This window comes from Engraulis encrasicolus, unplaced genomic scaffold, assembly GCF_034702125.1.
Source record: "Engraulis encrasicolus isolate BLACKSEA-1 unplaced genomic scaffold, IST_EnEncr_1.0 scaffold_42_np1212, whole genome shotgun sequence".
NCBI lineage: Eukaryota > Metazoa > Chordata > Actinopteri > Clupeiformes > Engraulidae > Engraulis > Engraulis encrasicolus.
The window spans coordinates 79,193-147,500 of record NW_026945731.1 but is presented as its reverse complement, the minus strand read 5'-3'; the positions used below and the strand labels follow the sequence as shown (position 1 = coordinate 147,500).

The window sequence follows — 68,308 nt, the reverse complement described above, 5'->3', positions numbered from 1 at the left end:
TAATGTGTATGTAGCATAGCGTGTGGTGTGGTGTGGTGTAGATGTAGCGTGGCCTGGCCTTTGCTAATGTGCCCCGGGTCTGATTAGGTTCTAATCCAGGCTCTCAGTTATGCCTCACCACACACCCACTGGCTGCTCATGTCAATTACCAAACCCGCTTCAAGATCTGAGTTGCTTACATATTTATTTTTTCTGTTACTTTTTGACATCTCTCTCTCTCTCTCTCTCTCTCTCTCTCTCTCTCTCTCTCTCTCTCTCTCTCTCTTTCTCTCTCTCTCTCTCTCTCTCTCTCTCTCTCTCTCTCTCTCTCTCTCTCTCTCTCAATAATATAATACAGTAGAATAGAATATAATATAAAAGAATAGAATATAAAAGGATAGAATAGAATAGAATAGAATAGAATAGAATAAAATAGAATAGAATAGAATAGAATAGAATAGAATATAATAGAAAAGAATAGAGCAGAATAAAATGGAATACAATATAGTAGAGTACAGTACAATAGAATACAATGGAACTTTTCCAGAACTTGCTCAGGTGGGCAGCTGTGGCCTAGTGGTTAAGGAGATGGGCTTTACATCAAATGGTTGAAGGTTCGAATCCCACCCTTCCACTCCCTATCTCACTCCATTGCCGCGGTGCTCTTGAGTAAGGCACATAACCCCACTCTGCTCCAGGGACTGAAACCAATACCCTGTACTCATAATAACTGGAAGTCCCTTTGGATAAAAAGTCAAGTGTAAGGCAGGTAATCAATCACCCATGTCATTCAGAAGGCTGATTAATATGACATTGCTGATTAATATGACATTGCTGATTAATATGAAATTGTTGCTCAGAATTGCATGTGTGTGCTGCGGCCTCTGCCAAATCCTGCTGTACTGTAAAAGCTGGTGCTGTTCGACCTTGACATTAAGACGAGGGCCTAAAGACACTTGTCACTGTGGTCACTCAGACTTGCATCATCTGGCTTTGATCTGTGCCCAGAAAAAGCTCCATATTGCCCCATTTAATCACCCAGACCTGACACAGGGGCCAGCCAGCACAACACAGCTTACCAGGATGAATACATCAATGTGTCAATACACACATATGTCCAGCACTGCAGTCTACTGCACCGCTTGCCTGGATCAATACATCAATGTGCCGATACCTCCATCGTTCAGCCAGGGCCATCGACCAAACCCATTCCATATGTCCATACGGGTTCAGCTATTGACAAAAACCATTCCATTATCAGCTACCTAATTTAGCACCAAATGGTCCGGCAGCCACTTGTCTTTGAGCGCTCAGGCGAGAGGAAGAAAACGTGTTGATTGATCGGAACAAAACCTGGAGGTCAAAGGGCAACCCCTCGTCTGAAGCTCATCACTGCTGTTGTTTTGTCGCATAAGTTGTCTGTTCGTGCAAAACTTTCTGCTGGTAGCATACAGGTTGTGATTAGGTTAATCGCTGTTCCGAGGCTGTTTTATGTGTTGCATGAACTGACGGTTTCTGAGGAAAAGAGTGGACGCAAAAGTGGTGTCCTGCCGAAAAGCGAGTCCCTGCTCACGACTGCCCTCATTGAAACCGATGACATTTTTTGAGAGAAAATTATACTAATTTTTGCAGAATGAATTAGGCCTACATAATTTATGAACTAAACATATGCTTATGAAACATTACTCGTCCGCCACTTGATATGAGCTATTTAATGAAACCGTAACATTTGTTATGACAATTCTTCGATTCTTTTATGGAAATAATAGCCTATTGAAATTGTAACCAGGTCTTTGTAATACTTCCAGAAGGAATGTAGATGCTTTATTGATAGGCTTTCCATCTTAAATTGTGTCAGATTTGTCTGCAATAATGGGTGAAAAATTGGTCATTGGTTTCCATTGGTTTCAATGAGGGCAGTCGTGTTCTGGCAGGGACTCGCTTTTCGGCACGACAGTGGCATCTGGCATACAATCTTCTGGCAGGTAGCTAGACAAGCAAGACCCTCTGTCTCTCTCTTCAAGAGGGGGTGTGGCTCGTCGGACAGGTCCGTGGGTATAGGCTACTGGACTGACGGTGTTTTTTTGATAATGTGAAAAATCCGGGATATTTCCAGGAAAAATGTCAAATCGGGAAATGAGTCCAAATTAGGGAGTTTCCCGGGAAATTAGGGATGGTTGACAGGTATGCAGTAACAGTCGGCCGGAACCATCCTGTTCTACAGACAGGGGGCAGTACAGTCGACCAGCACCACCCCGTTCTAAAGACAGGGGGCAGTACAGTCGACCAGCACCGCCCCGTTCTAAAGACAGAGGGCAGTACAGTCGGCCAGCAGAACCCCGTTCTAAAGACAGGGGGCAGTAACAGTCGACCAGCACCACCCCGTTCTAAAGACAGGGGGCAGTACAGACAATAATGGGCAGCAGGAAGGGGGCAGTACAGTCGACCAGCACCACCCCGTTCTAAAGACAGGGGGCAGTAAACAGTCGGCCGGTATCGAGTCAGTGGTCACTGCAGCATTTTCTGTAAATTGAGTAATAAAGACTTTCCTCAGAAGGAGTGAATACGGTGTCTTTCTCATCATCATTCACATTTGGATTTGTGCGTGTGTGTGTGTGTGTGTGTGTGTGTGTGTGTGTGTGTGTGTGTGTGTGTGTGTGTGTGTGTGTGTGTGTGTGTGTGTGTGTGTGTGTGTGTGTGTGTGTGTGTGTGTGTGTGTGTGTGTGTGTGTGTGTGGGCGTGCGTACGCAATACGTATGAATGCTTCTAAAAAGTGAGTGTTCACCTGAATAGCCGTATACTCCATGGCATGTGTCATTCTTCAGGAGCCAGTTGAGGCTTTCAGCTGCAGGCCAAAACGGAGTGGAATGTGAAAGGACCTCTGTAGAGTTGCCATGGCAGCCGTCATCACAATGCTTCTCTTTTCAACTGACTTGTGCACTCAGCCCTACAATACAGACCCCTCGTGCAGTGTCAAAACCAAATGGGACTGAACATGGGCCTCCTAGAGCAATGTAGCAGGAGCAGAGTTAAAGGTACACTGTGCAAGATTTGTAGTTGTTTATTTCCAGAATTAATGCTACCCATTCACTAATGTTACCTTTTTCATGAATAGTTACCACCACCATCAAATTGTAAGTATTCATTATGACTTGGAAAATTGCATTTTTCATTCATTAAAAGGGGGATCCTCTCCATGGTCCACCATTTTGACTTAGTAAACTTTTCAAAGATCAAATTTGGCAATAGGCAACCCCGCTTCAATGAGCAGCATAGTTGCAGTACCTTTTTTAACCATTTCCTGCACAGTGTACCTTTAAGTTTAAATGGAGATTTTCATAGACCTCCTAGAGCAATGTAGCAGATATACACTGTACCTGTACTGCCTACAATACAGACCCCCCTGATATAGTGTCAGAACCAAATGGGACTCTGCATACAGCCTGGTTCTCAACGACGGTGCGTGTGTGTAGCTCCGGAGCCCCCTGGTGGAGCGGAGCTACACACACTACCATCTGGTAGCGCTGCCATTAACATGCTCTTCTCGAGTAGAAAAAAAAACTGAGAAGTTATTGCTTAAAATGTCAACAGCAGCTCGCATTGATGAGTCACAGGACAGATTATAGACTATATTGGGAGAGAGAGACATGTATGGGGGAGAGAGAGATGCAGGAGAAAGAGAGACGTGCAGGAGAGAGAGATGCAAGAGAAAGAGAGACGTGCAGGAGAGAGAGAGAGACATGCAGAGGGAGACGTGCAGGGGTGCTGGGTTGCCAGATGTGACCGAGGATTTCCAGCCCAAAAAATGCCCCAAACCCGCCTGGAAGCACTAAATCACCCAATTTGAACAAACTTCTATTAATTTCTATGGACATATATCTGCAGATAAACCAAATGCTCTATTTTACCCTTTTCCTTTGCAGACAGTCATCCTAAGCAGGGTGGAAACTGCACAATCTGGCAAAACTGCAGGGGGGGGTGAAGAGGGGGAGAGACATGCGGAAGGGCCAAGATATTCAGGGGGCGAGACATGCTGAGCAGGAAAGTAGTAATGAGAAACAGACTGTATTTGGTATCCATCCATCATATGCCAAAGAAAGGTGAGCTAATGATTCACAGAACGACCTTCCTTTTCTTATACAGATTTATTCCCTCCCTTTTGTCCAAGGTGGTTTGGGTTGGACGCCTCAGCAGGTGACTGCAGATGTAAGTTAGCCAAAAGCTAACATGCTGTACGTCACCAAAGTCTTCCTCCGCAGTCCTCCTGGGGGGCTCGAACCCAAGACCTCGCGGCAAACCTCTGTTTCCCAACCTTCTTTGTCTTGCGTACCCCCTAAGCCTTTTTGTCGTACCCTGGTTGGGAAACACTGGTCTAAATAGCCGATTAAGACTTGGTCATTGCAATTTTCATGACATGACATTTATAACAGAGGATCTGCGCTAAAGGGCTGCACCTCGCTCCTATCCATGTCCTGGCACTGGTGTAACCGAGGTCATCTTGAGCAGACACACTACCAAGTGAGCTGAAGGCCAGTTGTCTGTGTATGAGGCTTAGGGAGGGTCATTTACTTATGATCTATCTACACCAAGCACTGCAAGGCATCCATTACTGACATCCATTACTGGTACACCACGTCAGATTATATTGATATATTATACATTATTATTCCAATCTCTGACTCTTCTCATGTAGATAATCCCTAACATTCCAGCTAAAAATCTAATCCAAGTGTGTGTGGCAGTCCAGGGTGTGGCCAGTCCAGTCTCCTTCTGTATGAGGCTTTGGGAGGGAGGTTTACTAACGCTTTTCTGCTAGCTGGCGCTGACATCTATTGGTGGTACACAGCATGTGCAGTATATTTCAAATCTAGTGTATAGTATATCAGGGAAGGGCAACTGGAGGAATGGGGGATGCTGTCTGCCTCCTCACTCAATGTGGACTTTATATACTTCAGTAAATAAAAAAATAATGACTTTAATGAGTCAAATAAATAGATGACTAATCAATCTGTTGTAACATTGTTGGCCAATAGAGTGCACTTCTATTCCTTTCAAACAATATGGGCAGTCAGTGAGCAACAAACTGCACCTTGAACTCTGCGAGTTACATTACATTACATTACACTTAGCTGACGCTTTCATTTATTCAAAGCGACTTACAACTATTATTTTTCAGGGTATTGGTTACAGTCCCTGGAGCAATGTGGGGTTAGGTGCCTTGCTCAAGGGCACTTCAGCCATGGATGGAGGTGTAGAGAGGTCAGGGGGGATTTGAACCGGCAACCTCGAGATTGAAAGACCAACTCTCTAACCACTAGGCCACGGCTGCCCCACGTTGCAGTCAGATGCATGGTCATGTGGCCCTCCGATGGAGTTAATTAAAACACATAGCCCTCCTCATCATAAAACACAAAGCCCTCCTCCTCATCATAAAACACAAAGCCCTCCTCATCATAAAAGTAGCCCATCCCTGGTAAAGACACGTCACTTAGGAATCTAATCCTAGTGTATACTTAAAACTCCTTAGCGTAGCACCTATGTTATAACCTTATTCTCACCAAAATTGTAATGTCTATGTCTTAATCTGTTACTTAAGGCTCTCAGCACTGTCACAACAATGTTGTTATGATGTAGTTGAGTATTTTCAGCAAATAGTGAATAGGCCCACAGGCGACCCCATCTGCAGTAAGTGGCTACCTGACCACTAGAGCATGGCCAGACCAGTGCTTGTTGAACCATACGACGAGAGGGGGGATGCTGTGTTGCGAGGAGGGTAAGCAGCCAATCACATGAGTTAATCTTTTGAGTGTCAGCAGTTTCCTGCAATCAGAGCAGCAGCAGCAGCAGCAGCAGCAGCCAGGGGTGCGCAGCCGGGGGTGTTTATCAGTATAGTCTACTGTTTTGAAGTGAGTATACTGTATATTTGAGCATTTTTTGAGGTGGGTATACTGTATATATTTTGACTATTCTAAATAATGAATCAATCAATTTTAAGTGGGTACACTGAAATCCCAGACATTTAGAAGTGGGCATACTGTGTATACCTGCGTTCTACGTAGACTACACCACTGGTGTTTACTAACGTGCAACCCATGTTTTTGAAGGTTGTTTACTGATGATTTTAAGTAGAGTTCAAAGGGTGTCATTGGGCATTCCATCTGCTAATCAACGTTGCTTTGTGTGCTTTGTGTGGATGGCCTATTGCCATCAATTCTGCATAATTTAGGCCAACCTATTATTATTCTCATGAGGTTAATCATCCAGCAACAATTGCGTTAAAAAAGATAATCAAGGCTTCTGCTTCAGCCTCCGAATTTGTTCTACAACAATAACAGCAATTTAGCTTGTTGATGGAAAATCGTCACATTATTGAGAGACTGGAAGAATGTAGATTTGCAGATATAACCTCACCAGACCCAAAAGTCTCTACAGGCTTTTAAATTGATTTAAACTCTCCACACGTGTGTGTGTGTGTGTGTGTGTGTGTGTGTGTGTGTGTGTGTGTGTGTGTGTGTGTGTGTGTGTGTGTGTGTGTGTGTGTGTGTGTGTGTGTGTGTGTGTGTGTGTGTGTGTGTGTGTGTGGCTTGGCGTGCGTACGTGTGTGGAGTGTGTGGCGTGCTCGCTTGCGTGTGCGTCTGTACACGCATTTGATCTATGAATTCACTGAAAGTTGTTTGTTGTGTTCAGAGGAACTGCAGGTGTAAATTAGCCCTAGGCCAGCTCTGCTACAAGATGTCAAATTAAACAAATGATTTGTATTTTGCTCTGATAAATGAAGCCAAGTGATGTATCAGTAGACCCTGCCACTGCACACAATACACTATACGCAGTGCTCTGTCTTAGTCTGTTCTACAGCCACAGCTCACATTACCATAAAAATGGATCTGGAGACACTGTATATTTTTACAATAGTCCTATCTTATCTTTCATTTTATCCTGTATTTCACTTCTTTCTTCTTTTAAATTCATAAATGTTTTGGTAAGCGTCAACCTGGCGATATACAAAATCCTGGTAATAATATCTATAGCTTACTCAGTGGATATGTGATACGCGTATAAAGTGTTTTACTACTCTGTTTCCTGTGCAGTGTACTTAGTGTTTACTAAGCTGTTTCCTGTGTAGGCCTACTGCTCTGTATTGTGGACACCTATTCATCAACCTAATGCATTGGAGATGATGACCATGGCCAAAAGAAACCAAAACCAATCAAACTGGATTCAACAGGCAGGGCATATTTTTTTCTGCTCATGGTAAAATGGGTCTTTTTTTCACATTCTTAATTCCTTCATAATATTAAAAGGCCGTGGAGAGTAACATTAATTAGTTTAAAAGGCCATGGAGAGTAACATTAATTAGTTTGTTTATGTTGAGAGGCTAAACAAAGCATTTTCAAAACAAAACAACAACTTTTTCCTCCCTCCAACCCACCCCCCTCTCTCTCTCTCTCTCTCTCTCTCTCCCTATCGCCTCTGCTAAAATAAGCACGCTTAAGTTGCACCCCAGCCCCCACCCCACTCCTCCGTCTCTCTCTCATTCTATCTTCACTGCTAAAATATGCATGCTTACACCCTTTGTAAGCAGCAAACGTGTAACAACCAAAAAATAATTAGCTACATCCACAAAGCTGACTATACTGGGCAGAAGAGAAAATAATTACATTCAGCTCTACTGTTGTTTCACCTGCGCCCGGCAACTGCGTAATATGATAATTATGCGATAACACAGGGGTGTGTGTGTGTGTGTGTGTGTGTGTGTGTGTGTGTGTGTGTGTGTGTGTGTGTGTGTGTGTGTGTGTGTGTGTGTGTGTGTGTGTGTGTGTGTGTGTGTGTGTGTGTGTGTGTGTGTGTGAGGGGTGGGGGTGTGGTGGGGGTCCTGGACCCAGGGACATTACATCCATAATTGAGTTCATTAAGAGCAGGGCACCGCAGCTCTGACCTGGGAGATAATTACATTTTACAGCGGAGGACAGGCACAGGCACGGGCACGGGCACGGGCACGGGCACGGGCAAGGGCACGGGCGCGCGGTGGCACAAAGACACAAGCGGCCACGCGCCAAGCAAGTTTGCAGCTCTCGCTTCAGGTCCGGAGTTGGCACCACATGATGTACTGCGTCGAATGTGGGCCAACTCAGGGCCAACTCTGATTGGCCCAGCCAAGCCATGGCACCAAGGCCGACGCTAGACATAAGCAGAGTATGCAGAGAGCTTAGGGCACCAACCAGTGCTCGGGGAGCCAAGCACTTTGCCCCCAAAATTGGGGCACTCTGAAATTAAGATTGACTATTAAACATTATAAAAAATAGGTAATTACATTACAAAACATATATTTATTAATTTTAAAATGATTATTATTATTATTATTGAATTATGAGGGGGGTCTGCTCACCAGTTGTGCTTAGGGCCTCCAAAGCCTTAGCAGCGGCCCTGCACAACACACACTCCACTCTCCATTTGTCCAGGAAGGACATACATGAGCAAAGTGTGTACATACAGTACAGTATGACATGGAGCAATTAACCTCCACGCTGCCATTATGTCCATAGCGGTGGCAACACATAATGACCTTTATGCCAACACATCACAGTGGCACGCACGTGGAACAGCTGCTGCAGCCAGCCACTAAAATGTGTGGGAGTGGTGACCATGGAAACCTATTCAATTAAGCGTTTAATCGCAAACAGGAATTGTTTCCAAACAGCAATGGGGCATAATGCTCTTCATTTCTTAATTGTGTGTGTGTGTGTGCGTGCGTGCGTGCGTGGTGCGTGCGTGCGTGTGCATGCGCTTGTGTTGTACCCATCTTAAAACGTAGTAGCTTGTTTCTTGGCATGCATACTAATACTGGCCTACATATAGAAATTATCTATCAAGTAAACAAGTACTATACATAAGTGAGATACACGGGTAGAGTAAGGTTGGAGGACATAAACAAAACAAACAAAATTAAAATGCAGTGTGACTCATTAAAGAGGCATTTCATTTCAGTGTCCACTCTAACCACCATGAGGACGCCTAATTAACTACTGTGTTTATCGATGATATAATAGAGAAGGAGAGGTAGCAAATAACAAACAAAAATAAATTGGTGCTGAGAGCCAAAGGGCCAGACAAATAAAAGACACGTCATAGATGGCCATGCTTCTAGATATGCTAATTGACCATGCCACCAACTGTACCAGTTGACCTGTTTCTTCTCTATGAATTATGAGTAAAGTTAATTTGAATTCGGAACGCCAATTAATTAAAATTGCAGAGTAAGGTCAGACCATCTTCCACCCTCCATGGAAACAGATTCATCTTAGCTTGTTCCATGACTGTGTGAATGGAGTCAACATCATTGGGGGCAAACAGTTTGCTTTGGTGGAAGAGGTGCTTGACTGGACAGGCATCCCCAGTCAGCGCAAAACATTATTGTAGTACATGTTATTGTAGTACATGTTATTGTACATGGTTCAGTAATTTTACATCCTTTATCTCAGAGACATCATAGAGCCCATGAGAACGTTTCTGTTATTTTATCTCAGCTCAAACAAAAATGAATCAGAAACACGTGCAGCATGTTTCACTGATAAGGCATTGGGTCTGCTGAATATATTATGTGTAAATGTTGTACTCCCCATGGAATCACTACAGTGGCAGACAAGGGCACCCTGCTCACTCATTATAATGCACGGATAACTCCATGATGATGTAGTACCTTTATGGAATACATGCTAACACACAAGCATGGCAAAGACTAAAGTGACCTTGAAGAGATGCTAACAAGCATGGTAAAGACTAAAGTGACCTTGAAGAGATGTTAACAAGCATGGTAAAGACTAAAGTGACCTTGAAGAGATGTTAACAAGCATGGTAAAGACTAAAGTGACCTCGAGGTTTCTCCATCTTTTGTCTGCAGTAGGCTACACTCCAAAGACAGAGAGGGAGGAAGAGATAGATTGGTTGTCATGACAGCGCCCATTGTTGTCTGGAATGGTGGGAACAAGGCATGAGCAGGAGGTCTCTCGTGTGTGATGATGAAATCAATGACATCTATTATTAAACATAGAGGTCAGTGGATGAAGCTGTTGTTTCTTTTGCACACCTTCCGTTTGGAAAAACACAGGATGTCCTAGGTCACCAAAAGTATATAATGATTGTTGCGTTTCATGACAGATAAAAAGAAACATGCAGTTTGAACAGGATGTACCCCCTTAATGCACGTTGTACCTTCAGTGGCATGCTGTAATAGTCATTGAAAAGTTAACTACCATAGTCCTATACACTCACCGTCCACTACATTAGGAACACCTGTTACAACTGTGAATTGAGGCAAATTTCTGATCAGCCAATCACATGGTGGCAACTCGATGCATTTGTGCTTGTAGACATGGCCGAGATGATCTGATAGAGTTCAAACCGAGCATTATAATGTACTAATGTGGAAGAAAGGTTATTTAAATGACTTTTAACATGGCATGCTGTGGGTGTCGAAGGGCCTGATTTGAGAATGTCAGAAATGCTGATCTACTGAGATATTCAAGCACAACCATAGGGGTTACAAAGAATGGTACGAAAAAGAAAAAAAAATGCAGTGAGCAGCGATTCTGTGGGCAAAAATGCCTTGTTGATGGCAGAGGTCAGAGGAGAATGGCCATACTGGTTTGAGCTGATACAAAAGCAACATTAAGTAAAACAAAACACTCCTTACAACCGAGGTATGCATAAGAGAATCCCTGATTACACAGCGCATCAAATCCTGAGGCAAATGGGCTATAGCTGCAGAAAACCACATTTGGTGCCACTCCTGTCAGCTAAGAACACGAAAATGAGGCAACAATTTACACAGGCTCACCATAAATGGCACTAGAAGATTGGAAAAATGTTGCCTGGTCTGATGAGTCTTGCAACACTCAGTTTGAATGGTCCAAATTTGGCGTCAACAGCATGAAAACTTGGGTCAACCCTGCTTTACATCAACATTTCAGGCTTGGGATATAATGGCATAAGGACATTTTCTTAGCACAATTTGGGCCAATTTATCTTTGTTGGAATGCCACAGCCTACCCGAGTTTTGTTGTAGGCAGTTCAGGCAGTTCTGAAGGCAAAAGGGGGTCCAACCCAGCATTAGAGAGGTGTTCCTAATGGAGTGGCCGGTGAGTGTACAATGACATACCACAGGGCCTTTAGTAATGCACTACGTGGTCATTGCCATTTTGGTAACAGCAAATTTATAACGCCGTGTTTTAATGGTTTAACTGTTGAAATACAATCATTGAACATATGCACTTTTGGAACTGGGTTTATATTCTACAACATTTTGATGAAGTGTACCCATCTGCCAATAGCATTGCTGATAACATCGTGACTGATGGCCGTGCATGTGACATCGTGGATGGTCGTGCATGTGACCTCGTGGAGTGGGTTTATCAGCCAAGCCAATCGGAAATCAGCAACGTACTGTAGTCCCGTCCAATTGAAATCAGCAACGTACTGTAGTCCCGTCCAATTGAAATCAGCAACGTACTGTAGGGCATCCAATTGAAAGTTAAAGAACCAAAAGAGAGCCCACCTGGGAAACTCCCATTGTCTTTGTGACGCAGCACTCCACAGCACACAGTGCTCACTGCACACAACGGAACTGCATTTATGTCTCACCTGTGCAAGGGAGCAGCCCGAAACAGCGCCCAACGGGAGCACTGCAGCGGGACGGTACCATGCTCAGGGTACCTCAGTGGAGGAGGAGGTTGGGTTAGAGCACTAACAATAATATGTGGGTAGATGACGTGACGTGTAAATTTTGCTGTCGCAGGCTCTTAAAATTAAGTAAATTCATGCTTTCAAAATTGTCAATGCTTTAAATGATTAAACTAATGTCGTTGTTGTGAAAAAGTAATGTGTAATAAATCCAGAGCTTAAATAAGTATACTTTGAGTCAAATGTCACATTTGTCCTATGGTGTGACTGAGGCAAGCCTGGTTCTCCATATTAAAACATTTTTAAATAAATAATCAAAGCTCAGTCATTTGTCTAAACAACCCTGGCATGTTTTTCAAGGTGTCTATTTTAGCAAGTGGCAAAGCTTAATTTTTTTCCTGTTTTTCTGAGACCGTATGGACTTATGAAACTTTGTCACAGAAAACAATGTCCTGTGGTGTGACATCATATTTTTGGTTAATTCTGTGGATAATTATCTATTGTTGAAGCTCCAGCGGAACATAAATTGTGACTTTAGACCCTTAAGAAGCCAATGGCAAGGGTGGATTTTAGGTTTTTCTCTCAGAGTTCTTCAATCAATCAATTATGTTTTGCTACCACAAGATGTATTAGTTTTGTAGTCCTTTGGTGTGACAGCCATAATGTACATTCTGACAATAGTGTATATTTTTCACATTTTTTTCTTATGTAGATGTATGAAAATGCATCTCACTAAAGGTGAAATTGTATTTCAGTTGGCAACGACATGGCTTTAAATTAACTCAAAAGCTCAAAAGTCCTATGGTGTGATGGTAAAAGTCCTATGGTGTGATGGTAAAAGTCCTATGGTGTGACACTTTTAAGTATCACACCAAAGGACAAACTGGTCACACCAAAGGACTAGATATCTGAGAAATAGAGTTTAAAACAACTGGTTGTACATTTTTTGTTTATTTTGTTGTTTGACTAGATACAAATTGTGTATTACTTATTCCTTTATTGGCCATTGGAATTTATACTTGATGCATTGTTGATGAATATTTGCTGTTGATTCTAGATACTGTCAAAGGATATAAAATGTCATTAATGGTGCTTTGAAACCATAAAATACAACGGTAACAGTGAAGGAAAGATGAGTGAGAGAGTATAGAGAAGTATATATGAATAAAGTATGCTGTGGAGAGCTCAATATAGCATAAATGTGCTGTCCAGCTTGAGATACCAAACAGGCACTGGCCACTACACACTACAGGTTCAATGGTGTGACAGTCATAGCATACCTACAAAGAGGGCGAGGTGTGATGGTCATGCCAACGTCACACTTCAGTATGAGTCTTATGAGCTCTGCAGGCTAAATTTAATGACCGCATGGCTGTCATTAAGTGTTACGATAGGCTGATAATCTATGACTTAAAGACTTATAAGTATAAATTGTAGGTCAATATTGACTACAACATTACATTATGATCAAAAGACAAAATAATCATGTTGATACATTTGTTTCTGGCTCAGTTTTGCATTTCTGTCCTTTAGTGTGACATGAATGTCCTACGGTGTGACATTTTTAAAACGCTCAAATATTTGTTTGAGTTTAACAATAAATTTGATAAACACTGAATATTGCATTAGAGAAGAACACATTATCATCTCTGAAATGTTAGTATAAATTCTGACAATTTTGAACATTTAAAAAGAAAGATATCCCTATATTTCCTCGAAGGTTTCTAATAAGCTCACCTGTAATGGGGAAAAAAAATCCTTAAATGGTTATTTCTCATTAAATTAAGACTTCAAATTCAATAAATATGAAGAGTGTAACAATGTTCATAAAACTCCATCAAGCCATTTCTACATTACTTAATATATTTATTTCTTAATGTCACACCAAAGGACATATTTTCAGCAAATTGCTTTATCAATGTAAATAAATAATCAATTGATAGATCGACATTGTGACCACTTGGATTTTTAGAAAGATTAATTACTGCACTATGTAGACATACACTGTAAAAGATTTCAAACTGAAATTTACAGCTAATTGATGGGGAATAATTGCCAGCAAATTGTTTTAAATTTACAACAAATTGCAGAAAAAAACAGTTGCCAGCAAGTCGTTTAAAATTACAACACTGTTCCGTTTTCAAAACTACTCTGACCATGGCACATGTCCTGCCCCCTCATCCGCCCGCCTCCTCCCGCCTCCACCCGCCTCCACCCCCGCTCTCCGCCTCTATGTCTGAGATGCTTTCAACATGGTACCGTCCCCAACCTCCACCTTGACTGAGATAGCATGGTACCATAATGCCACTCTGCTCTAAGCATATATTTGTATAAGTTCAGCCTTGCATGTAATAATAAATCACTCAGCACAGTGTTGTCATAATGACAGTGATAGTATCCTCAAGAGGACTTTAATTTATCAAGTTATCTCAAAGGGGAATACAAAAACAGTCACTATAAGGACTGTATGGAAATGCATTTGTCAAACCAATCAAGTGGTCTCAATTTAACATTATTTAAAAAACACCATAAAACATGCTATGCTACAAGATGGCTCTCAAAAGATGAAACAACCCAACCAGTTAACCTGTCAGGCAGCCAACCGGCCAGGTAGCCAACTGGCCTTGACAGACTGGCTGGTTGACTGGCCAGCTGCCTGTCCGATTCACTGGCTGGTTGACTGGCTGCCTGGCTAAACCAGCCAGGCAGCCAGTCAACCGGACAGGCAGCTGGCCAGTCAACCAGCCAGTCAACAAGCAAGGCAGCAAGCCAGTCAACTGACCAGGCGGACAGGCTGTCAGTCAACCTGCCAGGCAGCTAGCTGGTCAACTGGCACTATGCTGTCAGCCACCTTGTCAACAAACCAACCACTCATCTAGTCGGCTAATCAATTGATTGCCAGTACCAGTGAGCGCCAGTGAGTCAGGCGCTATGCTGTGCCATTCAGACAAGCAACCAAAGCAGTGTGACAGTCCAGGTTTATATAGTGGGGCAAGTGAACCATGTGACCAGAGTAATTAGGCATTGGGCAGGTGCTGGCAATCATTGAATCACGGCATGAAAGTGATTAGTAATAAAGTGAGGCAAGGCACTAATTGACAGATTGGTTAGGTATAGAGTGTGACAACAGAGTAACAAGAGAGATCTGTATCAAAAAGCTAACAAGTTCCTAGAATGTTCCAATCATTGATGCTCCTGCTCTAGAACTACAGTTTAAAAACAGACTGGGCTCCTTCTAAGATAGTGTTTAACAAAGTATAAGGATATTCTTAAATGGAATGGTTTTGGCCCTTGTTTAATGCACATATCAAAACTTCAGTTCCAAAAAGTTCTCATTCTGATCCATGTTTATAAGTAAACATTGGTTGGACACAGTGGTTGGACAAAATAACTGAAACACCTGTCCTTTTAATATGTGGGAAGTTTCATGGCTCAAGTGGGCCAGCCTGTTGGCCAATCTTCATTAATTGCACATTGCACCAGTAAGGTGAAGTTGAGTTGAATTGCTGGTGAAAAGTTACCAGCTAACTGTTGTAAAATTACAACAAATTTGCTGGCAAAAAAGTTGCCAGCTCATTGTTGTGAAATTAAAGCAAATTGCTGGTGAAAAGTTGCCAGCTACTTGAAGTAAAATTAAAGCAAATTGCTGGCAATAAAAAGTTGCCAGCTAATTGTTGTAAAATTACAACAAATTTGCTGGCAAAAAAGTTGCCAGCTCATTGTTGTGAAATTAAAGCAAATTGCTGGTGAAAAGTTGCCAACTTATTGAAGTAAAATTAAAGCAAATTGCTGGCAATAAAAAGTTGCCAGCTAATTGTTGTAAAATTACAACAAATTGCTAGCAACAAGTTGCCAGCTAATTGTTGCGTTCTTCCAACGCAAACACTGGAAACTTCACAACATACAGCCTTTGAAAATAATGGTCCTGGGCCTCTGCTTCCATTCCTTCTCATGGGATTTTGAGATATATTCTGTTGCCGAAGCCATCAAAAAGCCAAATTGAACCACAGGGGGCTGCCACACCTGAGCATCGTTTATGCTCTATGACCTGCCCATCGTCTGTATAAATGGACAAACCATCATTGGCCTCTCCCATGCCCTTTTAGCAGAGAGAAGCCCGTTTTGAATTGCACTGAGCTGAAATTAGCGCACCTGGACGTCATTTACAATCAGCTGGCTCATGACCAAAGAAGGTAGATTGGATAAGCAGTATCACTCAATGGAAAATGCATTGGCCACAGTGTAGTTGTTGGGGGCAGTCGTGGCTCAGTGGTTAGAGCATTGGGGTGGCAACCCAAGGGTTCTCGGTTCAATGCCCGACCGGACCGCAGCTGAAGTGCCCTTGAGCAAGGACCCTAAGGCTCCCCGGGCACCATTCAGCAGGCAGCCCACTGCTACGGACCAGTGTGTGTAACTATATGTGATTCACTAGCCCAAATGGGATAAATGCTCCAATCCAAATTGGCTCCAATTGGCTTCGTAGTATGAGGGTGTTGCTTTAATGCCATAGAACTAATACATTTATGCTTAATGACATGGTGCACATGGTCAGTGGGTGCAACGCCATAATGGATAAAATTTGTACTCCACAAATTTGGTCGAAAGAGGATATCCGGTTGTCAGTGCTCAGTTTGTGGCCAAATTTACTGCAGCTGTCGGTCAGCATTAATTGCGGGGGATAATTAAGGACAGGTGACAAACATTCACTATTGTATCCTATGACCTGTTCCACACTTTACCATGCTTCCAATTTGACCATGGAAGAAGAAAATTGGACTCCCTTGCGATCATTCCATACTACACTCCGATGATGTCTGTAAACCCTCCTATGTCTACCTCCTTGCTCATGACCAGGTGTGTGCGATTGAAGAGTTCAAATCAGTTCAAATTCTCTCCACCTCTATCAGGCCTGTATGCATGTTTTAAAAGCATCCAATCAGAATGTGACCTGAGCTCCATAATTTCTGCATGTGGCTTTGCATACATTTGCATTAGGACAGCAGCCCTGACAAAACAGATCTTTACAACAGTATGTTGTAAAAAGTACTATGTGCTGCTGTACATTTACAATTGTGAATTGTACTCTATATGATATCCCACAATGCATTGCACATTACAGCAGTGAATAGTAAACTGGTATATACATCTTCTTGATGTAGAATTCTAATGTGAAATCACAGCAATCTTTTACAGTGTATACTTTTTTCCCTCATAAACAATGTTTTGTAAAAAAAAATCTTTTTTTTCTGCCAAACTGTCATCTACCCATGTAGAACTGTTAGCTGTGTTGCTTCATTTATACAATAATGCTTTAATGTGAAGCTAAGTTTAAATGTTTCACACATTAAGCACTATCCACATGGTGGTGACATATTCACTGCACCTAACCTGCGAAAGATCACATCTAGCACTTCAGCTTCTCTGGTTATACTGATTCCTCTGTCTGAACCAATGGGTCTTGCACTACATAAAAATGACCAGCAGGTGGAGGTGGTGCTCATTCACACAGAGGGAGCCTCGTTGGCGTAACCAACGCCTGCTAGAGAGGAGACATGGGGACGTGTACTTAAAGGTGGTTGCGCAGTTTAACCACCACTGATGATTATAGAAATATTCTGTGAAATGGTTTCAGAGTCCATTTCTTAACGTTTAGTTTTTAGATAGAATTCAGTCATGCACTGCTTTATGTGGAAAGAACAACTGCCACTTATTCATATAATAGACCTATTGTGTTTTGTGGAACCCAACCAAACCAAATACAATGGATAATAGTGTGTAATACTAACAGGAAAGTGGTGAAAATTCTTTTAAATTTAAAAAAATCAAATTATTTTAAATCCTGCACAAACACCCTCACAGTACGACAACAAAGCATAGGACCCCTTTACATGTCAACAGTCAACTGTCTGCTGCCATTTTTGTGGTTTAGGCCTCCTGTCTGTTATGCTAAAGCAGAAACTGTGACCACACACACGGCGACTAGTACAGCCGGCTGCCTGTCAGGTGTTGATGTTTGCGTCTTATGTGTCAAGTGTTTGCAGAATGTGGCCAGGCCCTTTTCCTGTGTAAACAGAATGTTCTTGCTTTAACTAAATTTCAATGCATTGCACATCTACTGTGTGTGTGTGTGTGTGTGTGTGTGTGTGTGTGTGTGTGTGTGTGTGTGCCTGCGTGCATGCGTACGTGCGTGCGTGCCTGCGTGTGTAAGGAAAGGCCAAAAGCAACTCATTCTGACCTTGTGCTGTCCGTGTGGAGGCTACTCAGGGTAATGTGTGGATGGTCCTGATTTTTAGGCTGTTAATACGTTTTTAGTTTTGATATATTTTTGTAGTTTAATTTCTAGCATTTATAACCTTTAAAACAATGCAGCAATATCTCCCTGGTATTCCATAAATAAAAGAAAAAGAGAGGAAAAAAAACACTCAGAAACTCATACAAGTAGTACCTTGTCATTTTTTTTTTTTTTAAATGAAGGGAGACCTCCCAAATCACAGGAAACAGTTCAGCAATCAATGATAAATATACTATGTATATTGGGAATACATTGGGAAAATATTACTGACGTAGCCTCTTACTGCAGATGGGGTCGCCGGCTGAAAACACTCAACTAATTACATTGCTATGACAGTACCGAGAGCCTTAAGTAACAGATTAAGACACAGCCATTACAATTTTGATGACAGTAAGGTTATAATATAGGTTCTGCGCTAAGGGGTTAATTACTCTAAAGACTGTGGCCAATGCATATCAATTGTTCATACTAGCCACTGAAAACAAAAGCCAGGGGTCAATGCAACTTTATCGTAATCTCATTCCTCTGGATTTACAGTGGAGTAGATCACCTCTGTCCAAGTATCGTCTGGCAACATGCCATTGGGGAAGATTCCCTACAAGAGGAAAGAGACAAAGTCAACCAAGCATACATCAAACACACAACATAGAACTCCAGGTTGTTCCTGATTTATGTGATGTGTGGTACATTGCACTGTGCAGGAAATGGCCAAAAAAGGTACTGCAACTATGCTGCTCACTGAAAAAGGGTTGGCCATCGCCAAATTTGATATTTACATGAATTACATTACAAGTAATGAACAAATATTTTCTAGTATGTCCAAGTAGAGTCATTTTCGTAGCTAAAAATAGCTATTTTTTTCAAAATGGCGGATGATGGAGAAGATCCCCCTTTTCATGTATGAAAAGTGCAATTTTTCCAGTCATAATGAATAGGCCTATTTAGAATTTGATGGTGGTGGTAAGTATTCATGAAAAAGGTAACATTAGTGAATGACATTACATCTCACACAGTGTTCCTCTATGTATACTCTACCTACAAACATGTCAAAATTGCTTAGAAACCAGCTCCGGCCCTACCGTGGCTGATATGGTAGGGCACTTGTTTACTACGCGGCCGACCCGGGTTCAAATCCCGGCCCAGGTCCTTTGCCGACCCTTCCCCGTCTCTCTCACCTAACTAACTTCCTGTCTCTACTTCACTGTCCTGTCTGAGAAAAAACAACAAAGGCTTGTAAAGAGATGAGATGGTGACAGGAGACAAGTGGAAGAGAGACAGGCAGCTGGAATCGAAGCCGGCCATAGAGGTACCGTGCCCCACTTCCTATATAATTTGACTTGACAAGTGTTATCGTTGTCCTATTACTAGAGATGGACATCTTGAATCTACAAATCAAACCTTGAATTAACTGATCAGAGTTGCTCTTCACTTTTACTTTCTAACTCATCTCAAGCCCAATTCTAACTCTCACAAAGTAAAGTTGATTAAAATTGTTGGGAAATATACATAGACGTACCCCCACTGAATGATGTAGTTTGGAAGTGGAACCTAGTGGGGGAAAAAACAGAAAACAAAATCACAGGCTGTTTTTAAAAAAAAAACTTTTTTAAGTCTCTACCTTATTTTGTGGACTTAGAAACTAAAATTCGCGCTGTCCTGCAATTCAATCGTGATCCGGACTACAAGAAATTAATCACTTGTTCCTTTTGTCATGTTCAGCAACTCCACAAAGTTTCATCCAAATATGTTCGTAACTTTTTGAGTTATCCTGCTGACAAACAGACAGACAGACAAACAAACAGACAGACAAACCAATGCGACCGAAAACATAACCTCCTTGGCGGAGGTAACAATAAAAAAATAAAAACCTCATTCAACCGAGATGACATGTCATGGCCTTCAAGTGGTATCTGCAAGTGTAGTAGGCTAAGATGATGTCCTCGATTGTCAGTTGCTTTGGTTAAAGGCATTTGCCAAATGTAATGTAATGTAATGTAATGTAATGTAATGGTCTTCACCTTGTCTGTTTGACATTACTAAGCAGCTGCCGATGAGGACTGCGAGTGCTACTCCTCCTATAGCAATATAGGCCCAAACAAAGGTCTGCTCCACATCACCAGTCCCTGCAAGCATGCCATAGTGTTTTGCCACAATGTAAGAGATGAGTTAGGAGAGAAATGTTTTTGCTCATTTGAAACAGCCTGATTAGAGTCACTTTTCAATTTTACTTTTCTCTTATCTCAAGCCCTCTTCCATAAAGTTCTTGACATTAGCTCATGTTGAAATCCACTTATTCTTATCGAACAAACTAATAATAACACTATGCTCCACTGTAGTTATTGTTTATCATCTAACATACTAATAATTTTTACTTGGTTCAGGTTGGCAGAGGTCCCCAATGTCCACTGCATCCTGGCTCCAGCTGACTGGGTTGCTATGGTTACAGATGATGGAGCCGTGCCTGGTGAAGATGCTGAGGCCACCATGAGTAGAGTCTCCATCCTGTGTGCAGGTGCTGATGTTGCAGCTAGAGGTCACAGAGAGGTCACCAGCTCTACACGACACCATCACCTGAGACATATGTGTAGTCAGGACTGGCTTCTCAACTGGCCCTGTGAACACACATGCAAATAATAACAAAATCACACACCACATATTGACACACAAAACACAAGTCATTGGAGTTAATTCAACAGCTTCTATCATTTCACAGATCTTTAAACTCACCCAAAACGTAGAGAAAGTATTCAACAGCAGTCTTAGTCCCCTCCATAGTCATCTCTCCTGTGTAGAGTCCAGTGTCATTCTTCTTCAGGTTCTTCAGCTCCATAGACAGGTCTCTGGTATTGAACTCTACTCTGCTCTGGTAGGAGGGTGAAACTTTCAATTTGCGATCTGCATGATTATGATGTGGAAGATATGTAACAATGCTCGTCTGGTTAAAAGTCCAAACGATACGATCTGCATCTGCAGTGTTGTTTCTGTTCATGACCAGGGTGATGGACGTTCCCTCTTCAGCAAACACACTCTCTGGAGCACAGGCCGCTGTGGAGACAATTTGGTATGGTCAGTACCAACACGTTTACAAGACTCATCATTACAGGGTGGTATACAGCTGGTTCGGTAGTAAACCAGGTTAAGTTAACCTTGTGGTAGAGGTAAATTATCTAATAGAAGAGCTTTGAGTCCGCATTTTCTTAAATAAATGAGAGAGAGAGAGAGAGAGAGAGAGAGAGAGAGAGAGAGAGAGAGAGAGAGAGAGAGAGAGAGAGAGAGAGAGAGAGAGAGAGAGAGAGAGAGAGATTTCTGCAACAGGGAAATTGGATGTCACCTAGCCATCCATACAACACGTAGCAGCAAGATAAGACAAGCACATAATAAATAAGGGCTAAGAAATAAATAAGAAACAGTCCATCATAAAAAAAACACGCAAGCTATTGCCACAACATCATAAAAGCACTAAAAAAGCACTCAGCAGCTGTTGTCATAAAGACAGATTGCTTCAGGAATAAAAATATCTTCTAAACCTTTCTGTGAAGCACTTAGGTCTAGGCCTTTGGCTCCTGCCACTCTTTGTGAATAGGCTCGTCCATGCCCAGCACATTGTTCACCTTCATCATTGTCCGCTCCTCTAAAATTTGCTCCACCGTATTAAAACACACACCAGTGATGGACCCTGCTTTCTTGATAAGCTTATTTACCCTGTTCCTGTCCTCCAGTGATATCCCCCCACCCCAGCACATAACAGCATAAAATAAAACACACATACGTATATCGCCTGCACGTATATCGATTAGCAGGTTAACCACTTCCTGTAGGATAACTAAGTCTGGTTTATCACTTAACCTCGTTCTTAATATATCCCCCAGGTGTAATTACAATGATATGTGTTTCATACACTGCCATCGTTATTACTTAAATTCCATTAGCTGTTACATAACCTTAAACTTTGGGATGCTCACTCATGTGACAAAAATGAACGACGTCTCCCATTTTCCCCATTCTAGAATCATTATATTCTGGTGCTCAATAACAAGGGAGGAAGAATGAAGTGTAATGTGTAATGCTAAATCCAGATATTCTAGTATTACTCTCTCCTAATAAAGCTATGCTTAATACACATCTTGAGACCAGTATTTTGAAACTCTGTAAGTTTGTCCAAACATAGCAAATAAAAAACACACATTTTATGCAAATACATATACAGTAAGTTAGCCTATGATTTAGCTTTTTAATATAAGAACCCATTATTATTATGCTACTTTGATATTGTGCTTTACCTGTGTGAAGTCTGAGAGTTTGTATTAGCAGCAGGAGCACCAAGTCCACCATCGTTTCAGCCAAGACAAGAGAAGAGAGGTGAGGGGGTTTACAGGATGTTCGTATGGACCACCACATTTCCTGTAGTTATTCACACATGACTTGGAGGGAGTCATGCTGATCTCACGGCCTACAAAATTGTTCCGTACAAAGACAATAACAGAGAAGGTAAAGAGAAACATACAGCATAATTCATTAGAACTAACAATAATAAAAATGAAGATGAATCGATGGCCCAAACTCATATGAGTCAGAGTGTGTCATGTGGATCACACATTAAATGACAATTAAGGGCAAATGGTGGATGTTTTTAAAGACATCCAGTATTCTCTCTGATAGAAGGTGCAGGGCCCACCACATTTCCTGTTGTTTTCACAGCTACAGGAGGCTTTTTTTTCTTTGTCTTGTGGTCTGTAAAATTGTTCCACACAGTGAAAAGACAACAGAAGGAGAAACATATCATAAACCTTCAAAGCCATATGTGCTAGGGTGTGTATCATGTGGGTCACACATTGTAACAATTAATTTCCATAGTAGATTATAAAAGCCACCACAGCACAATGTTCCATTGGAGAATAGGTCAGCTTGTCAGAAGGAGTGCACTTTCACAAGAGACATGTCACCTTTTCCAAATATTGTTTAATATTGTGTGGTGTCATTCTGTACATGTATCAGTGCACAGTGTCTGTGTTGTACTGAAAAAAGAACCAGACACACTTCCAGAGCCGTCGCTAGGCATAAGCAGAATACGCAGAGCGATTGGGGCCTCAGCTTCTTTGCCCCCAAAATTGGGGCCTCCCAAATTCAGATTGACAAAAAAATACAATATTAATAGAATGACAAAATATAATGTGAAATTACATTACAAAAATAATATTTATCAAAATGGCCTTTTTTTAAGAAATGTGCATTCCATTACTCAACTCAACTCAACTCAAACTGTTTTGCCTAATACCCTACATTCCCTTTGTGTCTTTGCTGTGAACTTAAGTAGCCAGCCACAACATTCAATTGCTTCACAGCTTTGACAGAATATGTCAGAAGTGGTCACAATTCCACAATGAAGTCACACCACAGTCTTAATTTCACCTATTATTAGCTATATCTGAAACGTATGCTATAAATACTGGAATTATGAATACTGGAATGATTATTATTATTATTATTTAATTATGAGGGGGGCCTCCTGACCACTTATGCAAACCTTAGTAGTGGCCCTGCACACTTCTGAACATCTGTCATGTAATAGATGACTAATAACATGGGGGAGGGTGGGTGTGATTCCCCCTCCGTCAGTGGAGACAAGGACTTCAGTGTTCATTGCAACTCAGTGATGCTGCATGCAATCTTCAAATACGTCCTCCCACCTTATTTTTCAGGATATAAAAGAATCATCTGTACAATGAACGTTACAGCTGCAGTATACTGTGTGTGGCCCTTCATGTAGTAACACTTCTTCACCTGCAGAGAGATGTGTTGTGCCATTACAACACTTCAATAGCAATGAGTTCAGATACTCATCACCATTGTAGAGTTTGTTCTTATGACCAAAATGGTGAACATGAAGGGGTTATAGGCTGTGTAGGTTACAAGCTGTGGTATTGTTTCATGAATATTTTATGATACTATTTACCTAGTATTTCTTACTCATTTCCAAACATTTGTTGGTTTATTGTTCATGATTATTCCATTATGTACTAAGTGTGTTACTAATACTTTATAAGCGACTGATATTCTTAAGTGTTACACAGTCATGTATAACCTTGACTCACAGCACTTCACCCACCCTTAAACGTTTTCTTGTTTTGTAGAATTCCTTAAATTCACTTCTGTGGTCATCTCCCTTGTTTGTTATGTGATGGCATATGAGCCTGCCATGATGACTGCTAAAGAAAATAGTATTTGGCATGCCCACTAACCTTAATAGGAAGAGCAATATCTAGTAATAAATGCATCCCTTTATTATTTTCAATACTTTTGAAGAAATGCACCATATGTGTAATCAGTAGCGAACACGGATGCAATTATTCTATCATTCAATACTCTGCTTTCCAAATTATTGTGTAAAATATGTTTGAGCATCGAAAATTAACATTTTTAAAATTGAGTTAATTTCATTTTGAATTGTTTATCAAGGCTCTTTGGACCACTGGCCCCATTTAAGATGCCACATGCTGCTGCAGTCTAAGATGCATGAATGCTCACTTTGCCATTACAATTCACTCTGGCAGGGTTGCCAGATGATGCTGAAGATTTCCAGCTCAAAAAATGCTCAAAACCCGCCTAGGAGCACAAATTCTATTGAATTCTATGGCAAGAATTGGGCGGGTTTTTCTGCTAAATGCCATTTTTACCCGCACACAGCCATCCTAAGCAGCCCAATTGGGCGGGAAACTACCCAATCTGGCAACACTGCACTCTGGTTTAAAATTCCTAAGATTACAGACTGCCACAGTTGCCATATCAAACAAGCCCATTGTATGGTATAACATGACATCCGGCTGGTTTTCAAGCTCTCTCTCTTTCTCTGCAGCAGCCTGTGGAGAGTTCAAATTAAGCACCCCTTCCAACACATATAAATCATCTGAGTAATCAGTAGACCAGGAAACTTTTTTTGTGTTGTTTGTGTTTTGTGATTAGCTGACTGCATTGGGTGGGGTCCTGTTAGGGCTTTAGTGTTTTTCAGCAACAACACAGTCTATCTGCCTCATTAGGTGCAATGGAGTAAATGGTGTAACAGCTATGTAATATCACATGCTAGTATTGGACTTACACCATGAATTTACATTTAGTTTTGTCAACTCTGCCTATGGATACATCAAATGATACATGGAGAAACAGATTCTTACTTCCAAACAGGAACTCCAAGATTGATGCTTCTTAAAGAGCAGTGAAAGAGAAAGTGAATTATGCCCCAGAGTGTGAAAGGGGCTTCAGAGATATAAAAGAATCTTCATTGGAAATTGCATGCAGCTGTGGTGTGTTCCCTTATGTAGTAACACTTCTTCACCTGTAGATGGATGTGTTGTACCTTTACACCACTTCAATAACAACGATCAAATGCAGGAGAGCTGATCAAATGATACACAGTGCAGAACACGTGCTCATTTTCGAGTTTATTCTTATGGCCAAATATCTTAAACATGAAGGGTTTATTAGTTGTGTAGGTTAATACAGGTAGAGAGTGACAGTGTGCAACCATAGGCCTCTCCCCCTTCCCATAACACACTTACCGCTCTACGCAGTCAAATGATGTCTATCATGATCCAAATGCCAGTGGAGTTCACTAAAATACACAACTATTGAAAATACACACAAATGATGTCTCTTTAGATGTGTGGAACTAAACAACTTAACATTACTTCATATATCACAGCTATTGTACTTTAAATTATATATTTCTCAGATTATTTTGGACAAGCAGACATAAAATGAGGGGACAAAGGTTAAATGGAATGACAAAATCAGTTTAATCGTGATTTAACTTGTCTGGAATTAGGATGTAGACAACCTCAGTCAGACAATCGTCTTGACACACACTGTAACAAATAGCTGTTTATTTACGGAAATTCTGCAACAGCATTCTACTGCTTTTCGAAAAAACAGACAACTACTGTGAAAATATTACTTTGAGTCACATATTGAGCATAAACAGTAAGTACTGCACAATAGCAGTATTCGCCGTTGTGGAAAAAACTAGAGATGCACCGGATCCTGATTTTTAGGATCCTGCCGGATACCAGATCCACTGAATAAGATGCTGCTGGATCCGGAACCGGATACCGGATCCTACAAAAGGTTTGAAACATATAGTCTACTCGCACACGTGGGCCCTTTTTATTACGTTGGCGCAAACTATTGTTTAGACTCATTGGCTTATTGCCACACTGCCTTCAATAGCCGCTTCCAAAGGGATTTCACTCCATGCAGTGATTGGGGTTGTGAAAGACTGAAAAGCCTAGGCTAGACATGCACCAGACCCTGATTTTTAGGTAACATGCCGGATACCGGATCCACTGCTTAAGATCCTGCCGGACCCGGACCCTGTGAAAAACTCTATTATCCTGACGGATCCGGATCCGGAACCGGATCCGGTGCATCTCTAGAAAATAACAGGTTATTTTAGGCAGCACCATTGAAACCCATTCATCCTCCACTTGTCCGTGATCACCATCAAACTTCAATACCACCTGAAGAACTGAAGTCATTCTGACTGGTTAAAGATTATCTGATACTATCAAGCATGATGAAACAATATCTAAGGAAACTGCAATACTTAAAAAGTGCTTGATGCAGCAAAGTGTGAGTAGCACATGCATTTTGATAGTGATGAAAGTGTGAATGGCTGAAACATTTTAAGAACTTGTAACACTCTTGCAATAAGCAGCCCCATCTAAACCAATCTGCTAATCAGTGCCTGGCCTCACCTGAGTAGGGCTGTTATGCCATTATTCAATTACGGGCGTCACCTGCCAAGGGCCTGATGACTCTGGTCACATGGTACTCTTGCACCTGTATATAAATCTGGACTATCAACACTTCAGTTGCTTGCCTGCCTGCTGGCTGGCCTGCATGGCACAGCATAGCACTTGTTTGCCTACAAGCTTGCTTACATGCTTGCACACTTTCCTCTTTGTGAAAGCTTGCTGTATGTGGCATCATTTGTGGCATTGTGGCATATAATGTGCCTGCTGCAAATTAGGCATTGCTTTGAGAGCTAGCTTGTAGTGCTGCTTGTTTGCTGTGATACTTGGTGCAAAATATTTTTTTAAAGACTGACCAATGCTATATTCATCATTGGCTCATCAAGAGATACAGTAAAAAGCCCACCTTGCACACTATCATTGTAACATAGTACTGCGTACTCTGACATTTTGTTTATGCCCACACTTTCAAAGGACCACCGCAAACCATTTTCTCAATACAGCATTGCGCCATAGTATCATGCTCAAGGCACTCCAGTCATGGTGAACGATGGGAGGGTGGGGTGGTAACATGGCCAGGGTACCACAGTTATGGAGAATGATGGGTGGGGTGGGAAGTTGCCATGGCCATATTCATGAATACAACTATGACCCAGTATTTGCCTGTCATCACACAGTACAATTCAACTTTTTAACTGAAATGTACTGTTATTTTTCTGTAGAGTACTGTTATTTAACAGTTCAATTGCTGCTGAAAAAACGTTATATACTGTGATACATTAAACAGCAATGAGCTGTATTTGATTTTTGGTGTGAAATAACAGTAGAATTACAGGTAAATATAATTGCCAGTAACTGCCGTTATTTTGCAGGGAAATTTTCTTAGAGTGCAGCTATTGTAGACGATTTCCTGCGAGATGAGACAAAGGGGGAAACCCTGGTTGATTCTTTGCTTTTACTTGCCTGATAAGTTTTCATAGCCTACATGAAACTTGTTAGACAATAAAGACCCACTCACCCCAGTAGGCTGATGGTGCTTAGAGATGGCCCCTACTGCAAAACCATGGACAGAATTAGACACGACAATTAGACATGATAAGCTCAAAATAAACACAGCAGATGAGAAGATGAGATGAGAGCGTTTGTCTATGTAAAGTGAGACATTTGTTGTTATAAGAAAGAGTAATAGCCTGTGGCACCCTTCTGTACCTCGCTTCCTAAAATGTCCAACGCATCCCAGGATGCTACCAAGGAGGCACAATAGTAATAGTAGTATGGCCACTCCAACAGCAGTGAAGACTATTACACTGGTCATCTGTGGGTCTGAAAAGACATTTTTTTGACAGTCACAGAATGTAAACTCTGTTGCACCAATTTACATGCTTTGGTTTATTAGAGACCAGCACAAAATTACCAAATGTGTTCCTCACCTTGTTCCTATTGCAAGACCTGTTGTACAATAGTTAACGTGTGTGTTCCTCACCTTGTACAGGTGGGCAGAGGTCCCCAATGTCCACTACATCCTGGCTCCAGCTGACTGGGTTGCTATGGTTACAGATGATGGAGCCGTGCCTGGTGAAGATGCTGAGGCCACCATGAGTAGAGTCTCCATCCTGTGTGCAGGTGCTGATGTTGCAGCTGGAGGTCACAGAGAGGTCACCAGCTCTACACGTCACCATCACCTGACACTCGTCACCACTGGACCAGTTAAGATGTGCAGTCAGGACTGGCTTCTCAACTGGCTCTGGAAACACACACACACACACACACACACACACACACACACACACACACACACACACACACACACACACACACACACACACACACACACACACACACACACACACACACACATTTACTATCACACATTTATCATTGTTATAAAATATGTACGACTACTTGTATGACTATTAAATATGCTTATTATATGGTTGTGACGTCATCTGTCGAATGCTCCATTCATTTCAACGGGGCTCCCCAACGTTCGGACGTCTGTTATTTTTCGATAACGGACGGGTTGGTCTATAACAGACCCCTGTCAATGGCAACAAGACTTTTCACTGCTAAAGCGACTTTTCAACAAGACTCTATCAGCTGCTGTGATAGACAGCACCCGTTGTCCTGGCTACCGCTGTCAATGGCAACAATACGTTCACTGCTAAAGCCACTGGCTTGTATACAAGTCAGTGGCTAAAGCGAATGTTTCATATCACTCCGCAGGGGGTCCGGTCTTTTGTCACTCTAATCAGCTGCTGCGATAGACAACACCTGTTGTCCTGGCTAGCCTACCTAGCTGTTGCCTAGCGGTGTTCCACAACGGCACTGTTTTGTTTTGCGCAGCAACAATCTTAACATTAAATAGGTCTAAAGAAATGTCCCCGCATGTGTGAATCATTTAAGTATATCCATATAATAAGCGGGTTAACGTTCGGCGAGTCGGTCGCTTTGTGGAATAGCAGCACTTCAGAGAGAACAAGACCCCTCCGCTCCGCGTCGGGGTCTAAAGATTCTCTCTGTCGTGCTGCTATTCCACGGTAGCGACCTTCTCGCCGAACGTTAACCCTTACTTATTACTAATTATGCTTGTTAAATTGTGCTTGTTATTAATATTGTATTAATATTTAAAATGTCTATGTCAGAAAATACATGAATAATTAATAGTTAATTATCAGTAGATAGTTCATATGAATCCACGTACAATTCACTCACATTATTTCTTATCCCCAAATAAAATATTGGGAACTCTTTCAGGGTCTTTAAAGTCATTGTATGTAATATATGGGTCCAACTAACATTTAATCTATATACAGCCAAATATGTTTTGAAACTCACCAAAAACAAAGAGATAGTATTCAACAAAATGCACATTCTCTGGTGTTCTCATCTCTCCTGTGTAGAGTCCAGTGTCATTCTTCGTCAGGTTCTTCAGCTCCATAGACAGGTCTCTGGTATTGAACTCTACTCTGCTCTTGTAGGAGGACCAAACTCTTAACTGGCGAACCTTAGGATAATGTGGATAGTAAGTGACAATGTCTCTTTCATTAAAAGTCCAGGCGACATAATCAACATATGATCTATTCACAACATCACTCCCATTCATGGCCAGTGTGATGGATTTCCCCTCTTCACCAAAGACAGTCTCTGGGACACAGACCACTGTGAAGACAAGGTCAGGAAGCACGTTTAAGAGGTCACCAGTACCAATATGATTACAGTTTTGACTGTGAACTTGGATATTCTTGAAAAAAAATGAAGGACTTCACACTTTAAGAATATGATGTGTAAGCATTTCATATAATCCATTGCATATGCTGAACCTCTATTTTTGTGTGTGGAGATACATTGTACCAGTAAAGTGCAAGGTACAAACACAGCAAATGGCAAATCATAATGTGTATATATGTACCAAATAAATCTTTAACAATATTTCGAGTAATATTATGTTTAAAAAGCATGCTATTTTGCATTTTCCTGGCAAACATGGCAAATAAGACACATTTTATGCAAATACATATGTACATACACTGTGTATGCCAGCCTATAATTTAGCTTTTTAAGTGAGAAACCGAATGAGTAATTTGTGTTTTACCTGTGTGAAGACTGAGGACTTGCAACAGCAGCAGCAAGACAAAGTCCACCATAGTTTCAGCCACTGCGGAAGAGAAGAGAAGAGAGAGGTCAGAGACTACAAAAGAAAGGTACAGGGGCCTACATGCTATTCTCTTCCTGTCCTCTCTGATAGAAGCTGCATGGCCCACCACATTTCCTGTGGTTGTTTTCACACCACTTGGACGGACTCATGTTGATCTTGTGGTCTATAGAATGTTCTATACAGTGAAAAGACAACAGAGGAAGGCAAACAGAATTGTACACAATAATTCATTACAAAGTAAACAAAGCAATAGACCGATGGCCCAAAGTCAAATACGGATCAGGGTATGTAAACCTGTGGGTCACACACTGTAACAGTCAAATTCCTAACAGTAGGCCTATGCGTTTAAAACCACCCCAACACAGCACTCCGTTCCACTGGAGAATAGACGGTCAGCCCAACAAATCTATTCTGAAACTCTTTGGAAACCAATGGTGTGAATGACTTCAGAATGTTCAATGCAGCTCATTAAAAAAATACTGCCCTCTGATGTTTTACAAAGTGCACACAGCATGTATAAAATCGTTGAAATGGCCGCCAGAAGAAGCACATCAGTACAGTGAAAGTTACTGCTACATTTGGTGATGCCTCGTGTAGTAACAACTCTTCCCCTGTAGAGGGATGTGTTGTGCCTTCACACCACTTCAACAGCAATGACCACATGCAGCAGAAGAGCTACTTCAGTAACAATGATCAAATGCAGAACTGTTCAAATATTACACGGTAAAGAGACAGACATAGTCATCAGTAATGGTAGAGTTTATTCATATGATCAAGGGTCTTATACATGACGGGTTTATAGGCTGTGTAGTTGGTTGTTACAAGGGGTGGTGACACTATGTGCAATCATGGGCCTTTCCCATTACAAACTACCACTCTGCAGATATAGTCAATTGATAGGTCTATCTATATTATGATGGCAATGCAATGCGTGCAATGGTGTTCGGTAAACACACACAACTGTTAAAAATGGACAATACATAAATCATTATTTTGAGTCTCTTTAGATGTGTGGAACTAATACTACGGTATTCAATTAAAATGAGAGTACAGAGATATTGGTATGATAAAATGGTAAATGGTAAATAACACAAAAACAAGATGCCAGCCAGACATGGATGAATATAAATTTATAACAGTAATTTTTGTTTCCACCAGTACTGTATTTCCACCAGTGTGCTTGTGAGTAATCCTAGTACTGTAGTTGACATCACATTGATTAAATACAGAGTAGGTACAGGTACAGTAGAGATGGTCAAAATGGCTAACAATTGAAGCCACAGACCAGGTAGTTACTGTGTAGATGGCACTGAACAGGACAAGACGTGATTTAAATGTATTTATTAATTTTAAATTAATACGCAATAACAAAAAACAAATAAATGTGGCATTCAATTTATAATTCTAAACATCACTGCATATTTCTCAGCTAAGATACATTATAATTTTATTTATCAGCTCATTTAGTACAAGCTAACATTAAATGAGGAGACAACTAATAGGCCTACATGTGTTAAATGGAATGACAAAATCATTTTAATTGGTATTTAACTTGTCTGGCATTAGGATGTAGACAACCTCAGTCAAACTGTCGTCTTGACAAATCTCATTAGAAAGGATTTCCTAGAAGATGAGAAAAGACAAAAAACTGGTTGATCCTTTATCACTTTCTTCACTTTTACTTGTCTAAAAAGTTTGCTTAGGGCCTACATGAAACTTGTTAGGCAATAAAGACCCACTCACCCCTATGCACTGATGGTGTTTGGAGATGACCCCTACTGCAAAACAGACAGATGGGCAGAATTAGACATGAGAAGACGTCAGCAGACGAGCAACCAGATCAAAATAAACACAACAGATGAGTAGATTAGAGTTCATGTATGCAAACTGAGACATTTGTCTCTATAAGAAAGAACTGAAGGGTAAGAAAAGGTGACCCCCGAAACATGTCTGTGCAATAATAAAAAGAAAGTTAATGCATGGTGTGACCTTTTCTTACTTTTCAGTTTACCATATTTTGTTTAGCACCCAAAAAAGAACAATAATCTGTTTGGGTGAAACCTGCTCCAACCTTTGGATGATTTTTTATAAGAAAATAACAGCATGTGGCTCCGTACCTCGCTTCCTAAAATGCTTGACACATCCCAGGATGCCACCAAGGACAGCTAATAGCAGTGTGATCACTACAACAGCTGTAGCGATCGTCACTGTGGTCATCGTTGGGTCTGTAAAGACATTTTGAAGGACTGTAAATCCAGTTGCACCAATTGACATGCTTTTGTTTATTACAAGACCTGCACAGTCACAACCAAATGTGTTCCTCACCTTGTTGAGGTGGGCAGAGGTCCCCAATGTCCACTGCATCCTGGCTCCAGCTGACTGGGTTGCTATGGTTACAGATGATGGAGCCGTGCCTGGTGAAGATGCTGAGGCCACCATGAGTAGAGTCTCCATCCTGTGTGCAGGTGCTGATGTTGCAGCTGGAGGTCACAGAGAGGTCACCAGCTCTACACGTCACCATCACCTGACACTCGTCACCACTGGACCAGTTAAGATGTGCAGTCAGGACTGGCTTCTCAACTGGCTCTGTACATACACACACACACACACACACACACACACACACACACACACACACACACACACACACACACACACACACACACACACACACACACACACACACACACAGCACACACACACACACTCAAAGCAAAACGATAGCGTCAAATTAAACACAGGACAGTCTTTTTCAGTATGCAGTAAGTGCAGCTAATTTAAGAATAATTTAATATTAACATCGCAACTCACCACCAATGGCAACATAGTATTCAACAATTACATGTTCAATTGCCCACTCTTCTAGGTAGAGCCCACTGTCATTCGTATTGTTGCTGAATCTCATCTCTCCTGTGTAGAGTCCAGTGTCATTCCTCGTCAGGTTCTTCAGCTCCATAGACAGGCCTCTGGTATTGAACTCTACTCTGCTCTTGTAGGAGGATGAAACTCGTAACTGGCGATCTTTAGGATTACGTGGATAGTAACTGACAATGTGTGTATCTGTTTCATCAAAGACCCAGGAAACAAATAAAATATCCACCACGTCACCCCCCTTCATGGCCAGGGTGATGGATTTGCCCTCTTCACCAAAGACAGTCTCTGGAGCACAGGCCACTGTGAAGACAGGTAAGGAAACTCATTTAAAAGTTCATCAGTACCGTTATGATTACAATTTTGATGTTGCCATGCTATCCCCTTGGCTTACATCATTACTTGTTACATAAACTGTGAACTTGGATGACATGGACTTGGAAGGACTTAAAGTGATACTGTCCCATTTTTGGAAATAAGCTCATATTAAACCTCCACTTGAGTTAAATAGTTGAGTTTGACCTTTCTCCTGTACTTTCAACCATTCTCTAAGTATGGCAGTGCAAATTTTACCTCCATGCTAGAAATTAACATTGAGTTCTATGAGACCAGCTGGCGGCTAACTGGTCTCATAGGACTCAATGTTAACTGCTAGCTTGGAGGTAAAATTTGCACTGCCGTACCCAGAAAACGGTTGACCGTATAGGAGAACGGTAAAACACTATTATTTAACTCTACACACTTAGAAAAGAAGGTTCCATATGGAACCTAAAAAGGTTCTATCCTTTGGTACAAATAAGACACCCTAAATGGTTCCACATGGAACCTTTTTAAAAGGTTCTTTGTAAAGAACCATTGAAGGTGCCATTTATGTATATGGCGATGGTTCCATATAGAACCATTTACTATTATTATTATTATTATTATTATTATTATTATTATTATTATTATTTGTAGTATTATTGTTTTTCATTATTATTACATCTATTAATAATATTAATTAGTATTATTATTACATTATGATATATTTCAATTATGACAGCACAACAAGTCAAATACCACTCGTTTATTATACTGAAAGTTAATGTTAAATACATAGAGCTCAAGTATAAAAAAAACACTTAAGTTTAAACACAGTCAAAATGTTAATGATCTAAACGCCTCACCAATCACACACTTAAGACACTTACATCCCATTTACATAACATATACAGATTTCCCACCTTTTTCATGAGCAAATTGAAGCAGAGTATCAACAACCAAACAGTTATATTCCTATTTAATACACATCACCTATAATATAAAATGTCAATATTTAGGCCACACCAATTTAATTTGTTGGTTCTCGGATTTTTTCAGGAAAAAATTGAAGCGAGAGGGCGAAAAAAAAAAAAAAAAAATTAGTCGTGTGGTAATGCCGCGGATGTAATAAGGGGACTGTTATGTTATACCACCTGTATATCAGCCTCACATGGACCTCCAAAGGAAGGTGCAAGACAGGCAAACACCTGGACATGGAGAAGGACAGTGTAGAAGGGAATTAAGGCAGCCAAATAGACCAGGCACAAAATTAGCTCATAGGGCAATTATTATAATAATCTGGTTTGAATAAACTGAGATGATTCAACAGGCTGAAACCGCAGTCTTCATTGAACAAGACAACAAATACAGCATTGTGACCATATCAATGGTCACAAAATACTACTAGTAACAGAAAAAGTTACAGTAATTAAATTTTAACAAAACAAACAGTCCAATCTGATTCAGATTCTTGACTTTTTCTTGGCACTTCAGGGCTCCAGACTAACTTTTTGTGCTGGTTGCACTGGTGCGCCTAAACATTTTTTTAGGTGCACCAGCACAAAATTTATGTGCACCCAAATGTTTTCACCACCCCATACACACACGCACTCAGCTTTAAAAAATAATAATTAAAATAATAACAATAGCAATAATAATAGCAACAACAACAACAACAACAACAACAACAACAACAACAACAACAACAACAACAACAATAATAATAATAATAATAATTATTATATATATACATATATTATATTATATATATATATACATTATATATATTATATATATATATATATATATATATATATATATTATATATTATATATATTATTATTATTATTATATTATTGTTGCTATATTTTAAAAGACCTGGAGCATTTCATGTGCTATAGACTAGTCTTCCAAATGTGCTCTTTATAAAAGACATGACAGTAGGCTACCTAACTAACACATCTTGACTACAAGCAGTTTGGCTGGTAGAAAAGACCAAATTAGTAGCCTTTTAGGCAGTATGTGTTTGACTAGTAAGATCAACATTCAGCCTTTTCTGCAATAAGGCTACGCCATTGACAGTAAATAGGCACAAGTACAGAGTTACAATATGAAGATAGATGGATGGATGGATGGATGGACAAACCCTGCTAAAAATGTCATAATTTTTTAAATCATTATAGGCACAAATAGCCTAGCCTATGTTTACAGTGGAATCTGAGGTGAATTGGGTTTTGTCTATTTCCCCGTTTTTGAGCGCTCTCCCTCTGCATAATGAGTGTGGTATCTTAGCAAGCGCTACGAACAGACACGACAGCACTAGAGCGCTGCGTCTGCGTTTTTGTGTGGCAATGCGTTTTTGTGTGGCCATTTAGTTTTCCCCCGTGATTGTGACTCTCTCGTGTTTAAAATATCCTCAAGTCATTTTGCTGTTTTTACCGTGATAGTAACTCTCTCGTCCGTTGCAAAACTCGCCTGGTTGAGAACACAAAACTCGCTGGCACATGTGAACTCGGATAGTTGAGCGAAGTCGAACATTCTATTCTGAAACGTTGGGCTGCCTGTGAACAAGGAAGGGGGAGAAATGAAGCTACCGGTATGGTAGTATTATGGGATGGTCAGGACCAGGCTAGGTTGCTTCCTCCAAGCGGGACCAGAGTTGTTGTATTACTTTTTTAAAACTGCTATCCCACTCCACCAATTCCACTAAGAGCCATACTGTGTTTCACCGCTGCTACTGCTAAGGGACTGTTCGTTATTTATTTTTGGGGTCGCCGGAAGATGTCCACCTTTGATCGTCAAATTTTGCATGACCCTCCCCTAACGAGCTTCAAAACTTTGATGACCCTCCCCGCGACGCCGTCAAAAAAATGCATGACCCTCCCCTATGGAGAAGTAGTAAATAGCCCTATTCTACCTTATTTTTTTATTTTTTTGACAAACGTTGATTGACCAACGCTGCTGCTAGCTTACTGGATGTTATTGTAGGCGCCCTCTTGAAAACTATAGTAGTCTACTTCACGAACGCGGGGGCATTTCATACATTTATAATTTGATTTAGCTTATGATAACTTATGATAGCTCTTCGACACAACAGAACACAACGGGGTATGAATCTGTGATCAATTTTAGCTAAATGGAGAAGCGTTTCTGAGGCTATGTTACATCAAAGCATACAAACAAGGTAGGAATGCTTTTTTCTAATAAATGTGCCAAACATTTTTGGATGACCCTCCCCTAGCCAGCTTAAAAGAAATTGATGACCCTCCCCTCAGCAATGAAAAAAATGACGTGACCCTCCCCTATTTTCTTCCGGTGACCCCGAAAATAAATAACGAACAGTCCCTAACCCACAGGGGCTTCAACTTGCCATTGCATGTTTGTCTGTAAAACCATTTGAATGTAACGCGTTTCCTGATTCGCTAGTCGTAATCGGCATGTTGAAAGGAGTGGTTTTATTGGTTCTCTGCGTCACATGGCCTCCAACTACTAAAGAGACACCTCTCCGTTCATGAAAACATGCAGTCTTCGGGGTTTTTTAAGCGATTTCATTTTTTGGGGTATTGAAACTGATTTTTTTTTTTTTCATTTTGATACAAAATACAAGCGGCGAATCCGAGAACCAACAAATTAAATTGGTGTGGCCTTATGATCAATATTCAAAATCTACATTCCTATTTATATAAAAGATCAATAATATAAATAGTTTTTTATAAAACAAACCCACAAGAAATCACACACACACACACACACACACACACACACACACACACACACACACACACACACACACACACACATTTGTATTAATGATCGTGCAAATGTCATTACTGCAACATTTTTTCCACCCTTAACACGGGTAGAGAATGCTTGGCCACAGCTAGATTTAACCGCCTCTCAAAAAAAATTAAGGTATGACGTGCCTCTTTGGGATAGTGGATATCAAATAAAAAATATAATGAAAAAATGCACAACAGCCCCAAAGTGGCATCGATGTCTGGGGAGGGTGGGATGATGCATTCCCCATCCATCTTGATGGAAACCATATCGGCTGTCAGTGGAGAGTCTTCGAAGCACATCATAATAGTTGGTGTTGGCGCCAGTGGTTCCTGAAAAAGAAAACATAACAATGAATAATGATAAAAAACTGTGTTTTAACGCTCTTTCCCTGCTCTACAAAACACAAAAGCAACATGGAACACAACATTTATCCAAATAAGAATTATGAGATATTAAAATGTTAAACATTTAATATCTACAATGCTAGACTTGCCAGATGATAAACTTTTTTTTGTAAAACTCACTTATGACACCATTTAAAGCAAATTTGGTTATCTTGGTCTCAAAAGATATGAACAGACCAAGGATATGAATTACTGGAACCATGTTGTGTGCTCTGAAGAGACCAAGATAATCAAATTTGCTTTAGATGGTGTCAAGCATATCTTGGTACTGAAAAGCAATTGTTTCAAATTTTGGCTGGTGATAAAAGGGTGAATTAATACATTTGTACATCACAACTCCGGGAGCCACCCAAGACCCATCCACTAACCACTTTTAGGTCCCGACTCACCAGTTAAGAAACAGTTAACAGGTTTACAGTTAATGTTAAGAAACAAAAAGTTGAATTGCTTACTTCATTGAAGCAGAACAAATATTTTGCGTTCTCCTTCATTAAGGTCGGGAGGAGCAGTACAGCCGCATTGGTCCGCATACCTGGAAATAATTAAATATGACAAACGTAATTAGACATGACTTGGCATTTCATCAGCTAGGCTTTTTACAAATGAAAACTTTAATTGGAATATAAAGCATAACTTCCTTACATGGTGATATGACTCGATCAGGCGGCAATATGGCTGCTTTCAGGGGGCCCTTGGAAGCCCCCACAATCTTCTCCGCTGCTTCCTCGATGAATGTGCCGAAGAGGGAGTCCAGGTCGTGACCAAACCGCAGTCGCATTTCGTGAAGTAGCTGGAAAGAGAAGAAGGCTTTTTTGTATTTCCAGTTGTCCAGCTGTTTTAACTGACAATCAGTTAACACCAGCCAACCGGCCAAATGCTGGTAAAAATTTCGTTTGGCTGGTGGAATAACATATAAGCCTCTTTGGCCCATTAGTGAGTATGTGTTTGGCAAGTACAATCAGTATCTACAAGTCATTTTAGCTGGTGAGGAAAAAAGTTAATTTAGAGCCCAGACAATCCAAGTAATGGGAGCTTACCAGTCGTGGGTGTTTTAGGAAGGGGAACTGCTGGAAGAAGTCTGATGCAGAGGAAGATTTATACAGCGGTGTTCTGGTGTGTAGCGTCCTCTCCATCCTCCACTCAATGTTAGTGAAGTTTGGCCTGATCTTCTTAAGCTCTGCATCAATGGCCTTCAGGTGTTCAGAGATGCTTTGGTCATCTTCCCCTTCCACTACTTCTGTTGTGAGCTAAGACGTGAATGACCAAAAGAACAGTAATCAATAAGATGAAGAACAAAATACAAAACAAAACAAACAAACAAACAAACAGTAATAATGAACTGCTATAGGAAACACTATACAAAACAAAACTGTGGCTGCAATTTACTTGTTGTTTTCTTTTGAGACAGCAGTGGTTTCCCCCATCTGGTGATGTTGTCTGATGCCTCTTGCCATATTTCTGCCTCATCTCTAACACTTTGTCCATGTGTACGAGGGTCCTCCGCTCTTTTTTTAATTTATTTTTAAGGCACTCCAACAGGGTTTCCTTGGAATACAAAAGCAGATGTTATTGTATGGTGAATTGTACGATGGAAGCATCCATTGTAATGGCAGCAGAAAAAACATCAGATCTATTGGAAATGAGAAATTCCCCAAAATGACTCTACCTAATGTGCGATGACTTGCGTAGTGTAGCCATAATTGAGTTGCAATCAGCGAACCTCATTTTAATGTCCAAGGGGGGTGTGTAGTGGACCCCCCATTTTTGTCTTTTTGTTATTGCCTTATTATTCCCTTATTCTCCTTCTTTGTCTTTTTGTTGCCCTGTCAGAAGTTGTGTGTAGTTGTGTGTTTTAGTTTAATAGTGCTGTTGCACGTTTTGGCCAGTAGATGGCATCATAGGACCAGTCAATGATCTGAGTAGCCCAGTAACTAGGTCGAACGAAATAGAATAGAACGAAACTGTGACAGTTGTGTTGAACTGAAGGCAGCGGTTATGCCGTAGCGCTGTATGTTTGTCCTGTGAAGAATGTAAATAAACCCGAACCCATCGAAATTTAACACACTTGAGGACATCTTTCATTAAAGTGTGCAATAGGTGCACAAGGAAAAATGTTTGGGAACCCATGTACTAATACCACCCAGCACTCACTACAACAATAATAAGCAAAACAAAAGTGAGATATAACAATAATGAGAATGAGTGTAATGTTTAGTACTACTTACAAATCCAGAGAGACTTCTAAAATGGATGCCTGGATATTAAGGTGCCCAGGACATCACTATCCATCTTGTGACTCGAATACCTGTGTAGAATAGAGTAGAGCAGATGTATTAATCCCGAGGGAAATGAAGGTGTCTGACAGCTTACATAGATACATAGATACATACAAGACATACTGTAGATACAAGACATACACAAAGAGTTAATAAACATTATTGCACATTGCAGTAAACATATAGCAAAAATCTGAGTATAGCAAAAAGTATAGTGGGGAAAAGGGTCATCTACAACATATTTGACATGAGCTTGGTATTATAAGGATTGCACATTGCTGTATTTACCAAGTATATCGCGTTATGTCATCAAATAACAATGTGATTAGAGCCGTTCTTATATGCGATTTGTCTTTTTTGTAGAAAGCAGGATCTCTCTTGGCCAGCGCCTCCCTGACCTCTGGGCTTAAAGTGGGGAGGGTGTAAACAGTTGGCCAGGCAGTGGTTGGTGTTTGGACTGGTGTTGTCGTAGTGGTAATTGCTGAGTTGACTGGGGGATTATCATTTCTGATTTTGAAAAGAAGAAGAAAAAAAGCAGAAACATTAAGACAGCCATAACTTATTACATTCAAAGTAGATACATACAGTATATGAACAAGCAATGCGGAAAAAATATGACTTGGTCAGGTTACTAACTGAAGAAACATGGCAACATAATTTTACAAACAACTACAGCATATGCATCTTCAAGCAAAACAACTTTTGAGAATAAGAATGCTATTGTACATACCGTTTTGGCAGAACGTTGTGTTTAATTTTTTCCAATTCTGATAAAAATTTGACTTGCTGTTTTAGTTTTGGGAAGAGGCGTGCCACCATATTCTCTGTTAAACCCAAAAGGGTTTCCCCATCAATATCCTCATCTAGGGAGAGAAAACACAGACACACACACAAACATATACAGATACATTAGCAAAGATGTTTATAAAAAAGAAGACATCAGTGGTGCCATTAAATGTTTTGGTGTAAGTGTGAAGGAATGATCTCTGGCCATAGGAAGCGCACAAGTTACTGATCTTGTTTTCTGCCCTATTTTTAAGTTAACTGTCATGTAACCAGCATGGCTGTTTATGCATGTTCATGTACCTTTTATACACAGCATGGTGAAGGCTAGTGGCAGTTTTATTGTCAAAGACATAAAGATCAAGGGAGTGATAGTCCTTTTGTTCACCAAGTTGGGTGATGATCCATTGACCTCCATCATCTATGACCTCATATGAATGCATGGTGATTGTACTGAGAGGGGATCAACATTTCTGAAAACAAGGTGCATCTGAAGCGTTGTCTCTTCCTGATTCTCAAAAAAAATGGGATATTCTCTTCAACTACACCCAGCACAAAACCATTGTTGACAATATAGGCTAACATTGTCCACGCATAGTATGTTGACCACCAAAACTCATCCTTTTAAATGTTTCCTGAAGTGAATCTCTGTACAAGGCCTAAACAGATCTGCTGTGAAAGAGACCTCACTGGACGAGAACATTGTTTCTCAGTGTATTCATCCTGCCTGAGGACGTGCAGACATCAACTCCTAGCATTGCCGTAGCTGCTGACGTTTGGCCAGTGTGACACAGATGTTTTTTAAACGGAAGGTATTTCGGGCCAGTCTTTTGAAGTACTGATGTTTTCCCTCAAATCACATAGGACTACAGCAGAATAGTCTGAGAGGTCCACATTTTTTTGATGAGCCGTGGGTGTTGAATTAGACAGTAAAGTTTTGGGGTTAATTTTCCTGGGAGAAGTAAATGGAATAGGGAAAGGAAGTGTCTGATGACGAGGGACAGGTAATGAAGAATGCTCTTATAATGGAGGAAGGATTATCTCCAACCTCAACATAAAAGGTTGTGCTCCCACTACTTCCCTCTGGAATAAGATGGCCAATGATAAAAGGAGGAGGCGAAAAAGGCACCATCTCTCACTTGCAGAACCTGGTAGGCGTCCCTGTCTGATTGAGTGTTTGTTTATTTTTTGTGGTTTATTTCCCCTGTCATTTTTTCCAAATTCAAATGCTTCAATTTCATCGCAGATGTTGTCCAGAGAAATAATTTTCTCTTCATGTAGGCTGACAAAAAGTTTGGACAGCACTTGAGGGATAGCACCTTCTAAAAAGTCGTGCATCACATCAGGGGGAAAACATGAAGACATATCAAAGTACTCAAGAGCACTGAAGGGGCAGTCACTAACAACACCATATGTTTGTTTGGATATGTCAGGATTTTCCCTAAGAGCTTGCAAGTGGTAGGTGTGTATCATGAGATCTGATGGTGACTTCATCTTCTGAGAGCTTGTTTTCAATGTCAGAATGGTCAATCATACAGTAACGGCACACACGGCCATGGCTAAAGCTACACAAAAACCCTGCCAAGAGATTGTCAGCTGATACTGTAGCCAGCACTGCCCTGGAAATGATGTTCACCATTGTTGTTAACTGTGAAGCCATCTCTATAGAGACGTTGAAGGTCTCTGACTAAGGGATCCAGTATATCCCCATACGTGTACTTTCTCAGTAGCTGGTGCCTCACAAATCTGGACAAATGGATGTGTCTAAGCTGTGTCTGGTATTTTGTTTCAATGTTTCCAATGAAAAAATAGAAAGCACATATTTTGTGGATGGCTTTGTTACTTCCAAGAGGGTTCACGATCTCCACCTCGTCTGTATAAAAATGCAGCCTAATTAGATTTTGGTCGCCATTGAATGGGGAATTTTGGAAAATCTTGCCGTCTGTAAAGTAATTTAAGAAGCCTTCACAATCTCTACCATGCCTTACATTTTCAAAGATATCATCTTTGGACAAAATCAGTTGTAATAATGCCTTAATTGGAATGTACTGGCAAGTCTCAGGGGAGCCCCTCTCATTGACTCCCAACACATACTGTACTGGAGCTATCATGTTTAAATCTGTGGCCGCAAATTGGAGTAATTTGTACTCAGATTGTACAAATTCAAACGTTCGGTCAAATAATCTTGTATCTGACAATAGATGGGTTAACTCATTGTCTTCGACAGTAAGGCCTAATTTTTCTAAATGAAATTTAATGATGCTTGCATATTATTCCTGGAAAAAATTTAGAATAAATTACAATGGTGTCTTGTGTCAATTTTGGGAGAAGATGCTTTTCTTGGAGGTTCAGAATGAATAGTGCCACATGCTTTTGTAACCCAGACAATAGTGTCTCTAAACTATGTCTAGGCAGAGGTTCTTCCACATTATGTTCGTCTATATTTGGGTCATCCTCAGAGTCGTCTTCATTTTCGGAATCTATTTGGTCTTGAGGTTTGGCTTGCAGGTACTGCCGATGGAGTCTGTATACATGCATCCTCAGTGCTCCTACACTTTTGTAGCTTTTTCTGCATCCATCAATAATACATTTCGCTCGAAAATCAGGTTGGTGTTGGTGCGTGAGCTGTAGATGGCTAAGATATTTTGGTATGGTGAACTTGACAACACTGCAAAAACCACATCGAGAAAAAAACGCTCCATCATTACAAAAAGTTGGGTGTGTTACCGATAAAGATGTCTTTGGCTTCACTTAACCCATTCAGCTCCAGCCAACGACATACTTCAAAGGTGGACCAGCCAAAGGTGGTATCGGCCATATTTCCTGGAAAACAAACACACAGAGACACACACAAACACACAGAGACACACACAAACACAAACACACACACACACACACACACACACACACACACACATACACCACACATTTGTGAAAGTAGGCCTACTCAAAATCCTGAATCTACTCACAGCACTAGGTGCAGCATTTACAGACCTCATTTTGTTATTTTGTGTCACCACCTGGGGGCTATAAGTTGGTTCAGAAGTAAACCAGGTTAATTTAAGTGGTACCTAAATCATCTAATAGAAGAGACCGGAGCCCTCCGTTTCTTAAGAACATGAGGACTCCAGTCCAGGGACCTATACTACAAAGCTGGTTCAGGATAAGTTAGGTTAAGTGAAGAGGTAAATAACAACTTGTTTATTAGCGCAACAGCAGTACAGGGTAAGACCACTCGACTAATAGCAAGATAGGCCACGCAAACGCAGCTACGATATTCCCGTCCATAAAAGCAGGTCTGCTCCTGTACACATCATTTAAAAGAGTTGACCCCCTTACGAATTGATCTTTTTTCGAAAGGCGAATAGGCCTACCAGTAAGTGCCCCCACTGATTAGTCTGGGAAGAAGCCAGTGTCTCCGTAAAGGCACTGCCAATACAACGTTCACAGTCACACAGTAAAGCTGCATTTGTTGGTGGCTTTGTAAACATGGAATATAATATGTAACTATTCGTGACCCATTTAATGCCAGGCTGCATCTGAATTCTCAAGAACAAGCGTTTCAAACACTGTATCATTGGTTTCAATGGTAAACTTGCTAGCCAATGGGCCTGTCATCGCCACTCTAAAGTCAAGATTTGGCTACGGTAGTTTGTGGCAACTTGGCCTTTGCACCCTCTAAAACATATACACCACGAAAACAAATGATACACAATATGTATGATACTCCCTGTTGTAATCACAAATGTTGACTTTGATCTGTATCCTTTTTAAAATGCTAGCGAACAAGATTTTCATTACGCTAGCTAAGACAATAATAACAGAGTGGTGGGCGTTCACAACGTTAACGCCGCTTAATGTTGAAAACCAATGAAAGCTTACGCTGAAAGACACGCCCTTACACGTTATTAAAAGGGAAACACCATTTAATGTGGGCCTATGTCACTTTGTTTTTACTAAGAAATGACACAGAAGGACAAAATTTGTTGTCACTTACCGATTAACACCTGAAGTGAATCTTGCCGTTGGAAAAGGTTCGTTGGAAATCAAATAAATATTCAGGTGCCTAAAATAGCACCTTTGCCGTGGAAAAGGTTCTATTGTCCCCCACTTGAACACCCATGGTTCTATATGGCACCCCAAAGAACCCCTTTTTCTAAGAGTGTAGGGGAGGCGTAAAATAAGCTTATTTCCAAAAACGGGACAGTATCACTTTACCACTTTAAGAATATGATGTGTAAGTCCTTTAAACAGATGCATTTCCTATAATCCATTGCACCTGCTAGACCGCTCCTTTTGTGTGTGGTACATTGTACCGGTAAAGTTAATTTTTTGCAAGGTCCAAACATAGCAAAGTGGCAAATGTTAATGTGGATATATGTACCAAATAAATCTTTAACAATATTTCGAGTAAATGTTATAAATGTTTGCTACTTTGCATTTTCAGAAATGGGAAATGACAGACATTTTATGCAAATACATTCTATGTACATGCAGTGCACTGTGTGCGCCAGCCTATTATTAAGATTTTTATGTGAGAAACAGAATGATGAGTAAATTGTTTGTTTTTACCTGTGTGAAGACTGAGGACTTGCAATAGCAGTGAAAAGAAGTCCACCATAGTTTCAGCCACTGCTGAACAGAAGAGAGGAGAAGAGAGGAGAGAGGTCAGAGACTACAAACGAAAGGTAGTGGGGGCCTACATGCTGTTCTCTTCCTGTCTTCTCTCTGATAGAAGCTGCATGGCCCACCACATTTCCTGTAGTAGGTTTCACAGCACTTGGATACAGTCATCTTAATCTTGTGGTCTAGAAAATGTTCTATACAGTGAAAAGACAACAGAAGAAGGCAAACAGAACCATAGGCCCTACACAATAATTCATTACAAAGTAAACACACTAATAATAATGTGATGGAAGACCGATGGTCACCAAATCCATGCTCTATATGGTCAGGTAGCCTGGAAACTCCCATGCTGCCGTTGGTTCTACACTATTGTTTCGATCTGTATCTCACTTAGCTCTGGTGGTAACCAGGCAAATGGTCAGGTTGTGCAACCTGTGGCTCACGCACAGCGGAAATAGCAGTACATGTTTTTAAAGTCACCTGAACAGCACGCTGTTTAAAACGTGGTGGTGGGCTCTCTGCACTCTGTTCTGTTGGAGAATAGACAGTCAGCCAATGATTCCCCCTCCATCAGTGGACACAAGGACTTCACAGTCTTCAATGCAGCTCATGTAGTAACACTTCTTCACCTGTAGGTGGAGGTGTTGTGCCTTTACACCACTTCAATAACAACCATCACATACCATTATTTATATCAATGCAATGCCTATCTAATATGATGGCAATGCCAGTGAAGTGCAGTAACCCTCTGTTGAGTATGCTGTGTGGTTAGCCCAGTGGTCGCCAACCTCTTTTGGCTCGGGACCACATTTCGACATCCCAGATTTCTGGGGACACCATACACATTTTTTCACGCCAAAAAAAAAACTACAACTCAGTTAACTTGTAGGCTAATAAATGTATAGATATGTATGAAAATCTAAGGTTGTATGCAGTGTTTTAATCAGAATATGAATTAGTCATTGTTGTGTTATTCTAATTAGTAATATTTATCAGTGTTCTTTTTTTTTCAAACCTAGACGTTTCAGGCGACCCCATTTGAATTCCAGATGACCCCACACTGGGTTAGCCCCTTTTTGGGGCTGTTAGTATTGATGCGAGTAAGAAAGGACATGATTTATAGAAGAAAAAACAACTTAAACACAGTAAAACTAATTCATCATTGTCTTTATTGCTTTAAACATCACTTCATATTCCACAGCCAATGCTATAGTACGCTATATTCATATTTAGCATATTTACATGGAATGACAAAATGATTTAATCCTTGTCTGGAGGTAGGGTGTGGACAACCTCAGTCAAACTCGTCTGAAACCCCCTCTGTGTTGAAGATTGTCTAGAAGATGAGACAAAACAAAGTCATGCAAATGCACATCAGAAAACATAACATAAGACAAAAGTCCCACAACTACTTCCTGTCTTTTAAACACAACTCTTTGCTTTAACTTGCTTGATAACTTTACTTGCAATGAAACTTGTGAAACAGCTAAAGGGACACTGTGCAGGAAATGGTCAAAAAGGGGACTGCAACAATGCTGCTCATTGAAACTGGGCTGCCAATTGCCAAATTTGATCTTTACATGAAAGATTTCTAAGTAATAAACAAATATTTTTTAGTATGATCCTAGTAGAGTCATTTTTGCAGCTAAAAATGGCTATTTTTGGACATTCAAAATGGCGGACCATGGTGAAGATCCCCCTTTTCATGTATGAAAAGTGCAATTTTCCCAGTCATAATGAATACTTAGAATTTTATGGTGGTGGTAAGTATTCATGAAAAAAGGTAACATTAGAGAATGAGCAGCATGAATTCTGGAAATAAACAACTAAAAATCTCACACAGTGTCACTTTAAGACACACTTACCCATGTAGACTGATGTCGTTTGGAGATGGACTCTATTGCAAAACCATGGACAGAATTAGAGATGAGAAGACGTCAGCAGATGAGCAACGAGATCAAAATAACCGCAGCAGAAGCATATGTGGTTTGTTAACAAATAAGCAAGCCTTCTCTCTGCCTCTTTCGCTCTCACGCTCTCACTCTTTTGTTTTCCTCTCTCTCTCTCTCTCTCTCTCTCTCTCTCTCTCTCTCTCTCTCTCTCTCTCTCTCTCTCTCTCTCTCATATTATCATGAGTGTGTTATACTTTAGATAATTGTACAATATAATACGGAAAATGGGGCAATTGTTTTTTTTAACAGTAACGCTGCACTGTACCTTCTTACATATGCCAGGAAACCACCAAGAAGGGCTATTAGCAGTAAGATTCCTCCAACGACTGCACAGATTGTCACAATGGTCATCGTTGGGTCTGTGAAAACAATTTAACAGCCACAAGGAATGTAAATCCTGTTGCGTCAATTTACATCTTTTTGCTTATAACAAGACCTGCACACTCATTTCCAAATGTGTCCCTCACCATGTTCTTATTGAAGACCTGATATACGTACAATAGTTAACATGTGAGTTCCTCACCTGGTTCAGGTGGGCAGAGGTCCCCAATGTCCACGGCATCCTGGCTCCAGCTGACTGGGTTGCTATGGTTACAGATGATGGAGCCGTGCCTGGTGAAGATGCTGAGGCCACCATGAGTAGAGTCTCCATCCTGTGTGCAGGTGCTGATGTTGCAGCTGGAGGTCACAGAGAGGTCACCAGCTCTACACGTCACCATCACCTGACACTCGTCACCACTGGACCAGTTAAGATGTGTAGTCAGGACTGGCTTCTCAACTGGCTCTGGAAACAAACATCCATGTTACTTTTTTAGACTGTCATACATGTATCATTGCTCTTATTTGAATGTACTGTATTATATTAATTCTTTATATTGAATTAATATGTAAAATAACGCAACAACAACTCACCAAAAACAAAGAGCGAGTATTCAAGAATAGTTTTGTCCTCTGGTGTTTTCACCTCTCCTGTGTAGAGTCCAGTGTCATTCTTCTTCAGGTTCTTCAGCTCCATAGACAGGTCTCTGGTATTGAACTCTACTCTGCTCTGGTAGGAGGACCAAACTCGTAACTTGCGGTTTTTAGGATAACGTGGATAATATGTAACGATGTCTCTTTCATTAAAAGTCCAGCACACGTAATCTTTGTCCACAATGCGATGTCCATTCATGACCAGTCTGATGGAGTTACCTTCTGCTGCAAACAATATATCTGGGACACAGGCCACTGTGAAGACATTACATTACATTACATTTCACTTAGCTGACGCTTTCATCCAAAGCGACTTACAGTAATTTACAGTTACAGTCCCTGGAGCAAAGTGGGGTTAGGTGCCTTTCTCAAGGGCACTTCAGCCATGGATAGAGGTGTAGCGAGAGGTATGAATAGGATCTAAACCTGCAACCCTCTGATCTTAAGTCCACCTCCCTATCCATTGGGCCAAGGCCGCCCCCATTGACAGCTCAGTAAGACCAGGAAATACATTTATAGGGTCACCAGTAACGTCATCATTAGTTTTTGTTACCATGTCATTCTTCTGGCTTTCATTAGCTGTTGCATACACTTCATTAGGCTAAACTTAAAATAAATTATATGAGATAGTAGATACAAGCACAGCAAAAGGCAAGTGTTCAATATGTAATACATTGTTTTAAAACATGTTGATAAATACAGTACAATACATTTTTTCAAAGCAGTAACTTCGCATTTTACCTGTGTGAAGGCCGAGGACTTGCAGTATCAGCAGGAGTGCACAGTTCACCATATTTCAGCCCCTGATGTAGCGACCAGAGGAGAGATGCGAGAGGGGCTAGTGAGTATAGCCTACAATACTGAACAAAGGAGAGAAGTGAAAGGAGTTAGAGAATGTACCGTGAGAAACATGGCCCGCCACCACATTTCCTGCTGTCGTTTCACAGCAGTAAAAACTGGGGTGCTTTTGTCTATTGGAGTAAGCACCTCACACTCATTCTATTTTAGAACTAGAAATTCAGACAGCCTGGGAAACCATACTCCAAAGCACCTACTATGGGTTCATCAAAGAACCTTTAGGGCTGTGTTCTCCAAATGGTGGCCCGAGGGCCAGATCCGGCCCCGGCATGGCAAATATTTGGCCCACCATGAGGTTGGAACAAATGAAAACATATACAGTATGTGTGCTATCTGTGGCCATAGGGTCAGAGATTCTTTAAGTATATAGAGATATGCCAACATAATAGGTTTCTATGGGCACCTAACGCGACCAGGTTCCGGTCTGCCTAAAGGGCCGTGTCATAATGCTCCTACAATGAATAGAACAGTCCTTAGGTCTGCCTAGGTCTGCCTAAGGGGGGCCATAATAGAACCAGGAAACAATGGGCCAATGGAACCTCTCTCTCTACTCTCTCTGATAGGGTCAGAGATTTGTTTGGCCCTTAGCCTGATTTGCGCCACATAATTTGGCCCTTGGGGAAAATGATAGGAGACTACTGGGCTCTTCCACAGTGGCAGCTGAGAGTTCTTCGAGGAACTATATATATTTTTTTACATTGTAGTTTATTAGTCTGTTATTTGTTTCAGTGAATTCTAAAATGATCCCACCACCACGTTTTAAAGTGAGGGAAACCATTACACTGTAGGCCAGAATTTATCAACACAACTGTTCCTACATTGACCCTATTTTGCATAACAACCTACAGTACATTTTAAATGTTTTGCATTAAAATGAAATATTTAAAGCAAATGTAGTAACCTCAGTTTGTTTTGCAGTTATGAAGAGGGCCTTGATTTTTATTTTATTTATTTATTTTGTATGAGAATTCCATTGTCATGATTTGTCCACCAGAGGGACTTACGCAACAGTGGTGTTCATGTGTGCCATGCTAACGCACTGTGAAAGTCATTTGAGATCCAATAGAACCAAAGAACACTGCGGGGCTGTGTGGTTTTATCTGTATTATCTGTCTTTGTATTTGTGGTTTGATTTGGTAAGTTTAAACCACCCACATTGTTGATTTGGAAATTTGAAGCAGCAGTAAAGAAAGAGTAGGGAATAGTTAGGCCTATTTAACCTTTAAAACTAACAGTTATTTAAACGTTTTGACAGTTAAGGTTTGTCAGACTGAATTTGAACCTGCATCCAAATGGTCCGTATATGATACAGGATGTTGGAGGGCAACATCATACGGTAAAAACATATTTAGGCTTTGACTTTTTTATTATCTGTGCCACGATACACCAATGTGGTGGGGTATTTCTTAACTTGCCTTGACACACTTTCAAACATCAGATATGTGCAGCTTTGCATGTGTGAGGCGAGGTAGCATCTTAAAACAGACTCAAAGCTCTGTTTAAAAGAAGACATTGAAACCAGCGGAAACACTGTGTGGTTTTAGACCAGGCTCTAAAATTTCACTAACCCCCTGTATGTGTGTCACATGCACACAGAACAAATGACAGACAACCACTTTCTCAGATATTGTTTAGTTTATTCTTGTTTGTATCTTGTGCTTGTTTTTCTGATCTCTTTTTTTGGATTTTGTGTTTCTTTGTTTTCTGTATAGTGCAGGTCAGGGGCACTTGCTTAAAATGTACCATTTGCCTACATTTTACAGCAATGAACCTGCATTTTGTAGGGTAGTATTGGGGCAGGTATGCCTCTTTTCCACTGCCAGTTTTCTGGAAGGCCAAAAGCTCAACAAAGTGCAACTCAGCCGCCACTTTTTTTTTTTTTTTTTTTTTTTTTTTCTAAACCCAAACCCCCCCCCCCCCCCTTATGGGGGACCTAATTTTTTGTCTTTCATTCTTTTTTTTTTCTTCTTTCTTTTAAATATATTTGCATTTACCTTTCTTTTTTAATAAAACAATACAATAAACAAAACATAGGTTTAACAACAAAGAAGGACAATAGTAAAAAGAAAAAAATAAGAAAGAAACAAACTATTCAAATCTGAAGTCCCCCAAAAATGTCAGACTGTATATTTAGTGCCCACCCACCACCCTCATATAACCCCCCCACCCTCCCCAGGGGATGAAGTTACAGTTTACATTTTATCCTGATGCAATGAGAAATATTACATTAAATAACAAAACAGACCCTAAGGCCAACCTTCGCCATCTTTTAATTCTAACCATCTATTTGCATAGCTCACCATTCCTGTCTCATTAGCCATTACACATTCTATTTTACAGTAGTGTTTGATATAATTTTTAAAAGCTCTTATAGTCAATGTCTTTATATCCATTGTTCTATGTATGAACACTTTGCCCAACAAAAGAATAATATTTTGCAATCCCTGGTTTTCGCTTGCCAAGTCACCTAGGAGTATAGTAGGGAGATCTAAATGCAAGCTTATATTATACTTTAGCAACCAATTTTCAACTTCAAGCCAGAATATAGCAGTTGAAGGGCAGTACCAAAGTAAATGTTGTGTTGTCTCCTCTTCTTCTGAACAAAATCGACAGAATGGATTTTTTTCAATACCCCAGATATGCAGCATTTTTTTAGTGTTTAAATATTTGAAAATCAATTTATATTGAAAAAATCGTATTTTTATATCTAATGATGTTTTGTATAGATTATTAAATATTTGTTTCCATGGAAGTGGACGATCTATCATTTTTTCCCAACTGTCAAATATTTTCCATGGATACTCCACCAATTTATCAGTTTGTAGGTAAAACTTGTATATTTCCTTGTTAATTTTGGTTCTGTTTAACCATCTGTTTTGTTTTATATTTGGTCGACATACTAAATGATCACTACAGCCAGATTTTATTTTTTGTTTCCAGTTTAAAGGCACGGATGCCGTTAGTTGATTGTATTCTTGTATGGTACACACCTGCCCGTACTTATGTTTTAGTTGTCTGTATGAGAGGATTTCACATTTATCATTTACTATGTCTTTCACAAAGAGAATTCCTTTCTTAAACATATGTTTTAAAAACATTACCTGCCCTCCACTCACTATATTTGAATTGAACCACAGCATTTGTTGTAATATTTCTTCTGCTGTTTCTGGTGGGTAGAACTGAAAATGTAGCCAGCTTTGTATTGCTTCCATTAAAAAGGTGGAGCCTTTCTTAATAATGCGTTCGATTTTGAAATGTGCTGGGCTTATCTGCAAAAATGGATAGAGTTTTTTCTCAAACATTGGGTGAATGCTTTCCAGTAGCTTACTTGAAAACCAGTCTGGGTTGAAATACATTTTTTGTATGAGAGACGCTTTTATTGTTTTGTTCATTGACTTCAGGTTCAAAAGTTGTATCCCCCCTGCTTCATAGTCATTGTAAAGATACGCTCGTCTAACTTTGTCCTTTTTACCATTCCAAATAAACTTAAATATTTGTTGTTCATATTCTTTAAAGAAAACATCAGGTGGTGAGGGAAGTGCTGACATCAAATAAGTAAATTGAGACACGACTAAAGAATTGATCAGAGTTGCTTTACCATAAATAGTCAGATTTTTGCTTTGTCATGGCTGTAAAATAGCACAAATCCTACTCAGTTTAATTTTGTAGTTAATCATAGATATATCTGAAATATTATGTGGTATGTGGATACCGAGAATATTAACGGCCCCATCCACCCATTCCACTGGAAGATCATAAGGGAGATGGAAATCACTATTCTTCAGATAGCCCAGTCTCAGTATACGACATTTCTCATAATTTGGCTTGAGCCCTGATATCTTGGAAAAGTTATTCAAATCAATAATGAGATTATGAAGTGATGCATTATCTGGTTCCATCATAAAACTGGAATCATCTGCATACATGCACACTTTATTATTAATGCCGTTTAAATCCAAACCTTTTATCTGTTTATTAGATCTTATTTTCATTGCCAAGATCTCGATTGCAATGATGAAAAGGTAGGGGGATAAAGGGCAGCCTTGTTTAACTCCCCTTCTTATCGGTATTGGTTTAGTGAAATGTCCATTATTTAGTACCTTACAAACAGAGCCTTCATACATTATTTTGACCCACTCTATAAGAGATTCTCCAAAATTGAAATACTGTAAACATCTATTAATAAAACTCCAGCTAATTGTATCAAATGCTTTCTCAAAATCAGCAATGAAAATTAGTCCAGCTTTATTTGTTTGGTCATAATGTTCAATTGTTTCTAATATCTGTCTAATACTATTTGATATATTCCGCCCTTGTATGAAACCTGTTTGATCATTGTGTATTATTTGTGGTAGTACCTTTTTTATTCGTGTGGCGATACATTTTGCCAATATTTTAGAGTCATACCCTTGTAAGGTGAGTGGTCTCCAGTTTTTCAAATGAGTGGGGTCTTTATATTTTCCACTCGGATCCTGCTTCAGCAACAAAGAAATTACACTTTGCTTTTGTGTGCCTGAGAGTGCACCTTTTTGGTAAGAAAAATTAAAGCATTCAAGTAAAGGGTTTTTTATCGATTCATAAAACACCTGATACACCTCTATGGGGAGCCCATCCAGGCCTGGTGTTTTTCCTTTTTTAAATGAAAAAATGGCATCTTTGAGTTCATCCTCAGTTATAAGCAGGGGTGCACATAACTTTTTTAGGTCGTTACTCATATGCGCACCAGCAAATATGTTTTGGTACGCACCTCATCCGCGGTAAAAAAATAAAAAAATAAAAATAAAAAGTCTAGGGCCTACTATCTGCAGTGTCGAAGGATAAAACATGATCACCACGAACGTTGACACATGTTGTTTGAAGGCTAATGCAACTGGTGCATGGTAGCCTAATCAAATTTGTTGTTAGTTTGGTATTCTTTAAATATTAATTAGCCTACAAATGGTCAACAGGTCATCTTCAAGTTAAGTGATTATTGTCTGGATTTCATCTGTTTTGCCGATTTCGCCGTCATGCCTGCTAACTGATGCACAGAGGGGGAATAAACTTGTATGCTGTGTCCGTTTGGAATATGGTGGGAGGAGAAGCTGACGAAATTAAGAAGTGGAGCTGGCCGGGAACTGCGTGCATTTAAGAAGCCACGCGCACGGATGCATGCTTTCAGTATTTAACTTCTATGCATCGGAGTTGCTAATGAGAATTACGGGGGTGCGCGTCCATTCTGGGAGTTAACAGACGGTACAATTCCATAATGACAGAGAGAGGAGGAGAGAGCCAGGAGCTCAACTCGGTCGCGCTCGCGCTGACTGTCGTTAGATTTACAGTTGATATGCGAGTGACATGTCTATTTTAGGCATTCATGAGAAAACAGGACACATCGCGTCCCTTAGGCCTACCTGTTCAACACGCATGCTTTCACATGCGGAACGATCCGCATTTCAAGGGACTGGCACTACATTTCTGTCCGCTCATCATTAGCCTCAAGCCACGGCACTTGGAGCCAATTCTCGGAAAGTTTTGCTTTTTAAATCTCTGACTCAATTTTCTTTGCTGTTGACGAAACTCAAAAGAAATTGATTTGGCTACTGTTGTCTGTTTCTTTTTGGACATGTTTGACCATTCACCATCATCAACAGTCTGGTGAGATAGTCAGTACGCAAGTGCGCTGAAGTGACCGAGGTGGCAGTACGCATTGCTAATTTTTGGTGCGCATGCGCACCTGCGTACCAGTTATGTGCACCCCTGGTTATAAGACCTTCACATGACTTTTTTGATTCTCAGCCGCCACTTTTTGCTTTTTGAATAGGCATGACAAAGCTCAATTGAAAAGCAAAAAGTGGCGGCCAAGTCACGCTGTACCTGTAGGCCTACCAACAGCAGTGGACAAGAGGCATTGGAGGGTTAGTGAAATTTTAGAGCCCTGGTCTAAAAACCATGCAGTGTTTCCGCTGGTTTTGATGTCTTCTTTTAAACAGAGTCTGAAGCAGAGGTGTATTTAAGAGGTAACTCTCATTAGATATGAGAACATATCTATTAACAGCAGGACAATCATTCAGTGCCTTGTCCATCATCAGTTTTTACTTCATTTCCCCCAGAAGCTTCTACATCAGTGCTTAACCTACAAGCATTTTGTTGTTGATTTAATTGTCTGTTGATGAAAAAAAATCATCAAAATGGGGGCATATACCTTCAGCTTTAGCAGGGCTATATCACAGCAGTTTTTTAATTCAACTGAGAAGACGTGCAAAGAAACCAAAGACTTAATAATAAACATGTGTGGTTACATCTTTGCTCAACGAAACAAGAAGAACAATATGAATATTGCTTAAGACACTGTAGACCAGTGGTTTTCAAAGTTGGGGGCCGTGGACTCCTGGGGGGCCATGAAAGGGTGCTAGAGGGGCCGCAACAGATTGGCAGGAAAAGTATAGCAAAACAAATAAATAATTGAATAAATGTAATAACTTTGTACACCAAAGTAAACAAAAAATAAAACAAACAATATTCCCATTAGTTAAGAACAGCATTATAATTATCTGCTGCATCTCTGAACATCACTACTATTATCATCTTTTTTATTATAGGGGCCTATTCTATTTAGATTTTTTCATATATCCCAGTGGGTCACTGAGTCCCATGGCTGCAAAAGGTGCTGCGGTGCACAGAAAAAAATAGTGTGGCACGACCCATGTAAGGGGGGCCTTGGCTGGAATCTACCGGTATATGGGGGGCCTTGTCATGGTTAAGTTTGGGAACCCCTGAGCCTACAACATGAGTACAGCTTTCAGCTTTGGCCTTCCGTCTCCGGGCTACAAGCCGCCCATTTGCACTACACCTGTTTTCTCTCACAAGCCTACATTGACCCACAGCACAACTAAAATGGACTGATGTAGATATGACAATCTGTGACATCGTAGTGTCTTTTCATACATCTTCTGTGTTGGTTCCCATTTACCCTTCATCAACGGCTGTAGCCTCTTAGTTCAGATGGGGTCGCCGGTGGGCCTATTCACTATTTGCTGAGAATACACAACTATATCATAACATCATTGCTATGACATTACTGAGAGTCTTGAGTAACAGATTAAGACATAGCCATTAGATATAATAATTAGGATCTGTGCTAAGGGGTTAAAAAGTGGTCGTGTGACTTGTGTCACACCTCTCACTCTCACTCCCCAGTTTCACATCCTCTGTGCTGCTCTACAGTTGATGTGTTGTCCTCAGTGGTGCCTGCTCAACTGACTTGAAGGCCTCTCACAGTCTACTACAAGGACTACGACAAATAGAGAACATTGTTCGACATATCACTATAACTTTATTAATCATTGTTAAAAGGTTTAAAAATTCTTTCCACTTCGCAAATGTCTAAGAAAGGAAGTGTGTGTGCGGCCTAGCTTTATTGTCAGACAAGCATTTTTTTTATTCATTAACTAGCGGAAATACCGTGTGGTTTTACAGAGAAGGTCAGTGGTCTAATTGAGTCTTTGTTTGTCACGTTAGCATTGTAAGACAGAGACACAATGGGTTGCAAAAAGGTGCATACGTTAGAAACCGAGAGAAGAGAATGGGCTACAGAGACTATGGGCTACAGAGCCTATGAGTTGGACAACTGCGCCCTGATCTTCTGTAAATGAGAGAGGTGTGTGTGTATGCGGGGGGGGGGGGGTTGGGGGGGTCATATCATATCATTCACGCAATAAATAGGTAAAAAGAAGAGCAGCAAAAAGGCTGATTAGAGGATGTTAAAAGTGTAAAAGTTATGGTGCAGAAGAAAAGTCTGTGGCGGACAGACAGACTTCTGCAAAGGCATAAAAACCTGTTTGATTGGTTGTAATAATAACCAACTAGAATCCCTGTAGCCGGAATGTCAACTCACCTTGTTTAGTAATGGTAGTGGGTTTAAAAACACCCAAACTGAAATGAGAAAAATGCTGGGGCAGCTGCTGAATCAAGAACAAGCTGAGTAAAGCCTTATTTCAGCAGACAGAGTGGATTGAAGATTATTTGACACAGTAGCCTCCTAGTGCAGATGGGGTTGCCGATGGGCCTACTCACTGTTTGCTGAAAATACTCAACTACATCATATCAACAACATTGCTATGACAGTACCAAGAGCTTTGATTAACAAATTAAGACATAGCCATTACAGTTTTGACAGTAAGGAATAACATAGGCTCTGTCTGCACTAAGGGGATAAAAAGGCCCTGCTGTCCTGAGGCACAGGGTATCTATGTCATTATGATACATGAACACACTGTTCAACATAGTAACATACCTCCTCACTACAACAGATGACAGTAGCTGGTGGAGATGCTGTTTCACTTCACTGTGAACCTTCTTTTAAAGAAAAACACAGTTTCACATCACCATAAACTGGCCTGCCTTTAGAGACTATACTGTTTCACTGTAGTGGACTTGCAGATCATCTTACTGTTCTACCTGATTAGATAAACAATAAGAGCAGCACACAGTGGCATTAGTTTCGATACGAACTATGATTGGAGGATATATGAACTTTATATGTTCACATTAGCTCCCATGTCTCCTAAAATATGAAATATAGCTTGTTAAGTTAAAAACATAAATGACATTATGAGTTGAAATGCATCAAACCAAATAAAAAAAAATGACATACACTCAAAAATAATAATAAAATATATTTCATGAAATAGTTTGTTTAAACATCACAGAGCTGCATATAAATAACAAATAGAGTCAATGGAAAAAGGTGGAAAAATGTTGTTTACAATGTGAAAGAAATACACTATCAAAAATATAATATAAATGTTTTACCTCACACCAGTAAACAGCTGAGTTGTCACAGAGAAGTAAGATGAAAGAGAAATGGATCTAAAGAAGACCACAAACCAAACTGGATTTGTACATGTGTGAAACCTAAACATAAGCAAAACTATCCTCTGTCATTTTATGGCAATGCAAGTACCTTTATGTTACTGCAGTTTGCAATGGGTCAAAGTAATGCAAAGCTATGCATTTTGTCATGTGTCAGTCTAGCCTCACAAACACACCAGAGGAGACCTGAACGACAAAGAATCGCTGGATTGTGTTCATATCAAGAGCGACACAAGCAATGGAAGCAACAGAGGGTATTTCTCTAAGTGAAGTGTCCTAGTCTTGCTAGGACGAGTAACGCCCATTTTTCATGGATTTCACCCTTGGATCCTCTTTGGTGAAATCCGCAAAAAATGGGTGTTACTCGTTCTAGTAAGCACTTTGAGAAATACCCAGAGTATGCCCATTAAAAGCAAAATGAATACAAGCATTTCAAAATTCCTATTGGCTGTGGCGGCTGTCATCGAAGTCGCATCATAGTCGTTCAAATCGCCTCGTCACTCAAATCACTTTTGTCTCTTCTGTTGCCAGCGACTCCTACGAAGTCAATAACTTCTGTCACCGGTGTCACTCTAGTCGCGTCTGGTTTGTTTGTGCCATAGGCCTATATGCAAGTAGTTTGGTCAAAGATTCTCTGAATAGAGCAATGGCAGATATGTGAGTTTTTATCCAGCATTAATGAACATCCAGTAGTTTTTAATTGTATGGTGCATTACATGCTGGAAAGGGTCCATCTGAAGTGTTTAACTCCAAGAGTATTGGAAAAGAGGATTTCCCAAAATGACTGTGCATAATGTGCAGTGAATGAGCAGTGAATCCACACTTGCGTGACCATCAGCACACCAAAATATTCGTTTAGGGGGTGCGCGAAGTTCCACATTGAAATGTACAAGGGGGTGCGCAGGGAAAAGGTTTGGGGACCCCTGGTCTAAGGCAATGCCGGTAGTCTAGTGTCTGTCTACACCACAGAGGAGTAGACATGGTCAGTCTCAGTGTGGGAGAGGTCTGGGTTGGGACCTGTGTGTGGCTGGATCTTGCTGTAGATACCTGGAGGGTCTTCTGGACTCCTGACCACAGAAGTCTGTAGATTCTGTAGAGCATGAGCAGAGACAGAGGGATGCTATATAAGATCAATGAAGACACATTTCATACAGAGTAAAATCCTCTGATTATTATGAGTAAAATCCTCTGATGCCTCCATTGAAACAGTTTTAGGTCAGTGAGGTGGAGGCTAAGAACTTTTCATTTGAAATGGTCTCTTACACTGCCTTGGCCAACACTGATCAATGTACAGTAATAACTGATTTTTGCTAACCATTGGCATTCTACTGTCTCCATCATTTCCTGCCCCAAAGATTCAAACATAAGCCACAGCCTCAAAGACAGCTGTCAATCATTCACAGCCCTCATTCACTGATGTCAATCATACAATGATAGTTGCTATTGTATTGATATGGAGTAGTGCTAAAGTTTTGTACTTTCAAGCAGTGCATGGCAAACGCATGACTAGCAGCCAATCAGAAAAGAGTGAAGTTTAGATAATGGAAATGATCCCATAACTTCACATTAAGGTCATGGCAAACATATGACTAGCAGCCAATCGGAAAGGATGGACGTTTGGATAATGGAATGGACCCTACAACATAATATAACTTCACATTAAGGTCATATTTGGGAAAGGGAGTCAGGCCAGATGATACAGTACACTGCAGGTTGTTTTAGAATTTCATTAGTCCACACCTTTGTATAATGTTGTTTGCTGTCCAACATCAAGGATCACAATGGAAATAAGCCCTCAGGCTTTATTGTGTAATCCTGACTCTGTGTTTTCTTTTAGTTAAGTATGTGGTGTGGTTCACTGGAAACTAAATCATGTATTTGCTTTGATTCAAGAACTGAGATTGTAAAAATAAAATCAATAAATCAATCAATCAATCAATCAATCAATCAATCAATCAATCAATCAATCAATCAATCAATCAATCAATCAGTTTATTATGATTATCAGGGTCTCACCTGTGGGAAGGTATCTGAGGGAGAAGAATACAGGGGTGCGAAGGGAGGCCTCATCTCTTCATCTGATGGTGACGGGGGTGGATACTAAACATGTGAGAGAGGAGAGGAAGTGGACAAGACAGTCGACATGACAGAGAGCAATTATTTCACAAGTACCGTACATTGAAGTGTAGCCCCAACTCCCCCAAGTGTGGCACAGATATGCACAGACAAGACCAAACCAAGTGACTTAAACAGTATAAACGTGTGACACACTGTAATGGACATTGAAAGTTAATTACTATAGTACTATACTACTATGACACAGCATTTTTAATGCCGTGTCTTAAGGGGTTAATACAACTTAAGTAAAGTTGTAAAGTAAACTGACGACTAAAGACAAATATAAAGAAACAATAAAGAAATACTTACACTCACTTCCTGATACACATTTTTTACATGACCCCCTGCAATAGACCAATAGTCAATTGAAATGTGTGTGTGTGTGTGTGTGTGTGTGTGTGTGTGTGTGTGTGTGTGTGTGTGTGTGTGTGTGTGTGTGTGTGTGTGTGTGTGTTTGTGTGTGTGTGTGTGTGTGTGTGAGAGAGAGAGAGAGAGAAGGAATATTTTGGGGCGGGGGAAGGGGGGTCTTAAGAAACAGTAGTATTATCATGCATGCTGTATCCTACCTTTCTTCTTTAGATATGTTACATATCCCAGGATGCCACCAAGGAGGGCCAATAGTAGTAGTAGTGTTGTCACTCCAACAGCAGTGAAGACTGGTACACTGGTCATCGCTGGGTCTGAAAAGACTTTGACAGTCATAACAATTGTAAAACTTAAATCTGTAGTAATGTTATGTTTGTAACAAATTAAGACCTGCACAAACTTAACACACATGTTCCTCACCTGGTTCAGGTGTGCAGAGGTCCCCAATGTCCACTGTAGCATTCCTCCAGCTGACTGGGTTGCTATGGTTACAGATGATGGAGCCGTGCCTGGTGAAGATGCTGAGGCCACCATGAGTAGAGTCTCCATCCTGTGTGCAGGTGCTGATGTTGCAGCTGGAGGTCACAGAGAGGTCACCAGCTCTACACGTCACCATCACCTGACACTCGTCACCACTGGACCGGTTAAGATGTGTAGTCAGGACTGGCTTCTCAACTGGATACACATACACACATGCCCATGCACACACACATTCAGTGTATAGCGCTTCAACAAAAAGTGCTATAGCGGTATAGGGGTTTCATGATGCATTGTATTTCAACAGTAAGACACTACAGTCACACCAACCACTACAGATACTATAGTCATATCTATATATATGCAGGTTTATAATGTGACACCATTAACTTAAATGCTGAGAAAATTCAACACTATATAATACTTGATACTTTGCAGTGGTAAGATTGTTTTGGTTAAAAAAATGTATAATTAGTGAACTTATTTTAAAATGCATTCAACTTAACTACCCACACATACACATTCGCTTTCACTTTTCACTTGCATATAAACGTACCCTCAAATGAAATATAGGAAAGATAAAAAATAATTTAATAATACCTGCATTGCAACTCACCAACAATGACAACACAGTATTCAACAATTACAGTTTGGCTTTCTGATGTTTTCCTATTGCCTGTCTGGATATCTTCATCGTCATTATTAGTGGTGTTGATTTTCATTTCTCCTGTGTAGAGTCCACTGTCATTCTTCGTCAGGTTCTTCAGCTCCATAGACAGGTCTCTGGTATTGAACTCTACTCTACTCTGGTAGGAGGATGAAACTCTTAACTGGCAATCTTTAGGATAATATGGATAGTAAGTGACAATGTGTGTGTCTGTTTCCTTGAAGATCCAGCTGAATTGTAATATATCCACATCACCCCCCTTCATGGCCAGTGTGCTGGATTTCCCCTCTTCACCAAAAACGGTCTCTGGGACACAGGCCACTGTGAAGGGAATAGAAGAGGCTCATTGCAAAGCAAAACAACATGTTTATACAATATCACAACACAGTTCTGTTACAGAAATAAAAAAATAAAAAAAGGTACAAGTATAACTTAAATGCCAGTGCATTATTTCCAAGACTGTAGTATGAGACAGTAGTATGAGCAGTTATTAAATGAAGTCAGTTAAAAAGAGTCCGTTTTTAAATACACTGAAAGATACAGTATTATGCATACCATACCTGCGTGAAGAAGTGCAGCAACAATAAGTAAAAGGAGTTGTGTGGGCATTCTGTCCCCTTAACAATTAACTTGTTCAGCGAGAACAATGCGAGAGTAAGACTTGAAGACACGGCATATAGTTAGGTGCAAATATAGGTCATGCGATACGTCAAGCAAAGGAAGGAAGCAAAAAAGAGAAGTGAAACACATGACGTGACACTGCAGATCTCATATCAGCTGCCAAACACATGCTGAGGTAGAGCTGCATTAGGAATTACACATGGCCATTTGTGCTCCTTGTTATACATAACAGTATTCAGTGTTCAGAAGACATAGCTCTGCATGTGGAGTAATAATTTAACAATCATTTCCATTAGGTTTTGCATTAATTAAGTCAGTCTTACTGCTGCACAAAGCCTTCCCTATCATACAAGCATTACAAAGACTCTGTGGTTACAAAGACTAATGTTGTTGAGGTCAGGACTCCATGTGTGAAAATGATGGCCCATGCACCCTGAACCACCCTTTTCACAATTTTGAGCCCAACCTGACCCATACGGTGTTCAAACACATGTCAATATCAAGATGTGCCCCTACAATCTGCAGTATTGCTTGTGAAGTTAAAAACACGAATGACATTCGCTGCGAGGCATCAACCCAAAACAACTGCCGACCGCGAGAAAAGGGATATGAGCTGAAGCAAAGAGGTCTCAGTAGGCCTCTGTCCATCCTTATTTTAGTTTCATCTTGACACTGACAACATGAGAGAGAAACTTCTGGAACAAGCTAATGAACTCTTGAGTGTTCACCATACAGCTCATGTGTGGTCTTTTGTTTGCACAGCTAGATTACAAGCTGCTATTAACCATGGAGTGCCATGGCATTTAGGCTTTTGCCAGCCATGGGTTTACATGCAAAGTTGCATGTACAGTAAAGTAGGGATACAACAATAACAACAACAACAAACATAAAACAAATATATATTTCATAAAATAGTTTAACAATCCACATAACTGCACATAAACAATCGAGTCAATGAAAAAAGGGTGCAAGGACAATATACTTGATTTAATCCTACACTCTAAGAAAATTTCCCTGCAAAATAACGGCAGTTACTGGCAATTATATTTACCTGTAATTCTACTGTTATTTCACACCAAAAATCAAATAGGCCTACAGCTCATTGCTGTTTAATGTCTCACAGTATATAACATTTTTTCAGCAGCAATTGAACTGTTAAATAACAGTACTCTACAGAAAAATAACAGTACATTTCAGTTAAAAAGTTGAATTGTACTGTGTGATGACAGGCAAATACTGGGTCATAGTTGTATTCATGAATATGGCCATGGCTACTTCCCACCCTACCCATCATTCTCCATAACTGTGGTACCCTGGCCATGTTACCACCCCACCCTCCCATCGTTCACCATGACTGGAGTGCCTTGAGCATGATACTATGGCGCAATGCTGTATTGAGAAAATGGTTTGCGGTGGTCCTTTGAAAGTGTGGGCATGAATAAAATGTCAGAGTATGCAGTGCTATGTTACAATGATAGTGTGCAAGGTGGGCTTTTTACTGTATCGCTTGATGAGCCAATGATGAATATAGCATTGGTCAGTCTTTAAAAAAATATTTTGCACCAAGTAGCACGGCAAACAAGCAGCACTACAAGCTAGCTCTCAAAGCAATGCCTAATTTGCAGCAGGCACATTATATGCAACAATGCCACAAATGATGCCACATACAGCAAGCTTTCACAAAGAGGAAAGTGTGCAAGCATGTAAGCAAGCTTGTAGGCAAACAAGTGCTATGCTGTGCCATGCAGGCCAGCCAGCAGGCAGGCAAGCAACTGAAGTGTTGATAGTCCAGATTTATATACAGGTGCAAGAGTACCATGTGACCAGAGTCATCAGGCCCTTGGCAGGTGACGCCCGTAATTGAATAATGGCATAACAGCCCTACTCAGGTGAGGCCAGGCACTGATTAGCAGATTGGTTTAGATGGGACTGCTTGTTGCAAGAGTGTTACAAGTTCTTAAAATGTTTCAGCCATTCACACTTTCATCACTATCAAAATGCATGTGCTACTCACACTTTGCTGCATCAAGCACTTTTTTAAGTATTGTAGTTTCCTTAGAAATTGTTTCATCATGCTTGATAGTATCAGATAATCTTTAACCAGTCAGAATGACTTCAGTTCTTCAGGTGGTATTGAAGTTTGATGGTGATCACGGACAAGTGGAGGATGAATGGGTTTCAATGGTGCTGCCTAAAATAACTTGTTATTTTCTAGAGATGCACCGGATCCGGTTCCGGTTCCGGATCCGTCAGGATAATAGAGTTTTTCACAGGGTCCGGGTCCGGCAGGATCTTAAGCAGTGGATCCGGTATCCGGCATGTTACCTAAAAATCAGGGTCTGGTGCATGTCTAGCTTAGGCTTTTCAGTCTTTCACAACCCCAATCACTGCATGGAGTGAAATCCCTTTGGAAGCGGCTATTGCAGGCAGTGTGGCAATAAGCTAATGAGTCTAAAAAATAGTTTGCGCCAACGTAATAAAAAGGGCCCACGTGTGCGAGTAGACTATATGTTTCGACCCTTTTGTAGGATCCGGTATCCGGTTCCGGATCCGGCAGGATCTTATTCAGTGGATCTGGTATCCAGCAGGATCCTAAAAATCAGGATCCGGTGCATCTCTAGTTTTTTCCACAACGGCGAATACTGCTATTGTGCAGTACTTACTGTTTATGCTCAATATGTGACTCAAAGTAATATTTTCACAGTAATTGTCTGTTTTTTCGAAAAACAGTAGAATGCTGTTGCAGAATTGCCGTAAATAAACAGCTATTTGTTACAGTGTATGTTTGTTGTTTACAGTGTCCAAGCTCAATGAAACACACCACCAAATATAAATATCTTAAATATAAATAAATATAAATATCACACACAGTAATCAGCAGAGCAGCAAGTAAAAGTAAAAGAAAGAAAAAAAGAAAAGGCAACTATTCTCAAGGAGACCACAAAACAGACTGGCTTTAGACCAGGGGTGTCAAACTCAAATTGACTGAGGGCCAAAATCAAAATCTGGAACGAAGTCGCGGGCCGAACTCCACAATTATTTTTAAAAATGGACTAAAATTGTGCATGCATGCACTTCATACTCATAGTTAAATTTCACATACACTCTTTCCCATCATATTTGTTAGTTCAAATGTGTCTACACATCCTGTGACACAGCAAATTTCATGTTCAAGTCATAATACGCTATACATTGATGGTGTGCTACAACTGTAATAGACATTTGAAATGGACTCGCGGGGCGAATAAAATGGCTCTGCGGGCCAAATTTGGCCCCTGGGCCTGAGTTTGACATCCCTGCTTTAGACATTTGTGTCTCTTGAAACCATAAAACTGTCCTGTGTGTCCTTTTAAGGCAATGCAATTACCTTTATGCCATTTGCAATGTTTGAAAATAATGCAAAGCAATGCAATACAAAAAAATAATAATCCACTGACATTTTTCTGGTAGGCCTACAGCTCGACAGCGCGACTTAGCCGCCACTTTGCTTTTTTGAATTGGCACGAGGTCAACAAACTGAAGTGGCGTCCGGGTCGCGCTGTGTCAAGCTATAGGCCTACCAGAAAACTGGCAGTTGACAAGAGGCATAACAGTCTATAAGCAAGTAGTCTGATGCCACATCAGCTACAGCCAAGCATCTACCCGTCTGTCCCTGACAGTCCTGATTGAACACAGTTTCTTGTGCAAACACATCAGGCCAACTTCAACCCCTGTGGACACTCCCCAGTGGCGCCGGAGGGATATCTTTGCAGCTTCCGCCTTTGAAAGGTCGGGGCTGGCCCTGTTAAGTAGCCACGAATCTCTCTACTTTTTGCAAGTAACCTTGGTAGTAGACCACCAAAGATTCTAAATACACAAGGTCTGTATACAAAATTACTTTCCCGTTCATACTTTCTCCAACTTGAGGACGACGACGTGCCTGACGTGCCTGATTACGTTTCGCTGGCGAGGGTTTTCAGTCGACTACCAGACGGCTGGTGTTACTGGCCAATAAGCAAAGGCTCTTGGGAACATACTGACACCCAGTTGGTGTGGAGTTGCCTTAAGGCAATGCAAGTAATCTAGTTAGTCTATACCACGGAGGAGTAGACATGGTCAGCCTGAGAGGGGTCTGTGTCAGGTCCTGTGTGTAGTTGGATCTTGCTGTAGATGGCTGGAGGGTCTTCTGGACTCTCGACCACAGAAGCCTGTAGGACATGAGGAGAAACAGAGGGATGCTACTAAGGTCAATGATACAATGTAGAGTAGAGTAGTAGAGTAACTTTATTAATCCCCAGGGGGAAATTCAGGTATTGAGGGAGCAGTACTAAGGTTTTGTTTTTTCGAACCGTGCATATCAAACACATGACTAGCAACCAATCAGAAAACAGCATGAACAGATTACACCTCACTTTCAAATACTACAGAGGAGCGTGTCATATCTGTAGTTAAATATATTTCACTTACAACCTGTAGTGTGACTGAAACATAAAAGTATGGGCTGTTGCATTGATTCACAGCTTTCGGTGGGTTCCCATTGATGGATCAAGATGTTGCCATTTGTTAAATAAAGAATCAATCTTTTGTAGCTAACACCAAGTTTGCAGACTACTTTCTCACAGTATCAACAACCTTTGTCTGGCACCTGGATTATTGTTTTTTTGTGTATGTGCGCACCCTAACCTCCAAATACAATACAATACAGATACTATGAAGTTGTCTCAAAGTGCTTTCAAAACACCTATACATACACATACACATTCCCCCATTCCCACACCATCTGGAGGCTGCAGGACAGCACCAATTGTCTGGGCACAAATGCAATGGACAAAACCAGAACATCACATTTATGTCATTTGTGTGACAGGGAGACACAATGATCTACTGCTGGCTTTTTCAATTTAATTTGTCCAACATGATGGGACCGCCATATCTTTGTATTATGTTATTTATTATGAGTATCAGGGAATCACCTGTGGGAAGGTATCTGAGGGGGATGAATAGAGGGGTTCAATGGGAGGCCTCATCTCTTCATCTGATGGTGACGGGGGTGAAATCTAAACATGTTGGAGGAGAGGAAGTGGACAAGACAGCAGACATGAGAGACGGCAGTTATTTCAAAACTACTATGTAGCCTGGACCAAGTGTGGCACAGAACATAGCACACCTAAGAACAAATCTAGTGACTTGAAAACTACACTCTACACTCTACATTGCACTTAGCTGACACTTTTATTCAAAGTGACTTCCAGTTATTTACAGGGTATTGGTTACAGTCCCTGGAGCAATGTGGAGTTAGATGGCTTGCTCAAGGGCACTTCAATCATGGAGTACAGTAGGGAATAGAAGGGTGGCGTGCGAACCTGCAACTCCTTGATCTAAAGCCCATCTCCAACCATTAAGTCACAGTTGCCGCAAAAATGTCTAAATAGATTTAAGAGACAAAGAAATACTTACATTCACTTCCTGATACAAATGTTTCACATGGTCCCCTGCAATAGAGCAATAGTCAATTAAAATGGATTAGCTAAGAGTGCTGATTCAAATCATCATATACATTTGATCTTCAAACATCTGTGGATCCATGTGTTTCACTGTGTGTGTGTGTGTGTGTGTGTGTGTGTGTGTGTGTATGTGTGTGTGTGTGTGTGTGTGTGTGTGTGTGTATGCGCACGTGTTTGTCTGTCTGTGTAATGTGCACATTTGTCTTGTAAAATGCAATTTTTGTTTTAAAGACAAAAACAGTAGGCCTATAAACCTACCTTGCTTCTTCAAATGTCTTAGGTATGCCAGCGTGCCACCAAGAAGGGCCAATAGTAATATGGTCACTCCAACAGCAGAAAATACTGTTGCAGTGGTCATTGGTGGGTCTGAAAAGACACGCACAAGACAGTCAAAAGGAATGTAAAATTTAAACCAGTCGCAGTTTTGTGTTTGTGTTCATTTAAGCCCTACATTAGTTTTCTTCACCTTGTTTAGCTGTGCAGAGGTCGTCCCCAATGTCCACAGCATCCTGGCTCCAGCTGACTGGGTTGCTATGGTTACAGATGATGGAGCCG

General features: G+C 40.6%; 2 protein-coding genes across 2 annotated transcripts; both read right to left on the bottom strand.

Moving 5' to 3' along the window:
- Positions 1 to 7,926: 7,926 nt before the first annotated feature.
- Positions 7,927 to 22,279, bottom strand: LOC134444012 (uncharacterized). Its single transcript, XM_063193501.1, has 6 exons — positions 22,228 to 22,279; positions 20,675 to 20,992; positions 20,320 to 20,559; positions 19,464 to 19,495; positions 18,483 to 18,542; positions 7,927 to 8,157 (listed from the first exon to the last, which is right to left on the bottom strand). The coding sequence occupies exons 1-6, from the start codon at positions 22,277 to 22,279 to the stop codon at positions 7,927 to 7,929; spliced, it is 933 nt and encodes a 310-aa protein (XP_063049571.1).
- Positions 22,280 to 25,323: 3,044 nt separating this feature from the next.
- Positions 25,324 to 46,196, bottom strand: LOC134444011 (uncharacterized). The gene is made up of 14 exons (XM_063193500.1): positions 46,175 to 46,196; positions 45,333 to 45,395; positions 43,543 to 43,583; positions 38,739 to 38,948; positions 38,344 to 38,491; positions 38,154 to 38,233; positions 37,437 to 37,626; positions 33,205 to 33,520; positions 32,672 to 32,826; positions 30,284 to 30,346; positions 29,527 to 29,850; positions 28,175 to 28,435; positions 27,710 to 27,744; positions 25,324 to 25,338 (listed from the first exon to the last, which is right to left on the bottom strand). Exons 1-14 carry the CDS (start codon positions 46,194 to 46,196, stop codon positions 25,324 to 25,326), a joined length of 1,923 nt encoding a protein of 640 aa, XP_063049570.1.
- Positions 46,197 to 68,308: the final 22,112 nt, after the last annotated feature.

Bases quoted from the DNA above. Each gene is read 5' to 3' on its own strand.
- LOC134444012 (XM_063193501.1), bottom strand. From the start codon at position 22,279: ATGGTGGACTTGGTGCTCCTGCTGCTAATACAAACTCTCAGACTTCAC. The intron at 19,496-20,319 runs GTAAAAATTATT...TTCCCCCACTAG, and splicing joins CCTCTGCCAACCTGAACCAA to GTTCCACTTCCAAACTACAT. The intron at 8,158-18,482 runs GTAAATCCAGAG...GCTTATGTCTAG, and splicing joins CAGAGGTGATCTACTCCACT to CGTCGGCCTTGGTGCCATGG.
- LOC134444011 (XM_063193500.1), bottom strand. From the start codon at position 46,196: ATGTGGTCCCGAGCCAAAAGAG. The intron at 38,949-43,542 runs GTATGTCGTTGG...TTCACGTCTTAG, and splicing joins TTGGCTGGTCCACCTTTGAA to CTCACAACAGAAGTAGTGGA. The intron at 29,851-30,283 runs GTAAAACACAAA...TTGTCTTCACAG, and splicing joins AGTCCTCAGTCTTCACACAG to TGGTCTGTGTCCCAGAGACT.